The sequence below is a fragment of the Pagrus pagrus genome (assembly GCF_965226575.1).
Source record: "Pagrus pagrus genome assembly, chromosome: 6".
NCBI lineage: Eukaryota > Metazoa > Chordata > Actinopteri > Spariformes > Sparidae > Pagrus > Pagrus pagrus.
In genome coordinates, this window is record NC_140190.1 from 6,681,889 (window position 1) to 6,736,332 (window position 54,444).

Below are 54,444 nucleotides of genomic sequence, written 5' to 3' on the forward strand. Positions count from 1 at the left end.
ATGAATAACAAGAGATCCAAAGAGGCTGCACCACCTGTGCTCACAATGCAGGTGGTAATCAATGAAGAGATATGTATTATATTAATAACAGCATTTTAAAGGAGACATATTATGCTTATTTCCAGGTTTAATCAGTTTTTTCTCATGCTGTCCAGTGCTGCAGCTGTTCTAGCTTCTGTCTCTTTAAGGCTCCTCCGTCTGCTCTGATTGGTCTGCTCACACACGCCTGGGCCGGCACCGCTTACGTGATTCTGGACGGCTCTGTCGTGTTTTCAGCTTCTAGTTAGCTTCACTTCTATACGGATGAATTATGCAAATGTGTAACATGCTGACATAGTGTGATGTCACAAAGTCATGGAACATAAGGTGGGACTACTGACGAGGCGTTTAAGGAGCAGTGTTCTCTGTGGGAGGGAGGAGCTCCCGTTGATGTGGACTTTGGGCTTTTTAACTTTCAGGATCTTTTACATCCATATGAACCTCCATAACACACTGAAGGAAAGGAAACAAATGAAAAAGTGTAACAGGTCTCCTTTAAAAACAACAGAAGAAAAGAAGCATATTAATAGTAAAAGTAATAGTGAAGTAAAAGTTCACCCAAAAATGAAAATTCAGGTAGCATCTACCTATGTTGATGGACGGTCGGGTGAAGTTCTGTCGTCCACAAAATATTTAGCTTCACAGCAAAACAGCGTTGCAGCATTCTCCTAAACATCTGAAGTAGATGGGGACTTATTTAATAAAATGTAAAAAATAAATAAAAGGAACATAAAATGGCTCCGTACAGCTCATCCGCCATAATCCAAGTGTCTGGAACCACGGAGATCCAAAATTGAGCGTTGGTGCATACATTTTAAACATTTTAAACATTTTCAAACAAGTCCCCATCTACTTCAGTTGTTTAGAAAGATGCGGCGAAGCTGTTTTTCACTGTGCAGCTGCAGAAACGTTTCGTTTACTACGAAACTTCACCCGGCTTTTTATCGGCATGAGGCTGAGTAGATGATGACTGCTCTATCTTTGGGTGAACTGTTCCTTTAACCTTTTTTTCTCCACCATGAATGACTAATTAGTAACTAGAACCTGATTAATATTACTGCTACAGGTTGATGTCTTGTCTACTATAAAACAGCTTTATAATTAAAATATTCTCTGAAATCATCCAGTTCAGACGCATGTCTTCTGCACGATCCCAAAATACTCTTAGAAAAAAAAAAAAACGCCTCCTCAGAAAGTATTTTAACGCTGGTCGGACTCTTCTTCTGCAGAAATACTCTTTAAGAAAAGTGGAGTGACGCAGACTTTCCCCTCAGAGGAGTTTGGACTGAATTGGGGGCTTTCGGAGGGGACGCGTTCAGAGTGTGCGCACCTGCGTGAGACCAGCAGTGTCCGCAATCTGAACAAGTGAGGAGCTGCTCCTCCGTCTGAAAACGCCCGTGAGGAAGGATTTTTTTTTTTTTTAAAGAACATCTTTAACAATGACTGAGATTTGCGCTGGATTACAAACTATGAGGAGCTTCATCCTCTGAAGCAGCTGCGACCGTCGCGTCCAGACACCGATGCGCAGCGTCCTCTGGCACCAGCTCTGCGTGCTGTCACCCCGCGAGGAAACATGACATCCAGATCACTGGCTTATGTCTTACTGCTGTCTGTCCTCCACACATGGTGAGTGGCCTGCTTTTGTTTCAAACTGCTGTAAAATATATTAAAAAAAGACATAAAAACAGAAAGCAAAGGTGTGTTGTGTTCAGGGATGTTGGATAAAATAAGCTCTCCAAATAAAACTTTATCAGTAAGTTTATCTCTGATGTAATGCTTCTGCAGAAAACACTTCACCTGTTCCCCTTCACCTCCTTCTTCTTCTTTCTTCTTCTTCTTCTTCTTCTTCATTCTACCTGTGCAGCTCTCTAACTATCGAGTATGAGGAGGACTATGAGGATGTCACTGTGAACCAGATGCTGGCTCCTAAATCACAAGACACGGACACCACGGAAATACTCAACAATTTACTGAAAGAATATGACAAGAAACTGCGGCCGGATATCGGAGGTAACTGACTCTTCAAAAGATGTTTTTCACCTAAAGCTGCAGACTGTAAATCAATTATATCAACACATGCAAATCTGGCACTGATAACACAACATAATCCTGCAGAGTCAGACATCCACACATTATATCACACACCGTGAATATGCCAAAATCATGTCAGACCTCTACAATGTCCCACAGCAGCACTGGATATATAGATGATGTGGTTATCAGACTTCACAAGGTCAGACATCACAGCTGTTTGTTTTCTGCAGGTGAGGTGACGTCATTGTGCCTTTTAATTTTAATGTGGTTGTAACAGATCCAGTGAGGTCAGAGTGTTTGGATATCTGTAACATCAGATGTCACCGGATCCAACGAGGGCATCACTTTGTTTTCACATGAGGAGGCGACACGATGGCTCAGATCAGTGCTGCTCAAACTTTCTCAGACCGACTGGACCAATAAAAACAAACCGAGCCGACCACCGTCAGTGTTAACAATATATTAGAAATTATAGCCTAATCAGGTGACAGTCTGCTCACTCATCATTGTCTCTGTTGCCATATTAAAGGAGCACTATGTAGATTTTGGGAATAATTTGAATCAGAAGAGAAAACATCCTCATTGTCTGATTTTCTTTTTTTTAATGTCTAACCAAACTAAATAAACAAACTCTTTGTTTTCATGGCCGATTAAAGTGAATAAACAAACTGACCTTAAAGGACAATTTCATACTGTTTCACTTTGTTTATCTGTGGCGGACCCTGCCACCTTTCTAGCTTCAAACAGTGTTCTGGGGACCTTATTTTCCTCTGAAAACAGCTTGTTTATCAGCTATGGAAAATATAAATGTATCTGAGTTTGTATTATTACCTCTATAATATTGTAAATATGAAAATTCTGGGTTTGAATTTCTTCTCCAAAACTACATAATGCTCCTTTAGTATCTAATCAAACCTTAGGCTATGCTAGCTGGATGGGCTAACTCATCATTTCATCTTATATATTACATTCTGATGTTAGTATATTGATCACATCATCCTGCGTGTGTTGTAGTGCCGTTGCTAAAGCTAACATTTCCAGGTGCATGCTAATTTTTCAGAACGTGTTTTAACAAATTAGGTTTTTTTTAAAAAGTGACGCAGACAAAACCGTTCCAGTCGGATAAATATGTACTGAACACATGCCGTCATAATTTGGCACCGGTTAATATTTATACTGGTTCTCCATCCTGGTAGCTTAGGCTGCCATTTTCTAATACATTTTTAAAACAAAGGCGTAAGAAACTGCATTTTAGATCGACCTGTTCCTGTTACACGCTGTTCATTGTTACATCACATCCGTGGTTGTTTGTGTGGCGCGAGGGGAGAGTCACCCAGTTTCTCAGCTGTTTCTTACTTAAGGACCTGCAGCAGCAAAGGTCAAGATGTATCTCATCAGCATATCCTCATGAATATAAATTACATTTGGAGGTTGAAACTTTGAGCGCAGGAGGGAGAGGTTTTTTTTTTTTTAATTCACAGGCTCTCGTGCCTGTTGCATTTGCATTTCCCACGTCATATACAGCGTGAGAGGATCCGAGAACGTGTTGTTTGTCGCTCGTGCAGAGACGGTGTTCACTCTCACCTCCTGCTTCTGGTTTTCTCTATGAATGTTTTCCTGCTGTCAGGATCAGGAGATACTGCGATGGTCTCATTCTGCAGTGTGTTATAATGGAGACGTCAAAGAATCGGCTTCATGTGCAATATTTTTCCTGACTTTTTTGGTGATTTGCCTGCTTGATGCATGAGCAGCTGTTTGGTAACAACAAGAGGGATTTCCACCACATGGCTTAAACGTAAAGCAACGAGTGACAGTCCAAACTCCATCCCATTGTGCCGTAGTGACGCGTATTAAAGTAACCAAACAAATGTGAAATGAAATCAAATAACCACACATGATTTTCCACACGGTGAACCTCGGTCCCTCTGTGTCCCTGGGGCTCTGGGGCCCAGGTTGGTAATTAATTAAGCAAACGAGCACGCTTTAAATGTCTTCAAAATGGCAGAAACTTGGAACGCATGACCTGATTTATTGTGAAAAATATGCAGGTGTTTAACAAGAGCTGGACAGGACAGCAGGTGCGCAACCATCAGGTCATCCTGTCAGGTCAGTCCTATTAATGTGGTCGCAGCATCTGTATTACCTCAGCCTCGGGGCAGGTGTTGCATGAATGCTACAGCTGTTACTATGGCTACCAAGCCAGGTAAGCTCAGTTGTTTCGGCCTGACAGAGAGGCAGCAGGAGGGAACAAATATAACTGGTACGCAGGATGTCAGAGGGCCACACTGAGCGGTGGACGAGAACTTTTGATGCCGTCCTGAGAGAGCTGATCCCTCTCTCAAATCCTAAGTGCCACTTTCTCCGTGTCACTTCCTCCATGTGTCGCTTTGACTCCAATAAATAACCCTGACCTCTCACTCTCCTATCTTACGTAACACATTTGGGTTTTTTCTTTCCTTCCACTCACCTGTGGACACTTTCAGGCGCTTTCATTTACCTCGCTCAAAGGGAACCGTGCACTATGACCTAAAACTAACAGAAAGCTTTTCAGTCACAAAAAGCTCTGCTGCACGTTTACTTTAAATAAACCTTCAGTGTCGCGCAAATTTATTGAACCCTAACGCCCGAGCCTGGACTTCACTCTTCATTACGTCAGCTGTGTGTTTGCCATTGAAAATGAGGTGTGGCTGAAAGGGTTAAAGGTGCAATAAGTAAGATATGGGCCCATTTTAAATTCAAACTCAAAACCAATAGGTGGCAGCAAGTCACCAGAGCAAGCGCTAACTGCTGCTAACTGTAGCCACCAGTGCTAGTTAGCTCAGTTAGCCATGCTGCTAGCTGTTCGGACTGGGAGCTCAGGGACCAGGGGAGTGTTCATGTTCATGGGGCTAGCTGGATAGCATGCTAATTTCGGTAGATGTCTTTTCAGCAAAACATAAAGTGTAAACATACGTCAAAACTGCTATTTGTTCACATTCTGTTGATAATTTCATTTTTTTTACGTTTAACTACGATTCTTACATATTGCCCCTTTAAGTTGACTTATTTACGTTTTTAACGTAGTTTGAAGGGATAACTTCTCCCATGTGTGTATTTTTCTGGTCTGTTTCCATTACAAAAGCGTGACTGGTCGGTTTCAGTGACAGGCCTGGAGTGAATTATGATGCTCCAGGAACAACACCAACACAGCGATATTAGTTTCCCCAGTTGTTTTGAAACTGTAGTTTTTTATTTGAACACTTTAAAACTTTTTTTTACAGAAACAAGTTGACATAACCATCTAATATGTTAGCAGACAGTTGCTTATTTGCAGTCATGTGTCAGACCACCTGATGAATGATGACGCCCAACATTGACTCTCTTTTAGCTCCGTTTTTGGTCTCTACCAACTTCAGAGGGACATGTCTGACTCTTTAGCTGCTTAATGTTCACCAGCTAGTTGCTAACGTTGTCTGCTGTTTGGTTCTGGTTTCTCAGAATTTTTTCACTGACTTGCTGCCTGTTGAGGCTGAAAATGACACCATGACGGCGGCCATTTTCCCCTGACATCACACTCAGGGTGGAAACTGAAACGCTGTGCTGCTGTGTTCGAGGGTGCAAGTCATATAAATATAGGCGATCTGAAAAACTGTAACCATTTCACTGCTTCTTGATTGATTAGCAACTGTTCAGACAATGGAGTAGTTTAATCCTGAGGGACATCGAACCATCATTCAAGATAACCAATTACCTGCCATTAGACAACAGTTAACGCCACCATTCAACCACATTTGACCTAACGTGAGGCGTAAATTAATTCAGAATTAAACACATATCTTGGAGACGTTTGTCTAACCCTGGAAGCGAAACACAAATGATGAAGCGTTAGCTAGGAGTCAGGAGCAAACAAGTTATCAAATATGTTGTTTTACCTTAAAATACGGCCGAATGTGCCACCATATTTTCACTATCCATCATCTTCTGGGCTGCTGATCAGTTGGGAAGCTGTTAAATGACAACTATTTGTCACATTGCCTACGTTAATACGACTTGTTACCCAGAGGACAGCAGCGTCATATTACCCGGCATTCAAGCTTCACACGCTGAGCATTAACGTTGGAGAAACATGGCCGCCGTTTGAATGAGGTCTTCTCTCTGAAGGTTTGACCACTTTCACATACATGTAGTCTGTTTGGCGTCCAGATCTTTGATTTATTGATCTTAAGATGAAAAGCTACAAGCAAAGAAACTTCATGATGTGCAGATTGTTGCACAAACGATGGAAACGATTTTGTTGTCGGCAGTGATGTGAAGCGTGATCCAGTAAAACCATCAAGAATCATGAACTTCACATTTTACAGGTGCTGTAGTGTTCAACTGTTCTGTCTGAGTAATAAACACAGTGACCTTTTCACCGAGATACTTTAGGGACGACCAGACTCTCTCTTTTTCTCTGTTATTTCCCCGTCACACACACACACACACACACTCCTTCACACGGTACATTATTATTCTATTGAGGACCACAGATCTGTATTCGTCTCTGGACGCCCGGCCAAAGCTGACTAAATTACCTTGTATGGATAATTTCAAAAGAAGCAATGATAAACAGGATGTCGGCAATTAGCTTTTCTCTTTTTTTTGTTCAATTCCCCTGACCACTAACCACAGATAAGTAAATTAAACAGTCATTTGTTGTGATGCTGGCCCTTTGATGGCAGATGGTGCTCTGAAGTTGTTTGACCTTGTCCTCTCGAGCATTAATGAATGTGACTTTTTTAAAGCTTTTCACGGCTCATGGTTAAACAACGAGTGGCATTTTCCACCACACGGCTTGAATGTAAAGTGATACACCTGCGCTGGTGTCTCAGTTGTGTCACGTCTGCCTGTACAGTACTTAACGTTTATTATTACCTGGAGAGGAAATAACAGAGGCCGTCAGTTGGACTTCATTATTTTAACCGTGTCTATCTTAGAGCTTCTTCTGAAGGACAAATAACACTTTCTTCCTGTGACAAATGTAAAAGTTGCATTTGTTGGCCAAAAAAACCTGCAAAGCTCTTTATAAACACTATTTGCAACACCACTGGATTGACATTTCACACTGACGAAGGCCCAATTTGTCTTGGCAGTCTTCGGCAGTTGGAAGTGTGCAGCCTGTCACCTCCAGCTCTTAATCTAACAGCTCAGCATGGCTGCTCCCGACTGTTATTTGACTGCCCTGCAAATATTTAAAATGCCAAAATTGCCGGTGTCTTGTTTTGTAGATGCTTTTTTCGACGAGCCACGGCTAACCCCGGTGACTAATACGCTGCATTTCCGTTAACCGTTTCACTGTGAAAGCGACCTGGTTCATCGGGTGAATGCTTTTAATGTGAATTAGCAGCAGTAGGAATAGTTAATACAGCTCTGATATGTAACAGTAAACAGTGAGGCTTACATTAGTCAGTTAAAATTACAAAAAGGTCTACTGGATGAATGCATACGGGAGATTAGCTTAGCTGCATTTACAGTAGATGTAGTTTATGGACAGGTGGTGCAACAGGTTCATGTCCCTTCGTGTGGGTTCATTTTCTGTCCTAACACATGTTTTGGAGAATGGTTTTGAAAAAAGTTCAGATGTTGTTGGTAGCTCTCCGTCAAAGCGGATCAACACACAAAAACCTGACCTATAAAACGTAGATAACATTTCTACTTTCTCAGTTCTTCTTCGTTGCACCATATTGAATCTCATTTGTGAACTTCACAATTATCAAATAAAAGTAAATTCACCTTTTTCAAAAGGCTTTACAGCAAAAAATCAATTTGTGTTTCGTAAACAACAAGATTTGTAATACAAGGGCTACCGAAAAATGCCCTGAACAAAAATTCAATAGAGGTTTAATACATCAAATACACAACATAACACTCAACACTAATTACACTTAAATTAGCAGTTTTCCAATGGGAGTTTTGTATTGCACGAAGCTATTGGGAGCAGCGCCAGCAAATCACAGCAAGCACTATGTTAGCGGGAGATCTTGAATGTCACTACAAGATTAATATAAGTATAATTTACAGATGAGTGCAGAGAATCTAAAGAATTCAGGTTATGTTCTGCTACACGGTGAGCAGCCAGAGAAGAAGAAGAAGTGACCTCGTCTAAACTGGATATTTCTGTTTTGTAACAAGTTGAACAAAGTGGGACCCAAACTCAGACACACAGGCAGGCAAGAAATTAGAACGAAAAGCAAATTTTAATAGCATAAAGCTGGAAATCCAAATCCAAAATCCCAAATTGTAGCCAAAAAAGGCACAAGTACAAACCAAAAGCAAGAATACGAACCAGAAATAATGTTAGGAATCAAAAAAACGCAAACACATGACAGGAAGACAAGGACCTGAATACACAAGCAGTGATTAACTAACACTGATGAGGAGTGAAAAGGGCGGGAAAACAGACAAAGGGAGGAAATGAACAGCAAAACATGACACATAATGACAGAACTTTCAAAATAAAACAGGAAATGACAAAACCAAAAGTCAAACCATGACACCAGTCCAGGATTCACTAGGTTGTTATATCGAGCACGAGAATGGCATATCCTGCTGCTACCAATAAAAACGACTACATAGAGAGATGATTACAGAATAAAATACATTAAACTAATATTGCTGATCGTAAATAGTCCTAAACGGGACTCTGATGCAGATGCACAGAGCATTTAATAGAGTTTGCAGGTGTGAAGAGTGTCGAACTTCTTGCGTCATCTAGTCGTAAACATAGTTTGATCTCAAACATCGGGAACGTTTTCTCAGTGCAGGTCCGCTTCACCGACTGCATGTGTGGCTCTTTAATGGACTTAAAATCCCATTATAATTAGCAGCTGTGTTTTTTTTTCCTTCCTCTGTTGTTTATAATGTCAAGTCAAAAGCAGTTAAAAGCCGACACCATCACGGTAATATAATGGGCTTTCAGAGGAGAAACATCAGCCTGAGAAACTGAAACAGGAATGCGCCGTTTTAAATGTCACCTTTCTCACACGAGATGAGCGAGGCTTTTGTTCAGACCATCACCTAGTAACTACGGTGGTTACAAAAGATGTTGTCAGGATGTGTCAGACTCAGCTCGGCGGATGACAGCGACTTGATTGATGAGAATTACACATTTTTACGTTGAGTTCACATCGATTAATCAGATGATTTCATGTGGGGGAGAAAAAAACAGTCGATCCATTTGAGTCGTATGATAAAAGGCTGTGAGATGAGATGGAAGTGGAGCTGTTTGTTTTTTCAAACTATTTGCAAACTAATTTTTTTAGGAGGAGAGTTCAATCATGAATATGGACCGTTATTATCCATATCTATCAAAACAGACACAATCGGCTTCGGCCAGAGCAGATTATCCATCTTAAAGCTGACTTTTGTCTCTTCCTCTGTGTCCTGTACAGTGAAACAACTATAGTAGGTGAAGTGATATCAGGCTTGATATAACGGGCGAGGCTGCTTTAGTCTGTTTGATTATATTTTGTCTGTATTTGTCTGCAGAAGTACAATATATACTGTATAACTGGATCTAATAAAAACATGCGATCTGATGGGGATCCCAGATACGTTAGAAGGCCTAAACTGCAAAACTCTCTCACAGGAGTTAATCATGCTGCTGTAAATGTCTTATTATTACTATAATGAAAATTTGTTCATTAATTAATCTCTGTATCAAAATATTGAAAATATCTCTCATCAATGCACGGCCTTAGCTAAAAGTTGGATGTACATACAAATGATGTACTAATATGTCATACACTTAGATGGTAGTGTGTTACTCAGTTGTCCTGTGCTGTCAGTGATCTATGACTTTATGTCACTGTAACCTGTACGACTGCTAAGCTAACAGGCAAACAAACCACTTTCACATTAAAATAAGAGCATATATGTGGGGCTTTTAAACGTGGGTGAACTTGCTAAAAATAGGCAATTGACTCTTTTCACATTGCCAAGAGGGAAGTTTGTCTTTCTGTTCTTTTTTTCCTGGTGTGCTGAAAATCAGGGAGTCCAAATCATTGAAATTATGAAATGGACACCTAGTGTTTTTTGGAGCTGGAGCGAATGAGTGGGACATATCGCTGCTTTTTTTATCTCTGTTGAGAGGCAGCTGGCAGGGATCTGGTGTTGACACGGAAGCGACTGACAATGTGACGGTGGTTAGTTTTTAATATCTTTAAGTGTTCAGTCTCTCTTTCAAACTCAGCAACACCTGAACGATGTCCAAGAGCTGTTTGAAAGGAGGTGGATTGGAAAAGAAATAACAAGCCGGCGGCCTGAACTTCAACACACATCAGAGTATCGCGCCTGACAAGGGGCGAAAATGAGCGTGTCCACCCTGATGTTGTGTTTTCATGATACATTGTATTTGACACGAGTGTGAATGCTGATTGTATCCATTTACATTCAAGACAAAAGACAGATGGAAGTGGGTTTTTGTCTGTCCTGTGTGAGGAGTAAACTGAAACTAACTAAATAACGGATTAATTGGATTGCAGAACTAACGCGTTACGTTACTCGTTGCGTCAAAAAAACAATCTGAGCACTGTAACGGATTATTTTGTAACAAGTAACCTCCAACACTGGTGCTGACATTATGTCAAAGACATCTTTGTATTGTGTTGCATAGATATCTACTGAAGTTAGCATGCTAAGCAGCTAGCCCCGGCCCGTCTTTTCTAATAAAACTGCTCAGAGCTCCTATTCTGGACTGCTTACTGCACGGCTAACTGAGCTAACTGGCTAACAGCGGCTTCAGATAGCAGCGATATGTGATAACTGATATATCTGATGATATGCTGCTTGCTATTTTTTTGGAGTATAAATTCAAAAGATGGCCGATTACACCTTTAAGCTCAATTGCATCCCACACTTGGAAATTGTTTGTGAACCCAAAAGGCACAAAAAACATTCTGACAAACAATGGATCAACACTTTAGAGCAAAAAAAACCCAACCCTACTGGATGGGTTGACTATCTATGGTCAGTGTGCTTAATTGTGGCCAAAGTGACGTACAGGTAGTCAATAGTACTGTCTCTGATGAAGTAGTGTTCCCAGTAATCTTGGTCTTTAGGTGTTTTGAAGTAGCACAATGTTGAACTATACATCTGGGGAAAAAAAACTTTATAAATGCAGCTGCAGGAACAATCCTTTAGTTTTCAGACAGTATCCAAGGGCAGCAGAATATTCTGCTCTGAGTATGAGAAATCAGTGGCATTTGGATTTAACATGATAGTACAACCAAACTTAAATGTAAAATACTAACATTTAATTTTACCACAGAACAGACCACTGTACCTGTTTTTGTCACACTTATTCTTGCAAGAGGATGCAGATAAAAAGTGTTAAGTACACTAAGATGTAACTCCAGTCTTAGTTGCAGCCACAGTGCAGCTCTTCTCCTGCACGTTCATTAAAAAACCTTAAACCAGCTTTGGTGTCTGTCTGCTTACTGGGTGACAGATGATCGGCCGTGCCACAGTTAGCCGGAGGGAGGTGATCTGTTCTGCTTTTTGAATATTTCAGAGCCCTTGGCATTTCTTCGAGTAATGAGCCCGGACGATGAGACGAGAAGTTGAAGTCTTTATGCCGTAAGTCATTATTCTGCAGCTCAGAATACGCAGACGCCGAACGCGAGGATAGGCTGCGACTTTCCCACATGTGCTTTTTTCATCGGGACTTCCTGCGAGCTTATGTGAGTAATGAGAGGACAAAAATGTGCAGCAGTGGAGACCAGTCACTCCAATAAAACAAGTCCTAGTGTGAGGTAGAAGCTTTACTTTTATCTGGAAGGTGAGCGATATTCAAGGAAAATAATGTCCTCATACCTAAATGACATGCTGTGCATGAAGTACCAGCAACAGGCTTACTATATAAACATTAGGGTTAACATTGTTTCCAACATGGTACAGTAACGATAATAAACACATGGTTAACAGTGAAGGTTGAGTTTACATGTGTTACCAGTTGTTGGTTTGTCGGCAGGATTATATAAAAACTACTGAATGCATTTTCATGACACTTGGATGGAGGATGAGTCTCGGTCCAGAATAGACCCCATTAACTTTTGGTGCTGATCCAGATAAAGGGACAGGTCCGGGAATTGTTTCTCACCTTCTTGAACATTATGAGACATATTTCTGTTAACTTCTCCGGGAATAATGCGTCGATCTTGGTGGAAAGAAATCCTTCTTATGATTACAAGGCTGGTATCTGTGAGTGAGTACCATGAGGACTTAAATGATGGTTTAAATGACTATCAAGTTTTGTATTGGATTATGCTTGACTGGGACTGTTAGGCTTTGGCTGAGGTATCTAGCTCAGTGCAGTCTCTCTTGTTTTTTCATGTGTTTCAAAAGGTATCATTATATGTTGACTTTTAGTTGTATTGTTATGATATTACAAGAATACTTTGGTACTATTTTGTTTGCTGTTGGAAATTAGTTGAATTTTATAATAACTTTTATGTGTGATTTTGCAGTTTTGCTCAGAAAAATGTTCTTATCAATATCATGAAGTGTCTCTGCACTATTTAACATTCAAAGAAGAAAGTTAATCAGCTTCATTCTGGCATTGACCAGCCGTCACTAACATTCAGTGTGGGCAACACCTATTCCCGGCCCCGTACCTGCTTTTTTTTGTTGTTTTTTTGTGATTGTTGATGAGCACTTATTGAAAATCAAAGGTGGATTATCCTCCTGACTGAGGAGCCGTTGGGGCGAGGATGTGGTGGGAAGATCCAAACCCACTCAGGATAACAGGCGGGCCGACAGAGGTCAAAAGAATTGATCTGTTTGACGCTTCACATAAGTGGAAGTCTAATTAACTCATTAAATATTTCAGTTCTTTTGTAAACAGGGAGAAGTTACCCTTGGCGAGGGGCAGACATAATGAATCTGCATCTGCCGTGCTGTTTCTTCATTGTTAAACAGTTCACGTAGACTTTCTATATTTTATTCTAAGTCTGCTTTGCTTCTTTGAATAAGGATGGCAGGCTAATGTGACATTTTCTAATTTTACATTAACATGAAAAGGCAAACATCCAGCCGCCGTCACACGTTTCCCGTTCACCATAAATATCGCTGTCAGCGTGTCAAACAAAGGGACGAGGCTGCGGTTTGTCCCCTGCTCTTCACCGGCAGCTAATGTACGTCCATTCATCAGACAGGGGCCAGGCTCCAGCGCTAAACCTGAAAAAAAGATTAGCTAATGTCTCCGTGGACCTGTTCATCATTCTCTGCCCACCTTAATGACAAATAAATCTCACAAGAGTTTGAAGCTTGCCTCTACCCCCCCTCCCCGACTGGATGATTGTCTCAGTGTCTCCAAGTGCTCGTCCACCATCGCAGAGCAGATTACAGCCTCCCCCGAGAGGCTTCACTCTCTGTTATTCTCTTGTCTTCCTGTTGTTATTTAAGACTGCCCATCATCCACTCTCTATTACACCACTACAGCACATTATATTCAGTAGATGACCATTCAGACTATTTCACCGATGGCTGCGCCGATAAATAACCCACACGCAGCTACTAATTAATTCCTCGTTCGTGTTATCTATTTTGCTAAAGTTAATGAGCTGTCCCCATTTACTGAATGACTAGTCACAGCCTAACTGCTGCTAAGTGGCACTGTGGGCAGCGGCATCGCAACGCAATTAGGGATGTATAATGAAGAAGTGATGTCATTCGGCTTCACTTGCCATAGGTGCACATTTTCACCTCAGATTGCGTTTTTTGACAGACACAAGCAAAGTTTCCTTCTCTGATCACATACAGAGCTGATCTCTATAGTAACCTAATTAAGATTAAGATTAAGATTGTCTTTGTTTATCCCGCAAAGGGGAAATTCACATGTTACAACAGCTCGAGGTGCAACAGTACGAGTAAGAATCAGAAAGATATGCATAGAAATATTAAATAGAAAATAAATAGAAAGTGAGTGGAAAGTGACTGTTCATATAGTGCTGGAGTTAAACAGTCTGATGGCTGTGCGGTAGCGCTCCTTCTTACACAGTGGCAGGGTCCGCCACATATAAACAAAGTAAAGGAGCACTGTGTTGTTTTGGAGACGAAATTGAAACTCAGAATTTCTTATATTTACAACATTAATGAGGTAATGATACAAACTCAGAATTGTATTTTTCCATGACTGAGTAAACAAGCTGTTCTCAGAGGAAAGTAAGTTCCCAGAATACTGTTTATATGTGGTGGACCCTGCCACCTTTCTAGCTTTAAACAAAGCAAAACAGTATGAAACTGTGTTGTCCTTTGTTTAGTTTGTTTCGGTCTAAAGAAAAATTTCTTCCCTAAAACTACATATTGCACCTTTAAGTGTCTTTGTTTCTCTCTGTGAATTAGACGGGATGTTCGTTTTGTATGTAATATTTATTTTTTCCAAAATAAATTTCCATAACTTGGTCATTCTGAGGTGATCAGTTTCCTGACATTTTAAGAGTAAAGTCAACTTGGAAACTTTACAACAAAAATAATGCTAATAATAATGCAATAATGATAATATTTTTAGACAGCACAACACAATATTGATTTGAAAAAAATAAATGTTTCTTCCCATTACCGTGGCTATAGAATAAGTAGACTGAAATATGAACCCTGAGGATCTTCAGCACCATATAATATATTAATATTTATTTACATCATCACAATTGAAAAAGACTGAGGCTGAAGCTGTCCCAGACACAAGGTCACCATCGTCACAATTTAACAATCATGGAGACGACATTGAAAATATAAGTAGTGTTGTGTTACAGCATTATACTGAATACAGTTTCATGGTTCAGGTTTGTAAAGAAAATGAAATGCAGTGATCTCTACTGTATGTAACTATACGCCACTTAAACACGAGGTGAACCGAAGAGCTCGACAGACCTGCTGCGCCTCGTTACAGATTCTCAGCTATGATTGGACGTTTACTCTTCAAGCAGCTTATTTAGCAAAAGTCCAACTTACATCCACTCAGGTCACTTTTAGCTCCGTGTTACTCACTTATTGATTACAGCCACCACAAACCTTAAATTATTTTGTGATTGCAGGTTGTTTATAACGATAATAGTCTTTCATTTTTCGGCGATGTCAGCGGCGGGTACATGTGCATGCTTCTCAATGAATGCTCTCCAACAGAGATGGATCAGAAATACAAGTTTAATGTGATTTTTACATAAACTGTCGGCGACTGTGCACAGCGGTTATGATGTGGACCCATGTGGTGACACACACATTGCGCCTTCATACACAATCATCGTCCGTGTGTCATGTGATCAACGTTCCCTCTGGATCTGATGGATGGAGGTTTCAGTGCTTGTTAATTGAAAATACTTTGTAACGTGCTTTTCATTTTATTTGTGCTTATTTGTCGAACTAATTAGTCAATTTAAAATATCAAAGTGGGCAAGAGACACAAGGTGAAGACGATTAAACATAATAAATATCCTCAGTGTATTTCAGTAACATCCTCGCTCGCCCCCACCCCCTACGCTGACCTCCACATTCTTCCTCTTTGTTGCACACCACTTCCTGTTGAATATAAATTACTAATGCGAATTGGCTGCATACGAGCTTCATTCATTGGAAACAGGGTTATGCAGCAGATTATATAATGAGGTGTGTACTGTAATCTAAATAAGATGAAACCTTTTCTTTATCGTGCCGGCGATATTCTCTTTTAGAAACAGTGCAAGCTGTTCTCAGAGGAAAATAAGGTCCCAGAACACTGTTTGTAGCTAGAAAGATGGCAGGGTCCGCCACATATAAACAAAGTAAAACAGAATGAAGCTGTGTTTTCCTTTAAGGTCAAAACTACATAGTGCATCTTTAAGTGTCTTTGTGTCTCTCTGTGAATTAATCAGATGGGATGTTTGCATGTGAGTACACTTTGTTTAATAAAGACGATCAGGTATGAAGAGAGGAGACTGAGAAGCGGAGCAGCATTGCTGTTGGTTGACTCTCTCTAATTTACTTCCTGTCCTGGTGGCTGCTCCTCAGGTCAAAACACATCCTGTTGTTAACTCCCTCGTAGTGGAGGAGTGTGTTTGAAGTGTTTTCAGCCCCGGTTCCCATCTGGTGGTTGTATGGGGTGCTGATTAAAACCTGACATACAGAAACGTACAAAAAAAAGTTAATGTAGAGGGTTATGTATGGACACTGTCATATATCACATTCAGATCTTCGGTCTCCTTTTATTTTTAGCGGGTTTATAAAGTGGATGTATGCAGTTTTGCTCACCAGGTGTTGTGTGGTTATGAATATAGTGCCTTTGAAAAGCTGCCTCAGCAGGGACTCTCCAGAAATGCTCTCTAGTGAGCCATCTGTTCGCACGTGAACCGCACGCTGCAACGCAGACAGGCAGGTGGAAAAAAAATCTCACTGTGGACTTAATTGGCTGAGACATCTAGACTCCAAAGACAGGTAATGTAAAATGATGGAGGAGCTCTTTACTGAGTAAATGTGAACACTCATGGCAGCAGTATGTCACAGCTGTCACTTAGCCGCTTTGAAAGTTCAAGGATTCAGTGACGCTTTTACGCTGAGCATGAAATCGTTGAGAGCGGCGACGTCGGGGGGGAAAGCCAGAGGGGGTTCCACCATGAGTGAAGCTGGCAGGTTGGGGAGGAGGAGACGGATTGTAGACGATAGTAAAGAAAAGGAAATGCATTCTTACAATTTGGTGTGCATGTACTGTGAGGAGTGTGCTTGTGTACAGTAAATTGACGTGGTGCTGCAAGCTATGAAATCCAGTTGAAAATCTCCTCAGGCGACCAAATCCTTATTAGTGGTGGAGACTGTTGGCTAAATGTGGCATTTGTTTATTATATGAGTCAGACCGACTGACAACAATGGTAAACACTGGCATTGTCAAGTTAGTTAAGAGTGGAATGATTCACCTTGAATAAAATATATGTTGTCAGTTGTAAAGACAATCAGTGGAGTTCCCTTTTAAAGCTGCAACTGATTGATATTTTATATTAACAATGGAAAAAATGACTAATGTGAGAGGTGTCACGCGCAATGATGATCTGAGCAGTTCCCCTCAGCTTTACAGAGTGTTTTTAGTATTTTCAGCTCTTTTTTTCCCCCAGTTTCCAGTCTGCAATTTAAAAGTGCAATGTGTTAGTTGTTTTGGATGTTTCCATTAGCATGGTTAGCCACTCATTTAGCAGTCTAGACTGAGAGCTCGACGCACCAGGGGACTGTTTACCCAGCAGGCTCAGGAGCTCTAGGCTGGGATGGGCTGGGGCTAGCTGGTTAGCATGCTAACTTCAGTAGATATCCCTGCAACACAATACACAGACGTCATAACGTCAATTTATATCTTCATTCTGTTGATAATTTTAGTACGTTTTTTTTTAAGTTTTCAACTAAAATTCTTACATATTAAGAAATTGATTTTCTTTTTTGTGTGTGTGTCAAACTCTGCATGCAAACGACACAAACACTTTGTGACTGGTGGGTTCCCATCAACCCTGTTTCCAGCATTAGCAGGCAGCTTTTTCCAGTGGAAAAGCTCTGTAAAAACCCACGTATACCATCTGCCCGCTGCCAAACGACAGACGGACAGAGTTAGTAACTAACATTAGCTCGTGAACATGTTGGAGCATTTAGCAGCGACTCAAATATTTCCTTGAGGCGTTGGTGGTGACCAAAAACAGAGCTACAAGAGAGTAAATATTGGACTTGCATTTGCTCGGTAATAAGAAATACAGATGGCAAATACAAATGCTTATGTTGCTGTCTGCTGGATTTGTAAATAAGCAGCTGTCTGCCAACACAAAAGATGTGAATGTTGTGTTGAAAACATGTAGTGCTGCCACCAAGTAGCCAAAAAAATTTACTAATGCAGCTTTTACTTGCTGTTAATATATTTTTTAAAACACATTTTCTTATAATAAAAAAAGTCAACAAGTATAAAAATGTGTTAAGTGTATAAATCAACCCAAACCAGAACCATGTATTTCAGTGCCCCTTACTTAACATCCAGGAATCAGCAGGCAATAAGAAACACACAACACAAGAATTCGCAGTCCAAAACAGTGTATTTATACATTCAGTGCCCAAATACCACAAACCCACAGTTGAAATACCACAAAAGTGTCTCTTCTTCTCAACAGAAAAATCGCTCCTCTTCGAGATCGCCCCAAAACAAACAGAAAACACTCAGTTCAAGTCTCAGGATAAGCTCGGCCAACAAAACCAAACCAAGTGACGCCTCGTGCTTCAAATAGACAACCTTTGAGATCCAATACCTTTGTCTTTTGTTAACACACAGATGATGGCAGACCCAAATCCTGTTGGATTATTGTCGTTTTAAATCCCATGTACGCTGAATGAAGACTGAAGGATATCAGGTCCTCTATTCTGCTGCTGATGAACATCAGTGTTTAGTGTTTCAGACTTGGAGGTTCTGGCTTTTTTAATTAGCGGATTTATCTTCTCTAGGTGAGGTAGACCATGGTGGAGTTTGGTGAAGGGCAATAGACAACCACAGGGCTTCATCCTGGTCCAATCAGGGATAGAAGGACTGCCCATTTATCAGTTAATTGCATTCATCTGGCATCACAGATGTAATTCAGTTCATGATTGGGTTCTGGAGTGAAAACCAGCAGGGATAAGTGTGATTGAGAAGCAGTGGACGACCCTGCACTTCCTCTGATATTTTAACAGTATGTTGCGTTAAGGTGCCGCTGGTTTGTGAATGCACGGATACATAATTGCTGCTTCACTTCTGGAGCACTTTTATGGCAGCAGTTTATGTGATGAAGACTAATGTGTGATCATTATTAACAACCACAGCTCCCTGAGGACTGCTTCACACAGCAGCAACCTGCTCCTCAAAGCCTGCAGAACAACAAAGTGTCATTGATCCAGCTTCACTCTGCCGCTCTTTGATTTACAAAAAAAAAAGAAAAAAGAAATGAAAGTCTTGATCAATAATTTTTTTGATCTTTTCTCTTTTTTTTCCACAGTTAAACCAACTGTTATCGACGTTGACATATTTGTGAACAGCATCGGACCAGTGTCGTCAATAAATATGGTGAGTTGATCCCTTTTCTTTAAGGTTGTGTTCTGACGCGTCACACAGCGCTGCATCTGTTCAGGTCCTGCACACATTGCACTATTTTGGTCTAGACATGTATAGTGGTGTATGTATATACAGTTTGCAATGAAGAATCACAACTACATGGAGTTGCCTTCAACTAGGGCTTTGTTAGTTTGGTGGAAGTTGGGTTTTTGTTCTGGTGAGAACAAACTCAAACTCAGAAACTGCAGAGACGCCGACTCAGCCAAGATCCAGAACTTTTCCGAGTTCATGTCGTGGAGTTTCTTGAAAATAATCATGTTGAAACTTGTATTAACTTCATGGGACCTTGTAAAATCGAATAGCTGTACTCTAAATACTTTAAAACTATTCTTACATATTGCCTCTTTATGACGGTGTGGGAACTCTGGTCTGAATATTGCTGCACCAGTCGAGCAAAGTCTTTGCTGGAATAGTCAGCATGAGTTATTTAGTTTTAATTTGAATAAGAACAACAGCGTTTTAAGTCCACATCAGTGCTACTACAGCGAGCACCCCCTCCGTGTCAAGCTAATTTTAAGCCCCATTGTCAGAGAAGACTTCATATACAGTATCAGTCGTCATACTTGTATTGTGTCTAATTGCGATGCGGCGTATAATTCAGGGTGTCATGACTTCTCCAGGAGACAGACAGTGATTAATTCCTCTTCGCTTTGAGAATACACTCAACAGAAATGAGGCCATTTTCACATCACAAAAGTACAATCAGGAAGAAAACTATTGACTGAGATGCAGTTTAGAAATTCAAAAGAAATAGACATAATAATGTTCATCAGCCCGCTAAAGTCTCGTACCGGGTCGTTTGACATAAAGATGTCTGCTGGAGCCGTCTGCAGCAGCGTTTCATTCACAGTCGGGCTCTGACTTTGTGCTGTTCTTTAACAAAAGGTGACATAATTTTATGCTCCGCATGGATAAAACAGCAAGTGAGCCATCAACCCAGCGATGAATCTTTTCATCCGAGCATTTTGCACCACTTACTGATGCGTTCTTGGGACAGATGGGATGTTTCATCCTTCTAGCATATTTTTGGCTCCTTACCAGAGTCTTCAGGTGGACGTGCAGAGAATATCTGCACATCGAGGCGTCAAGGAGGATTTCTAATAAGGCTTCCCACACAGTCTACCTTAAGGACAAAGACAGAGACAGATGTCTGAGCTGCTCAACCAGAAATCTTGTTAACGTTTCTTTATCAATAAATCAAAATTCAGAAGGTCATGCACCCCGACACTCTTGTGTTTGCCAGTGTTTTAAAGGTGCACTGTGTAGTTTTGGGAGAGACATTTTGATTTAAACAAACCAAATAAACAAACTCTTTGTTTTCGTGACTGAGTAAACTGAATAAACAAACTGACCTTAAAGGACAACACAGCGTCATACTGTTTTACTTTGTTTATATGTGGCGGACCCTGCCACCTGTCTAGCTTCAAACAGTGTTCTGGGACCTTATTTTCCTCTGAGAGCAGCTTGTTTATTCAGTCATGGAAAAAAAAAATCTGAGTTTGTATTATTACCTCATTAATATTGCAAGTATTGAAATTCTGAGTTAATTTTTTTTTCTCCAAAACTATATAGTGCCCCTTTAAAACTGAGATGAAAAACAATTAAATTTAAAGTATTGTTTGTACTTTGTTTGAACAAATTGAAAATCAGAAGTGGGTTTTGTTGGAGCTTTCTTGTCACATCTGGCAAGTGTTCAAATTTGCTGAAGGACATTAACAAAGAAGCAAAGAAGAGAGTAAACAGTTAAAGCAGCACTGTGGCTGTGCTAAGGCACCGAGCTAGATGCATTAGCATGCTAACATGTACTCACAGTGACACTGCTACTGTGCAGATGTTAAGCAGGCATAGTATGTTCACAGTCTTAGTTTATGTGTGCATGCTAGCATTTGATGGTGAGCACTGAGAAGTTAATCTGAATGTCATTAGTTAAACCAAAGTACTGAACCTGAATTTCAACCCAGTGACAGCACGAGAAGAAACCTGTTTTATTGCAGTCCACCCAGAGCTGTTGAGACGTTTCACGTGAAGCTCATGGTGGTGATTAAGGAAAAAGTCTGAGGATCACCAATATCTGTACGTTCATCCTTTGGGGACCACGAATGTCTGTAAAAAGTTCTTATCAATCCATTTATAGATCAAACTGAATAAATATCTTTATTACGTGCATTTCTGCCGAGGAAACACGAGACCTGATAAATTGCCTCTAAAGCTTGTCAGAAGGAAGCAGGTCCTATTAATAAACAATGTACATTGTGGCAAAGTATTTTCTACCTGCTGCTGCTGCTGCTGCACCTCCTGGGCTGCTGTAATCGGGGAAACCCATCCTTGATTTTTCTCTTCATTAGCACAGTGACGATTAAGCACACTGTGAATGACCCATTCAGTAGAAACAATAAGCAGAGCTGTGTTTTTAATAAGCAATGAACAATATGTCACATTGGAGGAGGCAGCCCCTTTGTAATTATAAAGAAGCTATTTTTATACTTGTGGGTCATTCAGTGTCCACGGCAACCTGGTGTCAACCGGGAAGTCCTGCCAAAACGAAAACCGGTGCCAGTGGGGTCCCTGTTGCTATTCTCGCCCTGTGGAGAGAGCTGCCCACTCACAGGCTATCACACGCTGGATATCCAGAGAAATACAATATTCATGCCGGTCCGTTTCCCACTGTGTAAGCGGGCTGCTGGCAGGACGACTGCAACATCCTCCGTACCGTGGTTTTCTTTAGCTCCGAGCACAATATTAATTCGTAATGTTCCTGAAATTTGCAGCTTACTCTGATTGTTTGGCTCGTACCTGCTGTGACAGAAAATTGCTTTGAAAAGTTTTTTTGTTTTTTTTATTCACTTCATAAAAATCTTTTCCATAACAGGCGGGTCAGCTGGTTCGACTTAGTTACCGGATGGCTCGGATGCGAGCTGAAAAGTGTGTTTTCACTTAATGGGCCTAAGTGATGCATCTAATTCTTTCATTTTTCTGGCTGGAAGATTTTGGTAATGAAGTCATCATCGGGAGGATCGTATAATGAGGCTCTTGGTAACGCCACAAACAGAACGGATCTCAGTGGAATAATAACACGCTGCTCGCGTGCTCCAATCAGTGTAATAGACTTACGAAAATATGTTTCCTGTTTTAACACTGCTCATGACTTTCATGATGTCTGCGTGTCCACTTTTAATCGCTTTTATTGCTGGTTGCAGTTTTTATACCTTTTTGCTTGTTGCTGTTCACATTATGTTTTACACGTGTTGTCGGGGGTTTGTCTCTTCTTGCATCTCGGCAGCTACTAAAGACAGAAAATCTTTTATTTGTGCAAACAAGACAAAACCTGGGCTGGGCTGCGGAGGTATAAGTGACCCATAACCAGCATGTGCATGTGTCATATGTCTCTTTATTAAGCTGATTAAACTCTGAAACATAAAAAAAACACACCACAATAACAAGCGTCCCATGTGCAACATTAAGCTTCCTTGAGGGCAGTGCAGGATGTTGTTGACAAACTACATTTATTTCCATCCATTATTCTCATCTCTGCAGTGGCTTGAGCCCTTCCCAGCATGCACTGGGGGAGAGGTGGGGCACACTCTATGGGCTGTCCAGAGTTTCTATGTCATTAAACTGTGGGAGGGAACAGATGTGGCTCGCTCACGCTCTCATTTAAAAGTGAAGGTGTGAATATTAAGCTCTCCATCTACCACCATTATGACCATGCACACTGCATGTTGGTTTTGATTGACAGCTGCTAACACTATGGTAACAGATGGACGACCACACAGCTCGTAACAAACTTACCAGACGCAAGGTGAAACAGCACAACGCTCACTAGCAACATTCAGTGTGCAGACAATCTGCTCCCACAAATGGACTTTTTCTGTCTCTGTTATGAGAGTTTCCGTCTGATGGAGCTCAGGATTGACTCGTGCTCGGTTCACTGTCTTCAACTTCAGTTTGAACTGGGCCGCTCCAAAGATTCTCCTCCTGCTCCGCGGTTACATGCTGCTATTCCGACATGCCGCTATTTAGACAGTGACCTCTAATTGTCAGAATAGCGGCATTAAAGTTATTTTTCATGCGTCCAACTATTTCGACATTGTTTTTTGTCATTGTCGGAGACATGTCGGAATAGCGGCATGTCTAAATAGAGGGATGTCAGAATAGCGGTTGGACCCCCTGCTCCGCACCTTTCAGCCCAACAGTCCCCATCTGGAGCCACGCTTATAGTGTTTTTGAACCTTTCACTCATTTTCAAAGCTGTTTCGTGAACTGAAAATATCTTTTTCTTATCTCAACCAAAGTGCATTTGTTACTTAAACATAACCACAGACTGGATGTGAACCCTGTATTCTGGTGTGATGCTCCTGGACTTTGTACAGCCAACATCCACAGCCTCCACGTGACATGGTTCATAAATGAAGTGTTTCATTCATCACAGATGATAGTTGTAGTGAGAGCCATACAGTGTGCAAACTGTGTCATTCACAGATGAAATGAAAGTGAGGAAAATAACTGCCTCTGTCACATCCCAGCTCAAAGCAACTGCTCATTGACAACCTGTGTTCTGCTGCTTTGTAGCAGCTGCCGTCAAATTGTTAGTTATCGAGATCTTCAGCCCAAACACTGACACACTGTATCTGTGTACTTGACAAAAGCTCGGAGCAGCAGATCACACCAGGTGGATGATGAAAGTTTGTCTCCTCATTCTGATCGACCTTCAGCCGCCTCTAATGAGGACACAGGGAGAGACCTCAAGCCAACAGAGGAACATGACAAGACGTCTCAAAGCACAGGACACATACAGTATGTACTGTAAGGCTTTTGCCGCATAATCATCAAGTGCCAGCTCTCACGCTGCGTATGCTTTGCCCTAGTTTTAAAGTACCTACTGCAGTGACCAGCGCTATGTAACTTTAATACACATGAAAATGTTTATTTGACGAGGGCGTTCAAATGTTAACGGTAACTTTTTTGTGTCTGAAAATGGGTCATTTCTACCGAGAACAAGACTGTTCAGAGGTAGAGCGCTATTAAGCACTTCTCTGCTCAGTTAAAAGGTGCTAGAGAGCTGAAAAATAGAGGTTTTATCAAGTCCTTGAACTCACAGTAATGTGAGACGTGAATGGTGCCGGGAAAAAAGTCTTCGGAGGGAGAAAAAAAGCATCATTAATACAAGAAAAAAACATTTCTAAAAGGTAGTTTTTGTTAAGCATGTCTTTGCAGAAATCTTGTTCAGCAAAACGACAAAAAAGCATAAAAATATGTGTCTTAGCAACAGTGTCACATTATAGATATAATCATTAGTAAAGGGGTTCTGCTAATACAGAATGTGGTGATAAGTCCTACCCAGCTCAGACAACACAGTGTGGACAGTTCATCCAAAAAAACCAAAACATTCATAATGCCTGATTTGCATAAGGAGACAGGAGGGTCAGCGGCATATGCCTCCGCTGTCGCGTCACCGTAATGAAAAGCCGCTCCGCTGCAGGCGGCGCAGAGCAGACGTGTTGTCGTGGTAGGTGGCTTCTTCCAGGCCGCTTCAAATTCCAGCTGTTTATTCCATCCTGAGCCATTAGTCAGCCCGCTTGTTGTCTGATTTGTATTCTGGTCATTTTAAAACACCGGGTAAACTGTCGGCAGGATAATTTCCTCACCTATCAGAGTCGACTTTAAACCACGTGCAGATTTTCAATAATGACTAATATTCCCATTTGTCCACATGATATAAAAAAAGTGATGGGGAAATATTCCATTATAAGAGTAAATGTGCTCAGTGTGACCCACCTTAACATCTGTTAGACAGGAGAGAATGATGAATGATGGAATTAAATATTACACTTTCCACTCTGTGTGTTTTAAAGTAAAGCCACACTGAATCACAGATTACTGTACGGAGGAGATTGTTTTTGCTGCGGTGGTAAATGAAAGTGAAGGTGGCTAAACTGCTTTTGAACCAGATGCTGGGGCGGCCTCCTCCACTGATCACTGTGACTGACGTATCTGAGACATTATCACAGAGGAGACAAACCACTGAATGCATTTTGAATAGAAAATCCTGTAAAGCGAGAGATGGTGGTCGTATGACATGTGTCCCACCCCTTCCCGTCAAAATCCAATCGTTGTCATGTTGTGACACTGATACAAGCGAACAGTTAAAAAGAAATAACAGTTTTGACACGATGCCATTTATTTATTATGTTGCAGAGAAGTTAGCATGCTAACCAGCTAAGTTATCCAATCCCTGTCTAAAGCTCCTGTGCTAGTGGTGTCAACACCAACACAAATATGGTCCCCGAGCTCCCAATCCAGACTGCTAGCTGCATTGCTAATTGAGCTAACAAGCTAACAGCCACTACAGTTAGAAGCGGTTAGTGGTTACACTGCTCCTTATTTGCTTTGACAGGCTGCCAATTCTTACATAATGCACCTTTTAAAGTTCTCTGGCAGCTGACGGCACTCAAACCGTTAAAAGTTGGTGTCCTGAAACCTTCTGCATGATTTTACTATAAAATGTTGTTTTCTTAAACATAAAAAGCTAACAGTTCATGTTAAAATACAAAAAATGTTATGACTTTTCCCTTTAATGCTGGCCTAGCGTGGTCGTTTTCTTTATAACAAGCATTAAACAATCAAACTACTTGTTTGCTGGTGTCCCTTTAGCTCACTAGCTGACTAGCAAATATGACATTGTTATTGCTGATTTGTGCATGACAGTCCAGCATTTTGACGTATTTCAATAATGCTTTTCCCACCAGTTGATGGCAAGTGACGCCCGAAATCTAATATCATTGCAGACGTTCAGGGTAGGAGCACAGGTTGCTAACGTTAGCCTGTAAAGCATCGCTAGTGACCGGGTAATGAAGCAGTGTGTTTTTTTTATTGATGACTTGACAGCAGTGGCAAATAGCATTGTGATAAAACCAGGATTGCTAAGACAAATCACCACAGCTGAAGACGACATATTAGAAATGTCCAGGTTGCGGCTGTTTACTCGACCGCTATCGACGGATGATGTATGACGGTCATGAAGGGTTTTCCCATTTCACGGGGGGAGTTTTCAACCACTACCCCTTGTTACTCCATTCTTATGGGCGAGGGGGCACTTGACAACATTTTGAACCTAGCTGCAAGGATTTGCTCCAATTCAGCCGCAAGAACATTAGAGAGGTTGGAAACTGATGTTGGGTGATCCGGCCCGGCAGGCAGTCGACATGCCAATTCATCCTGACGGTGTCCGATGGGGTCGAGGTCAGGGCTAGTCAACCCAAACTCAAAACCAAGGAAAGACATCATGTCGAAACAGGAAAGAAGTGCTGATGTTCAGAATAATGTTCACACCAGCAACAGCATTACATTTTCCCCTAACTGGGTCTGAGGGGACTATCCCAATACAGGTGGTGTTTCCATGCAGTATTAAGCATCTGACAAGTCTGCACGTCCCCGGGAATCATTTCCTCGGTGCTTCAGTTTGAATGAATCTATCGCGTGGGGTCTTTTCCTACTGTAGAGCCTTATGTTTGATTTCACTGTGAGAATATGCAGTACCTCCAGATCAACAACCTTAATATAGCAGCTCCTCTGAGGCACACGAGGTGAAAGACCCATTTTCTTCACAACCGTGCCTCACTGTAGTGGCTGAACACAGCTGCAAGCAGCGGGGAGGGGAAGTGAGATCGATACTCTTTCAGCTCTTGTTATGATTTCCTCCTAATGTGAAATTATATCGGAGATTACAAAGCTGTGTGTTATTAGAGATTTACCTCTCGCCCTCCATCCGCAGCTCACCATTTCCAGATGTGCCGTGCAGCTCGCATCGGTTTCTATTTATTTGATTTGCATCACTTTTCCTCCACCGGTCATTAAATGCTGCATAATGTTCGGTTATTTCAAATCCCCTGCGCGCCATACAATTAAAGGTCATGAGCACCCAGTGATTCTCCTGATTATAGACTTCGTTCTAATTGGCGAGCTGTTCAAACTGGTGTAGAGACCGGGTAAAAGGTCAAATGCATTTCAGACGGTGGCAGCTGTATGAAAAGGTGTGGGCTGGTTGGAGGAGGGCAGACTATTATTAATTTCATTATGCTGAACATCTTTATCTGTATTGTTGCTGAAGAGGACCGGAACAACTCAGCTGTTGCTGAGGAGATTTTTTTGGCTTTGTCTGAGCTCACGCAGCCGCACTGCCGATGCAGTTAGATAAAAAAAGTAGAGCCCAGTCCTGCTTATCGGCATTATATTTAACTGTTTGTCGGTGCAAAACACTCATTTACATAATCACAGAGGTGGCTATAAGTAGCCACATATCATCTACTCTGTCAAAATTGCTGTAATTTTGCATATAATTACTGGCTAATAGTTGCAGTGAATGCACAGTAGTATGCTGTAATTAGGGCAGCAGGTTAGTGCTGCTGCCCCACAGCAAGAAGGTCCTGGGTGCCTTGTTGGACCACCTGTAGGTCTGTTTGCCTGTTACCATGTTGTTAGCCTTTTAGCGTGTTAGCATGTGTACCTTGTTGTGAAACTAAAATATTTTATTACTTAATTATTTTGTACAACCCTAATTACAGTATTTCCTTGTAATGTATAATTTTTACATTTTTTTTTTTATGGTCGCTGCAGAATTACAGAAGTTTACTGTGAGAATTTACTGTGAAAACTGTTTGTTAACAGCTAATCAATTAGTTGTCAACAATTAAATTAATTTAATCTGATGATCAATTAATCGTTATGAGTAATTTTTTCGGAACACAGCAAAAATTCTCTGATTTCAGCTTCTTAAGTGTGAATATTTTCTAGTTTCCTTTGTCCTCCATGACAGCAAACTGAATATCTTTGAGTTGTGGACAAAACAAGAACTTTAAGGGACGTCAACTCGGGTTTTGGGAAACACTGATCAACATTTTTCACCATTTTCTGATATCTTTAAGACCAAACAACTGATCGATTCATTGAGAAAATAAGGGCAGCACACAGGCAACATGTGAGGCACACGTGTCCTTTCTACGTTAGAGTTTGTTTGCCCTCAAGCTGATTGGATGACTTCAGAGTCATGTACATCTATACCTCGATGTATATTGAAAATGTACGTTTTCTCCTGGGAGTTATGTGTGACCGACATATATCGGCTTTTCACTGTTTGTACTTCACACCTCAGGGTGCTAAAATCACCAACAACTGACACCTGAGGGAGCTCCACCTATAGGGTGCCTCCTTTTAAATATGTCTGTGTTTGGTTTCAGATGTTGAGAAAAGACAGTGGCTTTTACTGTAAACCCAAACTCAATGGACGGTTTGATCTTGAGTGGAGTGAAGCACTGAGACGAGGCACTTGAGAACGCACATTAAGTCACAACCTTTGGAGGGTCGTGGAAAATCTGTTTGGGTGAAAATCTGATTTCACCCAAACAGATTTTCCACGACACAGAGAGCCGACTGAAGGTGTCGACTCCCTGAAAACACACAACCACCTGAGCAGGTGAACTGAGACCCCCTTATATAGTCTCCCAGCTGACTGATTGCAGCCAGGTGAGGGAGAACATCACAGGTGCACCCAGTAGCTTCTGATTACCTGTGACCTAGATCTTGAGAAATCCCTGTTCACATCAGGACCTTGGGGACTCAATGATCGGTCCATAACAGTCCTTCATAAAGATCCACAGTCCAGCAGCATTAAACAGCATTAAAGGCAACCACGAGAGACAGGGCTCATTTTTCACTTCACGTTACAAATATGGCCTGTAAAAAAACAATTGATACATGTAAATGACTACAAATTGTTACTTAGAGCCCCTTTAAAGGAGCAGTTTCACATTTGGGGAAATATTCTTGTTTGCTTTCCTACCAGGAGTTAAATAAGAAGATTGATAGCGCTCTTATTTCATGACAGGGTTTGAAACGTGGTCAATATGTACGAGAGCCGGCAAACAGTGTAGAGCTTAGAAAATAGCCTAGCATCCTCTAAAGTTAGCAAAATATCACACATCAGAATCAGAAAAACTGAATCAGGTACACGTAGAAAGAAAACACACCTTTTTCCCTTCTCGACTTCCCTGCTCCTGTTTTCTTGCTTTTCCTGAATCCATCGAGCTGAGCGCTCAACCGCACAACCCCTGTTAAGAAACATCGAGGGAGTGAGTTGGATTGATCGCCCTCAGATTTCCAGGTGACAGTAGCCTTGATGGAAAAAGCCGAAAAGGTTTCTGCAAAGCAACGTGATGTTTTTAGCGTCTCTGACCTGAAGACTACACAGAAACAGTGCTGCTTTATTTCAGTATTTTTAAAGTTATTTAGCCATGTTAGCATCATGGCTGGCGGGGCAGCGGTTAGCACTGTCACCTCACCGTGTGAAGGTTCTGGGTTCAAACCGGTCCACTGTGTTAACAGGCCACTCTAAATAACCTGCAGGTGTGAATGTGTGCACAACGGTTGTCTCTGTGTGTCAGACCTGGGATTGACTGGCAACCTGCCTCACGCAGTGTCAGCTTGGAGACCCCCCATCACCACCACTTCACCCTGCGACCCTCCAACAGATACGGAGACGGATGGATCGCATAATGAGTCCAGGAACACCTCGGTCTGTGTCCACCACCTCAGTCTGGGCAAAAATATCTCGACAACTAGTGACTGTGTTCATTTTGTACAGGCGTTCATGGTCTCCAGAGGATGAAACCTGACTCTGGTGAACCCTCTTTGACATAATTTTATACACAGGACTTAAAAAATTTAATAAATGATGATTTTTGAGTCTAACAAGCAAATGTGGAGACAAACTGAGTGTTGCTCCGGAGGTGCTGACAGGAGCCACAGGCAGATGCTCCGACAGCCTTGGAGGATTTTTACTGTCAGCACAATGGTGAGTTAAGCAAATCACTGAGAGGTGGCCGGTGAGGTCTGTGCTCGACATACGGGCCAGTGAGCAAGTAAAATGATGAATGCTCCCGCTGGTGGACATGATGAATGATAGATGGCGTACAGATATGTGTTGCAGAAACCTGTAATCCTTCTAGTTGGTGTCGTTTAAAAAGAAAATCAATACTGTTGATACTCAGCAGGTGAAGCTGAAGCACCAAGGCCACCGAATGGCATTAGTGAAGTGTTAGTTTTGGCACCACTGTACATCCACTCACATGCTTTTTTTGATTTGTCTCTTCAGGAATACCAAATCGACATCATCTTCGCCCAGACGTGGACGGACAGCCGCCTCAGATACAACAGCACAATGAAGAAACTGACTTTGAACAGCAATATGGTCGGACTTATCTGGCTCCCGGACACTATCTTCAGAAACTCCAAGAATGCAGATTCCCACTGGATTACAATGCCCAACCAGCTGCTCAGGATATGGAACGATGGGAAGATACTTTACACCTTAAGGTAAGCGCAGAAAAGTTGGTTTTTGGTTTAAAACAAAAAGAGACTGTAAAGAGTTTTAGGACGCAGTATAGACATATGTAGCATCGACGGCATTACTGCAGTGACGGCATCCAACTGGCCACGCCCTAGTTGGATTAAAGACGTTACCGGTACAGTATTTGGTTGGTGATCTCAACTTCTGTGACCAGGACTAGTTATGACTAGGGCTGCCACGATACCAGATGTTCACTACATGATTATCGTAGCCAACACAATTCACGATAACGACATTATCACGATATCTACGGACACTGCGGGCAGAGTGTCTCGCTCTAATCCGTGTCAAGTGCATTCTTACAGAAAGCACTGCCGGGAAGAAAAGGAAATGATGGAAGAGACACTGGATTATTTACATGATCTTATAATATGTGATTTTTTTAACATGATATCAATATTTCATTTTTAAATATCACGCTTTATCATCAATGTTGGTATATCCCGACATCCGACAATAAAAACAAAAGAAATTTGACCAGCTGCCACATGTTAAGTGATGACACAGTGTGTAATAATGTAACTGTACTAGTCAGCTTGTATAATCAAACAATATTTATTACAGACCTATTACAGAAAATGTATTTATTATTTTTTATGTGTTTGTTTATTTATTTTTGCTGGTTTTCAAGAGTAAATCATGAATCACCCGGCAACAAAATGCCAACTAGACCTACTTTATTTACTAGTCATCTCACAACACAGGATTGTAGAGCGAAATCTGAGTTGAAGTTCCTTTATGCCACAGAAAAGTAAATAAATATTTTATATAGAGGCATGCAGATGATGAATTAAGGAGTCTCACAGCCTGAAGAAAACAAACTGCTCTGTAGTTTGGTGGTACGGCAGCAGATACTTCTGTAGCAGCGTGAACAGACTGTGGCTCGGTGTTGTCTTTTAGCATCCTCTGGGCTCTGAGCAGACATCTCAGCAACACAAAGCCACAGGATAATATAGTGTGAAGATTTTTCTGGACTTCTTGGTTGGCATGAAGTGCCTTTTTATCAGAAAGTCACGTCAACATGTCTCCTATAGTTACCTCGCTGAATCTCCATGTGCTCTGTGCTGCTGTGTCTCCATTCAAACTTCCCTCGGGAGTCACTGGGCTTCATCGATCAACCAATCAGTCATATTGCATCAGACTTCAGCAGGCTTATGCACAAAAAAAATGTTTGTAAATTCATTTGTGAGGCAAACAGTCTCCCAAAAAGAGCAGCACAAAAGCAATTAGCCTCTGTCATTACCGTGCAAGTGCCTGCTTGAGCTTTAAGACCAATTTACAAAGGCAGTCGCCCTCATGCCCTAAAGCACTCTTTGTAATTGGAGCACTTGACATTAATATAAACTGCTCCTTCACAAGCATCTCTTGACGGCGCTCAGTCTTTTTTGGCACCGTCCTTATGTTGTGAGACATCTCCAGATTTCTAACCGACCGCGTGTTAGGACTCTTGCGTGGCAGATTGAGTCGAGCTCTGTGAAACTTTTTCCGTCCATGTCAGTCGGTTTGACTCTGCGTTGGACCCGGGGAAATGTGACAATCAACACAGAGCTGGCGCATTTCCGCAAAGAACAAAACAAAAAAGTAACCTCATTTTATGAGCAAAGGGAAGTCGCACACAAAGCCGGGGCCAGATCCGCCTTCATCCAGCACTATTGATGTCGAGCATTAGGGAGCGGGCAAAAACTTTGAGGAGTAATATCCGTCGATGGCATGAGAGAAAGACAATGAAATGTCATTGGGTATTAATTGTGCATTGGCTTGGCTGCAGTAAACAGAGATGACATTTTGTGATATCCATGCCTCTCCCACATGCATGGTATTGTCCCATTTCCATGCTTTAATGAGGTTTAAAGATCACACCAGAATTACATTACGATGATTTTCATCTGAACCCTTTCTTCCCCCATTTTTCTGCCTTGTGTCTTCAGTCAGATGTGCTGTTGTTTCGCGGGAACACAAACTGTGGAAACATTAATCAGGCTTATTTTTTAATGGCAAATGTGAGAAACCGGCCGGTCGGCTCCATCATGTTTAAAAAGGTCAGAACGCTCCTCGTGCTCCTCTTTTCCAACAGAGACAGGACATGTTGCCTTCTTCAGCTGCTTTATAATTAAGGGTCAACAACATATTGGCTGCGTAATGAGCTCCGCGGGTACGTCTAGTCTTAAAGGACAGCTTGTCTTTAGCTACATCACATACAGATTTCTACGCGTTATCGCACGATGTGTGTGTAAAGTAGGTTTGTTGCTGTATCATCTTTGTGGAAGCAAAGCAATGGGAAATGTCAAGAACGTCACATTGTCTCCTCTCAGTCCACAGAGTAAACACAGCTGGTCACTCATCACTCTGTCTGTTATGAGTTTTGTGAATTACAGGCCACTGAAGGCTGATAAAAGTCGTAGAAGTCCAGCTTTTTGTTCTTCAGTGGAGATTATTGCTTTGCACGGATGCTGTATCTGACTTTAAAGCGAGGAATCTCTGTTTCTGTATGTTGTTCGCATATTTAAAGCACCATTTATCTGATCTGCTTCACACTCGGCAGGTTTGTTGCTGTGGACAAAGAAGTGCAGGGTTGAATTTGGTGCAATTTGGACGCACATGTTTAATTTAATACATTTGGTGACACGTGCGATCCTTCTTATGGGATCTAATGGGGAAGCAGACGTAAACAACATGGAGATTAGCGTGGTGCTTTAAACTTTCTGTAGGAATGGGTTGCAGTGAGAAAAAACAAAAGCAGAAGGTGAAACAAGTCTGGATGAGTCGGGAGACGACTTAATGCAAGTTTTCTGTCAACAGTGTGCTAGCTAACGTTAGCCTTAAGGTGCTAGGATTTATTACCATCTCCTGGCAGTGCCGTCAGCTGCTCCAGGATCCCTCTCTCGTTGATTGTTGTGGTCCTGCTCGGAGGGTACCAATGCAATCATCAAGATTTTAATCAAACATGTTTGATATCATCGGGGTGGCTCTGATGAGTCCGTGGGCAATTCAAGAGTCTCAAAACTGGATCTGTAAACCCTCAAATTACCTGATAATCTGTGCTAAACAGCATGTTTTTAACAGGCACTGCACTAGTTTCATTTAATGCATCGTTACAGTGGGAACAAGAAAAAATGTATACTAGAACAATAGATACATTTTGACTACCTAGAGTGTATTAATAATCCTTCTAGATGCTTGAACTACAGACCAAATGGAGTCATTTTAGGATATTAAAGCAATATTATGTAGAAATTCGCATTTTGTGCGATTTTTAGAATTATTTCTGTTGACTTTGTTGGAAAAAGTCTAAACCTGCACCGTTTACATCCGATGTTTACAAGCCTGCAGTTGTCTTGTCTGGATTGTTCTGGTGCATGGCTACTTTTCTGAATGCATTACTGCTACATGTCGATAAATAGGCGGGAATGTACAATATGCAAATAAAACATGGGCTCACTGATCGAGACATCGCTTCACAGCACTACCAGTGGTCAAAAACTCTGCAGGGCACCTTTAACTTTATATTGATTAACTAATTAATCGATGGCCTGCTTTGACAGTGTTGATAAATACAAATATTCACATGATTTGGTTTCATAATGAATATTGTACTAATAAAAGACGAGGATGTATCACAAACTCTTCTCTTGGTTTTTCTTTCCAGGCTGACAATAAACGCAGAATGCCAGCTGCAGCTGCACAACTTTCCAATGGACGAACACTCCTGTCCGCTCATCTTCTCCAGCTGTGAGTACATCTCGCTCATGTGGCAACAAAACATAAAAAAAAACTGTTTTTCTGAGGTGATTGTGTCACTTTTTAGCAAGTACTCACTGAATATGAGCTGATGTCAGTGTCAGTCAGAGTACAGCTGCTTCTGAGCCACTCTTAATTCATTTTGAAGTACTTCATCAAATATTTAACTTGATCAAATGTGATTAGAAGTGTTAGTTTAACACATGAGATATCTTATAAATCTGTAAAAGTAGTGATTTATGACAAAGATGGCCAAAGGACTTTTGTCAGCACATACAAACATGAATCTTTTTGAATTATTCATGAGTGAAGTGCAGCAGCAGAGGGAAAAGTAATTCATGTTTTGTTATGTTTGCTTCAGTATTGCGGTAAAAACTTATTTATTTTATGCTAATATTCACATTTATTTTTTATTTTGTTTTGTTTATTTGTGTTGTGCATTTTATCCATGAGAGGAATATCCAAGCACAGACAGTACGTGAGAATGAAGGATTCAAGATATACTATGTGTGTGTTTGAGGGGGAGCGACAATCTGTGTCACGTCTCCTCTCAGTTAATTTTGGCCCCCTGAACATCAGATCTCGTCATAACAAATCATTCTCATGTCACGATTTTAATTCTTTTTAATAAGCTAGATATTAGAGACATCAGGGAGATTTTTGGGGGGTCATGAAAGATTTTAGATGCACCTCCTTTACAAACATTAATTTGACATCTTTTGAACATCTCGGTTTTATTCTACACTTTAGAGTCCCCGTTTTAATAATCTGCAAAGCCAAACAGTGTTTTTATCCCAGAATTGGAAGAGTTTTTATCTCATTTCACGTCCAAGTTCAACAAGATTCTTATTTTAAGCCATTTGATAGACTCACCTCCCAACCGAGAAGCTACACTGTATCTCCTTGTACATCTCCAACTACCTCCTGGAGGTACCACCGCTGTACCAAGCACCAGCTTCTCTGGTTCGCCGTTTGCATCATCCCTCATGGTTGATCCTTTATCTCCCTCGCTGTCCCTGCCTTCCACCATTCGTTCCCTCCATGACTACATCACCTCAGATGATCAAATCAACCAGACCGAGAACATCCAGCTGTACACCGACGCACCCTCGGTAGGTTTTGGAGGCTTCTGCGACAGTAGATGGTTCGCCTCCAGTTGACCCATGTAACTCTTCTCTTTCCCTCCTTCCTCTACCCTCTACCAACCGTATCCAGTCGTCATTGCTTCACTTCTTCAGGGGCACAAGTGGTCCAAAAAACTCATCCTCATCCACTCAGACAACCTCAATGCCCTCAACATCATCACCCAACACCAGTCCCTCTGATTTTTCAGCCACCATATACATCTAAACACTCAGCTCCTCCACCTCAGCAAGCAATCTTGAACACTCTGTGTCTCCGATATCCGATGAGCCCAAAGCCCAGTAAACCTTTTTGGGGATAATGAAGATGTGGCAATCGAGATCAATTCAAATAAAACTACCTTGATGCTGAACGATGGCGTGGTCTCTGTTAGGGAAACTGCTCTTAGTCTGTTTATCTGTTTGTAATTCCTCCCTTGTGATGTCTTTGCCCTTTTCCTTTACTGCTTTTCTTTATCTTTAATCTATTTATTGTCCTTTTACTGCTCATAATCTTTAATCTGTTCTTAATTCCTCTGAAGTGACGTCTTCTTCTAATCCTCCTTTATTGTTTTTATTCTCCAACTCATTTCTATTCTGCATTCATTTCTTTTTAATTATTTATTCATTCATTCATGTTTCTTCTCTCTCTTTTCCTTTTCCTAGCTAACATGCTAATATTTACATGTAAAAATTAATAAAAAATAATAAAAATTAATAAAAAATATTTAGAGATGTAAAACGTAAAAACAAGAGGCGTATCTCATGCAGCCAGTGTAGTTACATGATCCCACACTGATTTTGAGTCGATTGATCACATGACCTGGGAGCTATTGAGCTAGCATGCTAATATTTACATATAAAAAATAATAAAAATTAATAAAAAATATGTATTTATTTATTTCATTTTTTGCCTGTTTTATCACTTTTATTCTTTTTTACTTGTAATGACTCATATTGACTTTTTGTGATTTTACATTCACACACTGTTCTGTTGTTTTAATTCACCTCAGACTAGACTTCTGCGTGTTTGGCTGGACTATTGAATTTAATATCGTCTTCCTGAGTTTCCTGCTTTCGCTTGATTGTCAAAGCACTTTGTAAACTCTGTTTTCAAAGGTGCTATATGAATGAAGTTGATTACTATTATTATTATTATTATTATTATTATTATTATTATTATATACATTGTCTTGCTAAGCTGCATTGTTGGCTTGAATTTGTAGAAGAGTATGAAGAGTTAACAGTTTGCACATCATGTGTCCGGGAGCCCGTTCTCTCATAATCCGTCCATGTCTGAAGGCGATTAAGAGGGTTTTTTATTTAAAAAAGCAGCTTTTTAGTGATGTTTCATATTAAAATATGAGTATTTTGTTTTGCACTGAAAAGCAAATGTAACTATTAACGATGCACAAGGCTTTAGGTGTGAGAATGTATTAAACTCAACCATTCTGAGTTCTGCGGGGTAAAACCGGCTCAGCAGAAACTGTAAATTCACATTACAGACTTCACTCCGACTGTTGGTGATCGGATGTGAGATTTAAAGGGTCGTCAGTCCATCCAGCAGGACGTTCAGTAAACCTGATGATGCCCTGAGGAACGGAGCATTGTGTCGAAAATGAGGTTGATGCGTTATCTGCTGTGGGCCTACAGTGGTCACACAGAGATCCATTATCAACGTCACAGAGTCCTTTAATGTGATAAGACCCCGCGACTCGTGCAGCATAATGGATCTTATAACACGCTCGCTGCACCGCCATGTCTGTGGACCCGTCCTGCTGAGATCCATCAAACCAATCTCCTCACCTAAGGAAATCATCAGACATTACACTTGTTTCCATGACAACCTGTCTGTTTTTCTTTTTGTTTTTTTTTGATTAAGTCAGATCTGCTTATCTTTAAAGCCATCGTGTCTCTGGAGACTGGAATAATTAACTACAGTACAATGCAAACATGAAGGGAGCCGAGTATAGACTGCAGATAATTATCATCGACTAAAGCTTCTGTCTCATCGCTGACTGTTTAATCACAGTTTTAAATGTACGTAACATTTAGGAGATTGAGATGTTTTTGTTTATTAAAGGGTAAGTTCACCCAACGATGAAAATTGAATCATTACCTGCTCATCCCCACGTCAGTGGAAACTCAGATGTTGCACACGTCGTCTGAGCTTTTTAGCTTTTTCAAGCTCATTGTAACAGTTTGATGATTTTGATTCACTCTCATTCACCTTGTTGATGAAAGATCTCAGTCGTCCAGGTCACGGTAAGTCTAAGTGCTGTATCGTAAGCAACTGGACTTGTTTCAGTTTCTTGAAGACGTTTCACCTCTCATCCAAGAAGCTTCTTCAGTTCTACCTGGAGGGGAGTTACAGGCTTCTAAACTCTGTGGGAGTGTCCTTACAGAGTCGTTAAGGACGCGTGTGAGCTCTGAGTTTCAGAGTTCGGTGGTCAAACCGACCTTCATGTGGGTTTCTGAGGCTAGGTGAGCCCAGGTGTGAATGGTTGTTAAGCTGTCTGGGGAGAGAACTCAGTGCAGCATTGTAGGTGGGTGGTTCACCTTGTTTCCAGCCGCAGCAGGCAAGTTGTTTTTAACACTGAGGCGACAAAAAACATACCGTGTGCTTTTTGTACAGCACCAAATGGTGGACAGATATAGCAGTGGCTAGCTGGTGAACATGGTGAAGCATGTGACACTCGACACAGAGCCAGAACCAGAACCAGAGAGAATATTACATTTAAATTCTCATGAGGTCCGAGAAACACATTTAAATTGATGCTAATGTGACTGTTTGTGTGCTGGATGCACTGTTGCTGTGCTAAAGTTGCAAAAACAGAAATCGATTGATACAAGTTACAACATTTTTATTAACATGAATGTAGTTTTAGCCTCGTATTTATTTTTTTTTCCACAGACACACCAGCTTTGCAGTAAATACATACAAAATAGTAAATTTAATCACTGATCATTAATGAACACAATTATTAATCTGAAATAAGTAAACTTCGACTCAGTTTACCGTCGTACCTTCATGTTTAGTCATGAATGTAGTGCTTTCTTGTAGCTCAGTGCTTTCATGTCAGACACACAGATGGAGTGGAACAATGCAATTCTCAGCAGCATACGGCCGCTGACTCACTGTATCACATGTTTTGGGGATGGTGAGAAAAAAAATTAATTTCCACTTTATTACTGAGAGCTTTCCAATTTCCTGCAGTTGTAAATTAATAGTTCTGTTGTATGGTTATGATAATGACTCAGGTTCGGCTGCTGTAGCTACAGTACAACACACTTTAACACTAAAACAAAATGAATCATATAATTGTTGTACATGTAGACTAATGCACTTCTTTAATTACACACCTACATTATTTTATATACACAAGAAGATTACTGTTATTACTGTGCAAGTCACAGATTGAAAATGTGACTTCAATAAACACATGTGTTGTTATATATACATTAATGTGTAAGAAATGTCGTCAAGCTGGAGCTCATTTTTAACTATTTTATGTAGGGCTCATTTTCATTACTATTAAGGAATTGTTTGGTCTGAAAAGAGTCAGAAAATTGTGAAAAGAGCCCAAACACACGTTCATATTGATTGTTTTTTTTTCCAACTAATACTCCAAACCCCAAAATGATTCATTTTACACAAGCAAAGGCAGCCAGTCACCATGTTTAAGAAACTGTAACCATGGAAGTACGGAGGACTGAACCTGCCAAAATCAAAAGTAAACTAAAGAAAAATATTGGGTAAAAAAATACATTATTTTTAAATTATTTCAGCTATTTATTTACTTTTTTATTTCATTATTTAAATTGTTTGTTTTAAAATGTATGTATTTATTTACATCATCATTTCTTTATTATTTACCATTTGCATTTTCCACCCACTTATTTCCACAAATGTATTAATTCCTTTATTTCTTTTTACTTTTCTGAATACATCATTATGTAAATTTTTTTTTTTTTATGTATGTCTGATTTTGGCAGGATCAGTCTTCTGTATTAAAGTAATACAAACTGACATATTGATGAATTGACTTATCATTTTATGACTCACATATTTGTTTTATCTAACATTTTAATTTGTAAAATAAAGTGGCATTAAATGAAAACACTCAAGTATATTAGAAAAACATCAAATTTGGGAATTTCAGTCCAACAAAAACGTAATTTACCTCCTGAAACAAACATACTTTATGTTTACAGGAAGATGACGTTCAACATTATCTCCTTTAAAGTCACTAAGGACGGTCAATACTGATAAAATCCTCATGTATATAAATTTTTATATATAACTGTACATATTTTTAAAATACCAGACATTTATGCCACTTTATACTTTAACGTTAGCGTTTAAATTGATAGTTAGCATTAGCAACGTTAACGTTTGCTAGCTAGCATTAGCAAAATTTGTATATAATATATACTTAAACTGCTTTTTGTTATAATCCATAAAGTGAAGGCTGTACGTGCTCCAGGTGCTTCAAACTGAATCCATCTGAAGCACTTCTACTCTGAAGTCTTCCTCTTAAGCTAATGTGTGTTTAGTCTGAGGAGCATCAGTCATTTATGAATTGTTCTTTGAGCCCATCACTAATGTTTTATGCAAATGTCACACTGAATATTTCTAACCAAGTGCCGCCATTCATAAAAGTTTATAACAGTAAGCTGTTATTTTCTGAACATGAGCGGCAATTGCTGAATCTTTAATGACATCATTAATAGCAAATGAGAGAAAGTGGCAAATGTTAATGGAATTCATTCATCAAGCATGTTTGAAAACAATTAGTGGTTTTGGCAACTGCTTCCCTCGCAGTTAATGTTTTTGTTAATTGAAAGCCTATTAAATCAAATTGCTATCAGGCGCGATGATAATTTTGTTAGCTTCCCTAAAATGATCGTGTGTCTGTTTAAGACTGGAAAAAGATCCGGGCTGGTGCGACACCAAAGCGTAAATGCCATCATTAACCCGTCATTAACCGCACATGATCGATTGTAAAAGCACTCCCAGGCTCCGTGAGCGTCATGTGAAGGTCAGGCCCAACATCAAGATGGATTCAGTGCATTATTGAACCAAAGCTTTCATTTAATCTGCTTTTCCTTCTGCCTCTGTCTTCACTCCAGACTGCCTTTTCATTAGCCCAGCCTCCATCACAAGACAAATGTAGCTCAGGCTGGCCCTAGGTCTGACTGCACAGGATATCCATCATTAGGATGTGCCATGTAGCGCCAAGGGTCACACACACACACACACACACACACATGCTCTGTGTAATTGCAGATGGATACCCACGAGATGAGATGATTTACAAGTGGAGGAAGAACTCTGTGGAGGCGGCTGACCAGAAGTCCTGGCGTCTCTACCAGTTTGATTTTATGGGCCTGAGAAACACTACAGACATCATACAGACGACGGCAGGTAGGATCCGCCTGTTGTACGGTTTCATTCACATCGTCCAGCATGTAGACGGCGTTCACTCCTTCGTTCAGTGATTGTGCAACAAGTTGTGTTTGTCACATCAACTGTTGGTTGTCATCAGTTTTCTAGAGACAGAGACTGTTAGTGGAAGATCACAGTAGAAAACATGTAGCATGTGGCTGGAGATGAGCTGGTATCCATCAGGTTTTCCCTGCTTAAACACTTGTACTTGCCAAAATTTTATTCAGTTTGTAGATGAAGAAAAGAAAACCCCAGTTTAATTCAAAAATAAACTGACAAATCTATTAGTCAGACTACACGCTGTCCTGTAATCGCTTATGAAATATCTCCTCTACACGGAGCTCGCAAAAAATACAAGTAAGAAAAAAAAACTCTTCTCCGTCTGTCATGGTCGTCCCCTGGATCGAATCTCTTCACTACATCGTCATGCTACATTTGTAAAAGTTGCTCACAGGAGTCCTCTTCCACATGAATGAAACGTTGTCGTATTTCAGATCTCAGTGCTGACTGTTGGTAAGTTCAGCTCGATACGGCTCTCCTTGAGCAGCTACTTCTTCAGAAATGCAACAACTGAGGCACACTGCAGGATATCACCAGAGTAACTAACAACTGTATCTCTGTAAAACGATACATAGACGTCATAACGTCAGAAATGTTGTTTCTTCACATTTCTTTCTTCTTGAAAAATTACCACCATTTATATTTCTGATGATCAGTTGCTGTCAGCACTGACCTCACTGACAAACATTGTGTTTCCTGCTGATTACATGCAGCAGTATTTCCTGTGGATCCCTCGTGCATATGTAGACGCAGGGATGGCGGACTCCACCACTAACAATGAAAACTACCTACTGTCCTTTAAGAACTGCGGCCAATACGCCCTTTAAAAAGTGTGTCATTGAAACCTCTTTGGGGCGAGAAGAATGAAATCCAGTTCAGCGGCCACCACAGTTTATATCATGGTGTGTAGTGCAGTTCATTTTTCCTCCCATTAATAATAACTGTTATCAGCTGAAGGTATAAAGGGACCTAAAGAGGAAGCTGTACCTGATCTGCATAGAGCTGACTCAGCGCTTATATTTTTAGAAATGTTATACATCATTTGCTCTCGATACCAGACGACGCAGCGCTGCACTTTAACCCCCCCACCTGGCTCCATGTAAGACTCACCGCCGGTAACAACACAAGTTAAATTAAACTGCACTATAATGTAGCTGTAAAGCAGATATGAGGACATTCTGTTCAAGTGTTAACCTGTTAATCAACAAGTGTTAATTAATGTATTTGTCAACAATTGTGACTTCTCCTCAGAGTATAATATCTGATGTATAAACACATAATGATGGAGTAAAAGTAAAAATAATTTACTGACTGTTTAAACAGATAAACAAAGACAAATAGAGGTTTAGACATGGAGACATGTTGAGTTTGTAGGTTTTATTCTTGACCTCAGCTGCATCTCATGACCTTGATGACGATGGAGTCAAAAACTACAAATAACATTTATTAAATTCATATATAATTACCATTAGTTCACACTTAGTACTCAGCATTAGTCCCGTAAATAAGTCCTTAATTTATAATTATAATTAGTATTCAAAGTTTATTAAAGCAATATGTAACTTTTTACATGTTGCACAAAATGACAATTTCTACATAATGTTGCTTTAATTATCAATAATAAATACAGACGTAGACATATTTTTGTTGTGTTATATTGTCAGTTCTTCACTATCTGTTGCAGATGCTTAACAGTAGAAGTTTTAGTTGTTAACATACATTAATAAACACTATAGCCAGTTATAAACTGTAAGTGTTCATATACTGGGAAACAATTTATAGTTAAATATCTTTAGTTATTTCACGGTTAACAGACAATGAGATGCTTTATAAACCATTTATCAAGCAATTATAAAGGTTTATAAATATCCGTTGTAATTTTACAGTAAACAATTGCTTAATAAATGGTTAATAACGACTTTAATTGTGAAGTGAAATGTTTAAATGAAGTTTAATTAACTATCAAAGGTACCATGTATTAATGATGGTTATTATAAAGTGTTACCGTGTCAGTTTGTTTAGCCCTAATTTGTTATTTAGCTAATTTTTAGCCACGTTAGCACATTTTCTCTCCCCGTGCCTCCAGTGACTGGAGTCATGTGTTGTGTTGTGTTGTGTCTCTCACACACAGGTGACTACGTGGTGATGACGGTGTACTTCGACCTGAGTAGACGGATGGGCTACTTCACCATCCAGACCTACATCCCCTGCATCCTCACCGTGGTCCTCTCCTGGGTGTCCTTCTGGATCAAAAAAGACGCCACGCCGGCCAGAACGGCTTTAGGTACCGCGCTCTCATCGGCAGTGTATCATCCGAGTCTGTACCAGGACGCTTGTGTCTGGAACATCGCTTTAAACGTGGAGCTGTAGAGATAATTGGAAATAGTGATGCAGACGGCGTCTCAAGGTCTTACTTTTGAGGTTTCCATTTGCACACTTTAATCATGTTTTGCTTTACGTGCTGTTATCTATACTGCATGGATATTTGTTTGTCGCCTAACTTGAGTCACTCCATCTTCTCTTTCTTGTTTTGTTATGCTCTTTCCCCTCTTCTGTGCATGCTCTCTATATGTTGTTGTGCAGTGAGGAATATTTCGGTGAAGGTAATTTCATCTTTTTTTTCCCCATTTTTTTTCCCATTATTCACATTTTTGAGCACGATTATATTTGGCCAGACCACCAATCAAGGAAGTTTTAAAATGCTAGTTGAAGTAGAGCAATTTTTAAACTTGTAAACAGGTATTACAAAACTCTAAGGAAGTAAGTGGGCCTGTTTTGGACCATACAAGGGCAAACTACTGGGCAATCTGTGCTATGAATGCGTGATTTTCATTTCTTCGTCCCCCTCAAGTGGTCTGTTTTTGTATCATCCACTCAGAACCGCTGTGTTCTGTACGAAAATGTAGGAAATGAATACAGCTGCTATATATCTTTATAATCTGGATCAATCGCATGGAAATCAGGAGATAAAATGCAGATAATGATGGTAGAAGTACAGGGAGAAACCGAGCCCGAACAAAAAAAACTGGTCGCACGCACCGGGCCCCTTCGACCATTTATGTTTGACACATAATATACAGAATCTGACAATTTCCTCCACATTGAGCTGTCAGTAAAGATAAATGCTTTTTCCTCTCTGCAAACCTGCTGCTCAGACTATAATTTACAGCAAAAAAACCCCAAAAACTCTCAAATCTCTGCCACAGCATCAGCAGACGGCAGGTAAGTGTAATCACTGTGGCGAGCAGAGGCTAACGGAGAAGTGTGAGATGTCCACCTGGAATAGATGGGGCCAGCTTGTTACCATGGGAACCTCAGTGAAACAGTCACAGAGGTGTGTTTTTTTTCTTGTGGGTGTCTTTATAACGCTCAGGCGGAGACGGGAGGGAGGAAAGAGTTAAATGTTACAATGACAGAGGTTTTTCTCTGTCAATCAGAGTTGACATCAGACATGAGATGTTAGTTTGAATAAAAATGTCAGCTTCTAACCCAGAAGTGAGTGTGAAGATATAAAATATAGTTACTTATATCATAAATACAGTTACTGAAAGTAACGAGATGCTAGGTCTTAATCTTAAAGGCTGCACCGATCAGTATTTTTATGTTAACGATGGATCAATTGACTGTGTGTAATGTGAAGGAAGTGATGAACCCACGGAGAATCACCACCTGTCTCTACCGATACAGGACGTTTTAGCCTCTCTGAGCTCATTGTTTTGGTTTTCACCTAGGAGTTAGGGTTGGTGGAGACCAAAAACTGAGCTAAAAGAGAACAGTGAATATTTTACTTGCATTTGTCAGATAGCACGAGACTTGACATGAATTTGAATGGTGCTCGATGCCTACTGGAGACGTAAAATAAGCAACTGTTTGCTGACAAGTTTATCAACTTCCTGAGTCCTAAAACAAAGACTAAGTTAGCATCTGTGCTCTTCTGGTTCCCTCGTCTCAAAGTCAATCAGCTTTTTAAATGGGTTTTTTGGCTAGATTATGATTATGATTAACACAAGCTTAAGATATTTTCATGTTATGATCACCGACATAAACACATCAGTAAATACCCATAATTAAAAAGCCTTTAAGTGTCTTTAAAATGGCAGATGCTATGCGGCTAAATGAGACCACCGAAGTTAGAGACTCATCTACTCATTCGTCTTTACAGTCCGACTTTAGTTGCACATTATTCTAAGTCTAACTTCACAACTTCAACAAATGTATAGTAAAGTATAGTGTGGTAGGAAGCTTAGTGATGGTGAGCGGAGGTTAGCGTTTGACTTCCAGCAATTTATTATTTAAGGCTTCAAAAAACCATAAAAGTGGTGTTCATCTGTGGAGATTATCTCGCTGAACAAAATGTGTAAGTATCACAAACTTAGAGCTTATTTTCTGTAATAGTCCGAAGTCCAATTGAAAGATCCCATCGGCTTTTTGTCGAGGGAACCAGGGCGATGCTAACCTCCGGGTTAGCCTGTGTTGCGTTGATAGCTTTTTGCACCGTCCACAAAGAGTGCAAAGAATTTTAGACTTGATGTGACGTTTGAAGGAGAGAGAGCCGTCTCCGTGGATTCAGGGTTTTCACACTTGTTTTGGATATTTGACACATTTTCCATTCATGGACAAAACTGATGGGATTCTGTTTCAGTCTGTTTTGGACACATTTCAAATATATGACGCAGGTTAGACGGAGTTGTCCAAAAAAACTTGTATCAACATGAAACCTTGGTGCCGAATAATTTCAATCTCACTGCAGTCGACAGGATGTTTCTTGCTCCATTATTACTTCTGAGATGAGTCTGTCCCGTCTTGTGTCCTTCAGGTATAACCACAGTGCTGACCATGACCACCCTCAGCAGTGTGGCCAGGACGTCACTACCCAGAGTGTCCTACGTCACTGCCATGGACCTTTTCGTCACCGTCTGCTTCCTGTTCGTCTTCGCCGCTCTGATGGAGTACGCCACATTAAATTATTACTCATACAGCGCTCGGAGACCCAGCTGCATGCAGCCTAAAAGATCGGTGAGTTGGTTTTTTTTATATATCTTTCTTAATATTTTTGCAGCTTCTTAAAATCCTCTCCAAAAAATGAACTCACGAGAGATACGAATGATAAAAATGTAGATTGGGGTGATGCCCTCATGTCGGTGATTGCTGCCCACTTGTTAAAGAAGTGGTTTTTCCTCTGATGGTGCTTCGGCGTTGTTATCACAAGACGGAAGTGAGAGAATCGTCAGGGTTGAGATGATGTGACGCTGCCCTTTATAAGCTCTCCTGATAAGACTGTTACTATTTTAAGGGACACTGCATCAGTCTGAACAAGCCACCAAGACAGACGGGCCCTGTCTCGCCCGTCAACAACTGAAGGAAGGAGAGCAGACTGTCACCTCAGGTTCTGTGCAGACGGGCAGAGCTTTAATCTGAAAAGTTAAAACGGACAAAATGTTTTAACTTCCTGAGCAATAATGCACTTTTATTGCTTATTAACGTGTTTCATGTTTCTAAAATATAAGATTAGGAACATTATCTTTATTAAGACAGTCGTTTAAGAGAATATCAGGTAGTTTAGCCTCTTTGAAAATATGTATTTGCATCCATTTATGTTATTTGTGTCCAGTATTTAACATTTAATGCCTCAAGTACGTCTCAGCTGATCTTATAGGCCAACTTAAAAACAAATACTTCAGTTGGTAAGGCAACTCACTAGTTAGATTAACACAGTTGCTTTATTAATTTATTTTACATTTATTTACTTTGTTCACTAGTAATCAGGAATACGACTTAGCCTCAGACTCAGTTTGTGGTTCCGTTATTTCCTGTTTTATTTTGAAGTTCTGTCCTCAGGTATCATGTTTTGCTTCTCTGCCTTTTTTGCTCCTCACTTTTGTTTCTTGGTTTTCTCCCGTATTGTTTTCTGCCTTTTGTTGCCATATTTTTTCGATTTTGGATTTATTGCACTTGGACTTTCGTTTTATTGTAATAAAACTCACCTTTTGTCAAGTTGCAGTACCTGCCTGCCTGCATGTGGGTCCTTGACAGCACACATATTGTCTTCTGTATCTCCAAAGGAGCTTTATCAAGTCTGAGATAATAACACTGATGATGTCGTGGCTTGGAGATTAAATATTTAATGATTATAATAGAAATATGCGCCAAGAACTGGAGACGTAAAGTTGGAGGGATGTGGTTATTTATAATGCGGGGCACGTCTAATGTAACGACAGTTGCATTACCCGTAAATTGGGGACTAAAGGTCATCATGGGAATTTGAACAAAAATAAATAAGAGATATTTGTCACCAACCGTCTCGATGCATGTGAGAAAGATGGTCAGCGTCAAAGAGTTTTTCCTCTGAATAAATAAAAACTATTTACCAAAGCGTGAGGTGTAGAGATGGGTTTCATTAGTAGCATGGGGATGTACGGGTTAGTCACGAAGGCAGCAAAAGGTCGAACCAAACCAAAAAACCTTGCAATGGCGAGCCGAGGTGAGAGAGAAATAATTAGAGCAGTCGGGTAATTACAGCTTTAATTGAGGCCTTCACAGGTGCCCCCACTTTATCTCAACGACCCTCCCTGACTGCAGGAAGAGGCCACTGCAGGAGGAAAAGGGAAGTCAATAATAAATGTTACAGGACCGGATCTCTTTGCCTCTGTGAAATGGATTTTTTACCATATTGTAATCTGTCTTCCAACATAATGGGAGCTAGGCTAAATAATGATAGCTATAGGCTAAATAACACACAGGCCCGGCTGGAAACAAAACAGATCGATGCAAAGATGAGATTTTCTCAACAAGCCTGTTCACTGACAATACACGGTTTCTACTAATCTGATGAGTTTTCCTTCCTGTTCCTCTGTATGACCGCCTTCTTCTTCTTCTTCTTCTGCTCAGAACTACTCCGTGCTGGATGTGAGACCTCCACACACCGTCATCGCTTTAAACAACTCCATGTACTGGCAGGACTTTGAGGACGCTTGTGTCTACGAGTGTCTGGACGGGAAAGACTGCCAGAGCTTCTTCTGCTGCTTCGAGGAGTGTAAAGAAGGCGCGTGGAGGAAAGGACGCGTCCACATAGATTTACTTGAACTGGACGCGTACTCGCGCGTCTTCTTCCCCACCTCCTTCCTGCTGTTCAACGTCGTGTACTGGGTCGGCTACCTCTACCTTTAGCACACTGCAGGAGGACGGCGCAGTTCAACACGAGAAGATTCGAGAATAAAAAGAGGTAACGGCGAATAAACTGCGGCGCTGTTACCCGGAGGACAGGTTGTGTCTGCACAGTTTTCTGCCGCTGTGACTTCAGGTATGAGAATACAACACAGTTCTGATTCTGAGAGGGAGGACAGGATGGACTGAGACAAGACAAAGACGGGAAATGTGCTACCAATCAGGAGGAAGACTTGTGTTTGTAGGGACTGTACCGGCACATTATTATCCAGCCATCAGTCAAATCCAGTTGATGAAAAATCCAAGGACATTCAAACCATTCATAGTGCCTTCCTCTGGAGGGGTAGATACTATCTGCTACAATAATCAGGGAATAATGGTTTATAAAAAAAAATAAAAAAACAGAGAAAAGCCTGGCTTTGACTGATTACGGCTGTTCTCATTCAGAAGCTTTGAGGAACATTTATAAACCAGCCGTTTGTTGCAACAACCACATGAAGAATCATTTGGGTTTTATCTCTTCGCGCTGACGTTCAGTCGTTAGGAATGAATCACTCCTCCTGCTCACAACACTATTAGTGCCCCTATACGCTGTAATAGATACGTCGGTTCCCAGGGAAGAGAATACGTTGATGTAGAGAGAATAATAATAATATGTGCTTAAGTGGCACATGATACGTCAAAGGATGTGACATCAGTGATCTGAATGGTTTCTTCCTATTTTTAGTTATAGACACTAATCTCTCATTGGGGCGTCCTGGATGTGCAACAAGGAGCTCAAGAGACAATAAAATGATGATGGGAAAGTCCTTTATCAACTGATGTGGGTGCAAAAGGCAATCCAGCGCAAAGCACCCACCCCGTGTACACTTCAGTGACATTTGGAGAAAAAAATACTGTCGCTTTAAGGGATTAGTTTTGAGATATTTTGGAAAATAGATTTATAACTTAGACGGATCGATGACAAGATTCATATCACGTCTCACACCAAAATGTGTATTAGACCCGCCGGTCCACTAGAACAGCCAGATAAATTAAGGCAAACACGTAATTTAATAAGTTGTGTCATCGGTTCTGATAACTTTTTTAATGTAAATGTTGAATATTAATGACAATTTTAAACTTAATTAAAGAATTGAACATAATGTTTTTATTTAAAGAGCAAGGAAATCCGCACAGTACTTTTTAACTCAACGCTAACGTTAAAGTAGGTGAAGTTTTGGTGACTATAGCCTAACCAAGCTGTGACCATAAGTTTAAATCTCCCTCAACAAGCTTTATTTTGAAAGTCTGACCTCACGTTACATTTGTATTATTGCTAACTTAGAGTGACAACGTGTAGCTAGTAACTGTTTACACTAAGGCAGGTCTATTACATGCTTTGACGTGATACCGGGTTGAATGTACATTAAATATATAGCTAAAGTGAGTAGCAGCAGTTAGCTTAGCTTAGCATAAAGACTAGAAACGGTAGGAAACAGCTAGCTATCTTTGGTTTTTGTACGTTTTCATTTTTTACAGAGTCATTCTAGCTTTTTCCCTCTGTTTCTAGTTTTTTTGCTAATGTAGAATAACCTGCTGTTGACTTTAGCTACGTATTCTTTATGCTAATTTAAGCTAACCGGCTGCTGGTTTTAGCTTTATATTCAGCGTACAGATGTGAGAGTGGTGTCAATCCTTTCAGCAGAAAGGTAATACAATGTATTTCCCAAAATATCAAACTATTCCTAAAGAAATGTGAGTAAGGATTGGTTTCTTGATTAATATGAGCTGCACGTGGGCCTGTATTAGTCGTTCAGTGTTTCTGTGGAGGCTCTCTGGGTGTCAAAATAACAAATCTTGGGTTAAATATAATTATAAACAGTAGACATATGCAGCGTTTTGTCTGCCAGCTGCATTGTCACAGATTGGGGCCCTCTGAGGTGAAACAGCCAGGGAACAAAGAACAGCCATGCGTATAATTCAAGTGTCATTTGTGGATGTTACACATATTCACACCATGTATTGGTGTTGCAGAGCAGCCACAGCTCTAAACACACACTGGATATAGTGAATTTAGTTTCTTCTTTCAGCCGTTAAACCAACAACAACCCTTCAGTTCTTTTTCCGATCACAGTTGGTGAACGAGATGCCGATTATTAAATATAATGGGCGTCATTTGCACACGACTGCAGGCACAAATATAATAATCCCACTTGTTAGGATCACTCATCTCTGTTTGGCCGTTGTTTGCATGCAATAGACGATTAAACGCTTCTCTTAAGGACTCGTTTAACGTCTGGAGATCGAATGATAGTTTTAATATGGACTGTTTGCCTCATAATTTGATTTCCCTGCATTTAGATTTGGCATTAGCAACTGTTGAATTGCCTTAGTGTAGCCTGCCCAGAGCTGAGATGAACACCAGAAATACATATTTACCTCTGATTATAGCCTCAGCATGGTGGAAATCGCACTTCAGTCGAGGCTATTTGTTTGCCTATGGCTGCAAACTTTAGTGAAACTTTTTATATCCCTTTTTTTTTAGCTGTTTTTCTTTTGATTATAATTGTGCCAAATAGTTCACATATGTGCCCGGTCATTTATGTTTTTCAAGTTTGAACAACCCCTAAATTATACAAAAATGTTTTTTGATACTGCATTACAGCACAGTATGGTTGAATAACTTTAGCTTTTGAATTGTGGAAGTTTTAAAGGTGTCGTTTGTAGAATATGGCCAGAATTCAACTGCCGCTCTTTGCTAGCTATCCGTTGATGGCTAATGGCTCAGTTCGCTGTGGAGCCAGTAGCCATACGGTTTGTCTGGACCAAAATATATCATATCTTACCTTCTGGTAATTGAGGATGTATCTCTACCAAACAAAGAGGTGATTGTGGAAAAACAAACCAAGACTATTTTGGTGAGTTGTAGTTTTCTTTTTTGTAGTTTGAATGAAGCGTGTTTTACGATTAAGCTAATGGTTCGGTATAAGAGAAACTTGAGTTCAGAAGGTGTACGGTTGTTGTTTAGTAAAGAAAATAGAATTATTTTATTTCCTGACGTTTTGTGAGTTTATTTTGTTCATCTTTTACGCTAACAGTTAGCATACATCGGCCAGCCAAAACTACAGGGGATATCAGACTATCCTCTCTTGTGGTACAAAGTGGTAATACAGACAGGAAGGACCTGGCTAGCTGGTTAGCATGCTAACTTCAGTGGACATCTCCACAACACAATTCATAGACGTCTTTCTTAAAACTCTGTTGATAATGTTTCTTCCTTTATTGAATGTTTTAAACTAAAATTCTGGCCATATCTTACAAATTGCTGCTTTAAGCGATAGCTGGGGTTGATGCTGTGCTCACATTGTGGCACCATGAAGTAAAACTGAGGACTCATTATTTCCAACTGAAGAGGAACAGTAAACTCAGCTGGGGTAAAGTGGCGCCTACTGTGCCTGCAGACAAACGAGATGCTGAATGAAAATGGATGCAGCCGCATATGTCGCTGCACCTGTTCGTCATGCAAAACACACAGTACTGACAGCAGCTCGGACTGGATTGTTTTTGGCTCTTTTTTAATTGCAATGTGGTAATTTATACTAGTAATCGTACTGAACAATAATAATAACAATAAGGAACTTTAACCTGCCACGTGTGGAATTTTGTCGGCCACGAAACGTGTTTTATAATCACATTGATGGTTTGTGTTGCAGTGTTGGTTGACTCATTACTCTGTGGAGCCCAGATGTTCTGACTCCCTTCTGCTAACAGATGAAGGGGCGATGCAATAAGGTATTAAGAGTGGTGCTAGATTTTACAGTTACTCTTGCATTACCGTGTTAGGATAAAAAAAGTATAAACTAAACTATAAAATAAACAGAGACAGGGAAGGCATGTGACAGAGATCACTCGCTGAGCCACCGGGATGCACCCATATGTAAGTTTGTATTCTGCCACATGAGACATACAGCAGGGCCCTGACTGTTAAAAACCATCCTGACTGTCAACTAAACTCATTCTTATCTCGCTCTGTATTATCAGGCAATAGTGTCTAAAACACTGAAACAGACAGAGGAAAGTTCCTGCGTCATTTAACTCATTTCTTGAGCTCAAGACTCAAATAAATAAAGTCAGGAGTTATTGTAACATGGTTCTGGATGCTCTTTGAAAGTTCTTTATTATCACTTTTTCTGTAAGATCTTATCGAGACAACTCAAACATGTTTTGTCAAAGATCCAGACTGAACGGATACAAAATAATCAAAGGTGTTATTGATAACATTGACTCCATCTCACTCTCTGCCCCCTTAAAGCCGGTTTGTTGCAGTAGCTAACGTTGCTAATGCTAACTGTGCTAACGCCAATGTTGCTCACACTGCTAAAGATAGCCAGCATTGACATTGCTCACGCTAGCTAGCTAATGTAAACATTGCTAACACTAGTTAACGTTGACATCGCTAATGCTAGCTAACGTGAATGTTGCTAACCCTTGCTAACAGTATGCTAGGTGCACACTGTTAAGTCAGACATTTTTACATTTTCTTCCACAAAGTGGTATCTTGAAACACAGATACCATGTGACACCAACAGAGTTACACTATCGGCTCACAAACCTTATTAGTAGCTGGACCCAACAGTCGTATTCATACACATAATAATGATTTTAAGGAAAATAAATACTTTGATTCTGCTCCTGTCTACATAAAAATGTTATCAATATGACCTTTAACTCTTTTCTCGACCTGGACTAAAATACGGTCATGAGTTATTGCGAACGTGACTCTGGATGATCTTTGAAAGTTTATTATTGTCACATTTTGTCAGATCTTTATCAAGATGACTTCGACATGTTGTGTCATATCAAAGATCCTGTAAACCTTTGACTTACGGGGTTTGCACAGCACATTCACGCTCTGCCACGATGCTTTATTTAGCATGACGACAGATTTGAAAATTACGTCAATGTGCCTTTATACTGACACAACAGATTTTTTTTCCCATTGGCTGTCCCCGCTTTGATTAAAAAGCCTAACTCCCACCCTTCCTCGTCTTAGTTGCTGTTGATTTTGCATCGTGTTTATCCAACTGGACCATCCGCATTTTTCAGTATTATCTTTCCAGACTGTGGGACGGCTAAGGGGGTAAACAAAAAGGGAGCGATTCAGGCTGGGGGAATTGATCCCAGGCCAGTATGGGCATGTGTGTGGCTCCAGACTGAACCAGTGAACCAGCTCTGGGCACCATGTCATCTGAGGATCAGCAGGATTATGCAGATGGGACAGACATTTAGACTTGAAACATATCTGTCTGTCACTAATGTGCTCTGTAAATCCTTTGCGAGGAAAGTTGTGTTTTATGGACAAACATATTTGAAGTATTAGTGCAGTTTTGGTGACTTGACATTTCATAAACTTGATTCTAAGCCACATTCAGTATTATTGTGACGAATAAGCCAAAGATTTTCTGTTGATTCTCTGATAGTTTGAATCACGTTGAAGGGAAATTGTGTTCTGGGTTCAGTTTCATGTATTCAGTGCAGTACTGTGAAGTGTCATTTGGTTGGAAACTCTTGAGCGTAACAGAAATAATTAGCCTGTGAGTGATCTAAAGATGGTAGGTGTCATTGCCAGTACACATCCACTGTTGTATTATTTGTGACTGCTGCCGTACAACAACACAGACGTGTGCGATCACCGGTGTGGTGGATCATGTTTTATCTCCTATCTAACTTACTGTAACACACAATACTCAACTGTACACTTTCTTCTGCTTTGTGTTTTTCATATTCGTGGCTTCAGTGTGACATAGATATCTCATTACTCAATGGTACAGTCAAGTGCAAGTGTTGAGATTGTACTCCTCAGCAGCGTGGTGTCCTGTGAGTGGGGTTGTTTCTCCATGATTTTTTGTTTTTTGCTCCTCCGGTTCCAGCATCCACAGTTCATTTCTGATGCCCCCATGCTATTTTCATACCTATGGTTCCTTTTTATATTTGAAATGTGCATTACTACCAAGGACCAGAAGATAATAAAGTTTTTTTCAAAAATGTAAAAATTGTTTCTTTTGTTCAAATCTCTTTTAGAAGAACTTCATGTTGTGTCTCCTGTCCTGATGGACCTTTATCTTACCTCATCTGTGCTTTGTGCCCCGCTGGCGTTTTGTCAAGATGCATTTTGGGAAAAGTGAGGAGCACAGTGGGACCTGTCGGTCGAACAACCTGCATCAGGAAGATAAAATGGAGTCCGGTCTTCACCTGAGCAAAATGTTTAAACCAGTTATTTGCTGTGGATCGTTCTTGCCCTGTGAGAGAAAACGTCTTCAAACGGACAAAGGACCTGGTTTTTAAAACCTAAAATCAAACA

General features: G+C 40.5%; 1 protein-coding gene and 1 long non-coding RNA gene across 3 annotated transcripts; both read left to right on the plus strand.

Moving 5' to 3' along the window:
• The first annotated feature begins 1,370 nt into the window (after positions 1 to 1,370).
• On the plus strand, positions 1,371 to 48,197 carry gabrg3 (gamma-aminobutyric acid type A receptor subunit gamma3). Of its 2 annotated transcripts, XM_084355472.1 has the most exons (9): positions 1,371 to 1,665; positions 1,904 to 2,049; positions 19,053 to 19,120; positions 30,315 to 30,535; positions 34,216 to 34,298; positions 40,719 to 40,856; positions 43,069 to 43,221; positions 45,754 to 45,953; positions 47,826 to 48,197. In XM_084355472.1, the coding sequence occupies exons 1-9, from the start codon at positions 1,613 to 1,615 to the stop codon at positions 48,102 to 48,104; spliced, it is 1,341 nt and encodes a 446-aa protein (XP_084211598.1). In that variant the 5' UTR covers positions 1,371 to 1,612; the 3' UTR covers positions 48,105 to 48,197. The 2 variants fall into 2 exon arrangements, with proteins under 2 accessions (XP_084211598.1, XP_084211599.1); XM_084355473.1 differs by lacking the exons at positions 1,371 to 1,665; positions 1,904 to 2,049 and adding an exon at positions 18,502 to 18,525.
• Positions 36,760 to 40,712, plus strand: LOC311258848. Its single transcript, XR_014622785.1, has 3 exons — positions 36,760 to 37,693; positions 40,353 to 40,470; positions 40,562 to 40,712. It is a non-coding gene; the product is annotated as an uncharacterized lncRNA (long non-coding RNA).
• Positions 48,198 to 54,444: the final 6,247 nt, after the last annotated feature.

What these genes read in the sequence shown, in the direction of transcription:
- gabrg3 (XM_084355472.1), top strand. Translation starts at nt 1,613, where the DNA reads ATGACATCCAGATCACTGGCTTATGTCTTACTGCTGTCTGTCCTCCAC. An exon ending in CTGTCTGTCCTCCACACATG is followed by an intron (nt 1,666 to 1,903) that starts GTGAGTGGCCTG and finishes CTACCTGTGCAG; the next exon opens with CTCTCTAACTATCGAGTATG. An exon ending in CATCATACAGACGACGGCAG is followed by an intron (nt 40,857 to 43,068) that starts GTAGGATCCGCC and finishes TCTCACACACAG; the next exon opens with GTGACTACGTGGTGATGACG.